At 47.3% G+C, this 72,089-nt stretch overlaps 2 protein-coding genes across 2 annotated transcripts; both read left to right on the forward strand.

Moving 5' to 3' along the window:
• The first annotated feature begins 1,774 nt into the window (after positions 1 to 1,774).
• Positions 1,775 to 2,716, forward strand: LOC141243966 (odorant receptor 131-2-like). Its single transcript, XM_073668963.1, has one exon. It carries the CDS (start codon positions 1,775 to 1,777, stop codon positions 2,714 to 2,716), a length of 942 nt encoding a protein of 313 aa, XP_073525064.1.
• A 3,139-nt stretch (positions 2,717 to 5,855) lies between these two features.
• On the forward strand, positions 5,856 to 58,020 carry LOC141243982 (odorant receptor 131-2-like). Its single transcript, XM_073668964.1, has 2 exons — positions 5,856 to 5,909; positions 57,073 to 58,020. Exons 1-2 carry the CDS (start codon positions 5,856 to 5,858, stop codon positions 58,018 to 58,020), a joined length of 1,002 nt encoding a protein of 333 aa, XP_073525065.1.
• Positions 58,021 to 72,089: the final 14,069 nt, after the last annotated feature.

Consider the following 72,089-nt stretch of genomic DNA (forward strand, 5'->3'; position numbering starts at 1 on the left):
CGGTTTTCTCCCACACTCCAAGGACATACTGATAGGGAATGTAGATTGTGAGCCCCAATGGGGACAGTGCCTACAATGTCTGTAAAACGCTATGGAATTAATGGCGCTATATAAGTGAGTAAAATAAATAAGTGTAACTGTCGTTTCTGGAGAACTTGAGATCAGACGTGACAGTTGTTCCCTTTACGATTTTATGGAGAGGATGGGGGGAGGAAAAGAGAGGAGCTAAAGGAGACACTGACATTCTGCTGCAAGTTCTCCTGAATTGACAGTTACAGTTAAATCTACATTTTAAAAAAAGTTTAAATGTAACTGTTGTTTCAGGAGAACTTGCAGCAGAATGTCAGTGTCTCCTCCCCCCTCCCCTCTACATAGAATCTTTTAAGCACCAACTGACATCTCCTATCTCAGTAATGTGAAAGTGTGTCTTTACTAAATACAGATTTTTTTACAGATTTTCCCCTGAATTGACAGCAAAGATCAGTCAAGGAGGTGAAAGAAGTGGATTTCTCTGGTAAGATAAATCACAAAGTTGCATATTTGCATGTGTACTATTGATCTATGAAATAAACATTAAACCGATGCTTACTCTTTAAATATAATAGTTGAGTTCCTCCACATCAGGTCTCCAAAAGTCCTTTGAACTGGACTTTTAACTTTTTACAATCTACTGTGCGCATCAATCAGTTAGGTTAGGAAAAATCACCGCAAGTGAAGTAGGTTTCTCTCAGGGGCAGACAAAGACAGCAGAGGACCCTTGTCCAAGAGTGGTATAGAGTTCACTTGCATACAATACCTCATCATGCTTTAGAGGTGGTAGTGGCCTCTTTACCATTTAGACCCCTGTGCTGCTGCACAGGTTGCATCAATGTTATTTCCATCTTTGGTTCCCTCCATAAACCCTTCTTCATTCTTACGTCCAATAAAGGACCCCTGATGAAGCTGCATGCGAAACGCGCGTTGGGGTACGGGGCAGTGTGGTCTGATATACAATGGCATATGGTTGGTATGGTTTACTCATGACTTCTGTTATAGTGCTTTTGTAAGGGGGATCATTTTTTTATGATTGGCTTACTATAGTATATATATTTAACTGAAGCATTGATATTTTCTTGGAGTTTGCTTATGGTAGTTATATATATTTAATATACTGAATTCTTATCTTTATATTGAGCTTACATATAGTGACTGAGATTTTTTTGATTGTACATACTGCCCTCTTTGCTCTTTTTAATGGGTTTTACAGGTTTTTTTTTATAGGTTGGTGTATTTGTGTGTATTCTGTTTTTTTGTATTAAATTTTAAGATTAATTTGATATATTTTGCTTTATTTTATTCATTTTTATTCTTGGTGGTAATAGTTGTAATATAATATGTCTTTGATACCCCCAAGAATTTGATTAGATTGATATGAATATTATTATTATTTATTATTATAGCTCCATTTGTTCCATAGCGCTTTACATGTGAAAAAGGGGGTATACATACGAAAACAATTACAATGATCTTTAACAAAACGTGACGGCGACCAGTACAGGAGGAGCGAGGACTCAGTCTACAAGGGATGGGTGAGGATACAGTAGGTGGAGGTAGAGATAGTCGTCCAACGGTCCTTTTTTCCCAATTTTTGGTATTAGTCCAATAAAAGACACCTTGTCCTTGAATTATTTCTTGAAAATGTTTTGCTCTATGAATGGTTTTTATTTTTTCAAACTTTTTATAATATTTTTTTATTTTTTTTATTTTTTATTTCAGTTTTTTTTCTGAATTTCAGATGAATTTCACAAGTGGTCAAGCAAATTCAACTAAAGTGTCTTCTCAGCTGAGTATGAACTTAGAGGTCCTGAGGATAAGTGTTTTTATTCCGACGTTCCTCTGCTTCTTTTTCTTCTTGTATTTCATCGCTGTTATGTTGAGCATCTTCTTCAGAAGTCCAAGTGCTCGGGAAAGTGCTCGCTATGTCCTATTTGCCCACATGCTTATTAATGACACTATGTATCTCGCCCTTGGCATTTTTCTCTTTGTGTTTTACTTTTATCCTGTCACCTTTCCAGTCCCCTTCTGTTATCTTCTCGTCATCATGTCTTCGACAACTCTGAAGGTCACGCCATTCAACCTGGCGGCCATGTCCTTGGAGCGCTACATAGCCATATGTTACCCGCTAAGACACGGAGAGTTCTGCACAGTGCACAGGTGCGGTATTGCTATTTTGGTCATGTGGACCACAGTACTGATTCCCCACATTGTGGACGTCATTATTCTCATCTTTTCGGTTGAGACGTCATATTTCCTACTTTATTTAAAATGTGGCCGAATAAATCTTGGATTCACCCCAGCACAGGAAATCATTCGAGTTTTTTCAAATGCTTTTACTTTTTCCTTGGCTGGACTAATCATTATATTCACCTATGCCAAGATCATGATGGTTGCTATGAAGATAAACTCCGGTAAAGCATCAGCCTCCAAAGCTGGGAAAACCATCATACTCCACGCGTTTCAGCTCCTGCTGTGCATGACGTCTCTTACCTATAGAATTGTGGAAATGCAGTTCCTAGATAATATAATCCTCCTGGCCGTCATCAATTTCTGCTTTTTCATGTGTCTTCCGAGGCTTATTAGTCCTTTGATATACGGTATAAGGGATGAGCTGTTCTCTAGTAACATGAAAAAACATTTTCTGTGCAACTGGCTGAAGATGTCTTTTAAAGTGTCTTAAAACTAAAGGCAATATTCGTTATAAAGTGATTATAAAGTGAAGGTTGCGGTGGTTTTTCCATAGTCAAATAAAGGATTTGTACCAAAAAGTCCCTTGAATGTGTTTTGTAAAATGTTGATGGTACCTTGTTGATGTCTTCCTTCTGATCAAGCACTTTCTGCTCTACAGTCTGCTCGAGGGAGGCCAAAATCCTAACAGCACATGGAAGACAGTGGTCCTTTTAATATGTCATTTCGTTTTTTGGGGACCAAGGATTGGCATGGACTGACAAGACTGATGCCTCATTGGATTTTTTTGGTCCAGAAAATGCTAAGATAACAGTATTAATTTGGATGGCTGCACAGAACCGATGATCGTATGAGAGTTTTCTAGGGCCACCACCTGCCATGGTGCCTAAAAGTGGTGTTGGGTCAAAGACAGCAGTGTTCCGAGAAGCAGGAGCCAACTCTTCTCCATGGATGCATTGTCATCCATGGAGAAGAGTTGGCTCCTGCTTGAGATTCTTTTCCTTAGGCTGGTTTCTCCACTGCAATATATTATATAAGTCTTGCTCCAATCTAATCAAACATCACAAAATGCATATATACACACAATAAATATTTTATTGAAATACACAACAACACAATAATAATAGAATTGAAAAGTTAATAGTAAAAACAAGGAACAATAAAAGCAAGGGGAGGCTGATGAGCGACAGAAAATAATGAATTTAAGATTACGATACCAAGGGAAGCCAGCAGATAGAAAGGAGTAATGATAACAGGTATGCATAGGCACATATAGTGAAGGAAATAATTATTTGATCCCCTGCTGTCTTTCTTAGTTTGCCCACTGACAAAGACATGAACAGTCTATAATTTTAAGGGTAGGTTCATTTTATCATTGAGAGATAGAATATCCCCCAAAAAATCAAGAAAATCACATTGTATAAATTAGATATTTTTTTTGCATTTTGCAGTGTGAAATAAGTATTTGATCCCTCTGGCAAACAACACTTAATACTTGGTGGCAAAACCCTTGTTGGCAAGCACAGCAGTCAGACTTTTTTTGTAGTTGATGATGAGGGTTGCGCACATGTCAGGAGGAATTATGGTCCACTCCTCTAGGCAGATCATCTCTAAATCATTCAGATTTTGAGGCTGTCGCTTGGCAACTCGGAGCTTCAACTCCCTCCATAAGTTTTCTATGGGATTAAGGTCTGGAGACTGCCTAGGCCACTCCATGACCTTACTGTGCTTCTTTTTGAGCCACTCCTTTGTTGCCTTGGCTGTATGTTTTGAGTCATTGTCTTGCTGGAAGACCCAGCCACGACCCATTTTTAATGTCCTGGTGGAGGGAAGGAGGTTGTCACTCAGGATTTTACGGTACATGGCTCCATCCATTCTCCCATTGATGCGGTGAAGTAGTCCTGTGCCCTTAGCAGAGAAACACCCCCAAAACATAATGTTTCCACCTCCATGCTTGACAGTGGGGATGGTGTTCTTTGGGTCATAGGCAGCATTTCTCTTCCTCCAGACACGGCGAGTTGAGTTAATGCCAAAGAGCTCAATTTTTGTTTCATCAGACCACAGCACCTTCTACCAATAACTCACAGAATCATCCAGGTGTTCATTGGCAAACTTCAGACGGACCTGCACATGTGTCTTCTTGAGCAGGGGGACCTTGCGGGCACTGCAGGATTTTAAACCTTTAGGCTATGTGCCCACGATGCAGAAATGCTCTGGATTTTTCCTGAGCGTTTTTGCATCTCCCTGGTAGAAAAAACGCATGCGGATTGTACATGCGGATTGTACATGCGTTTTTCCTGTCAGGGACATGCGGATGTGAAGCCTTCTTCACTTGCATTTCCCCATGCGGGTTGACAAGCACTTTACCAGCGATTTTAGCATCACTTGGAAAGTGCTTGACAACTTGGTCACACTATATAAATCCATGCAACCGGCATATATAGTGTGACCAAGTTATAGTAAAAGAGTAGTAAAAAATAAATATTATACTCACCTTCCGATGGCCCCCGGTCTCCTCTGGTGTGTCCGGTGTGTTGGGCGGCTTGCGGTGGTCTAAAAGGACCTTCCATGACGTCATTAAGTCATGTGACAGGTAACGCGACCGCTGACGTCAGTGGTCGTGTGACCCGTCACATGACTAAATGACGTCATGGAAGGTCCTTTTAGACCACCGCGAGCTGCCGGGGAGCCAGGACGTGTCACTATGGAGACCGGGGGACATTGGAAGGTGAGTATAATGTATATTTTTTATTTTAATTCTTTTTTTTTACAGGTACTATGGTACCCGGGTCTGGAGGAGAGGTCCAGGTGACTATGTAAGACAGCTGTCTTTAGTGCAGGTAACAAGTTGATTAGAAACTGGTCTGTAGGAGCCAGAAATCATAATGGTTTGCAGGGGATCAAATACTTATTTCTCACTGCAAAAGGCAAATAAATGTATCTAATTTATACAATGTGATTTTCTTGATTTTTTTTTATATTCGTTCTCTCAAAGTTAAAATTAACTTACCCTTAAAATTATAGACTGTTCATGACTTTGTAAGTGTGCAGACTTACAAAAACAGCAAGGGTCAAATAATTATTTCCTTCACTGTATATATGTGCACTAAAGTTAATTACAATGCAATTCTGCAAGTTATACAGTCGGGAAAATAAGTATTTGATAAATTGCCGATTTTGCAAGTTTTCCCACCTACAAAGTATGGAGAGGTCTGTGATTTTTATCGTAGGTCACTTCACCTGTGAGAGACAGAATCTAAAAATAAAATCCAGAAAATCACATTGTATGATTTTTACATAATTAAATTGCATTTGCATGAAATGAGCAAGAATTCTGTCTCTCACAGACCTGTTAGCTTTTCTCTAAGAAGCCCTCCTACTCTGCACTCATTACCTGTAGAAATTGCTCCTGTTTGAACTCGTTACCTGTATAAAAGACACCTGTCCACAAACTCAATCAATCACACGCCAACCTCTCCACCATGGCCAAGACCAAAGAGCGGTCTATGGACACCAGGGACAAAATTTTAGACCTGCACAAGGCTGGGATGGGCTGCAGAACAATTGGGAAGCAGCTTGGTGAGAAGTCAACAACTGTTGGCACAATTATTAGAAAATGAAAGAAACACAAGATGACTGTCAATCTTCATCAGCCTGAGGCTTCATGCAAGGTCTCGCCTCGTGAGGTAAGGATGATTCTGAGAAAGGTCAGGAATCAGCCCAGAACTACACGGGAGGACCCGGTCAATGACCTGAAGAGGGCTGGGACCACAATTTCAAACATTAGCGTCAGCAACACACTACGCCGTCATGGAGTACAATCCTGGAGGGCACGCAAGGTCCCCCTGCTCATGCCAGCACATGTCCAGACCTGTTTAAAGATTACCAATAACCATCTGGATGATCTAGAGGAGGCATGGGAGAAAGTCATGTGGTCAGATGAGACCAAAAAATAACTTTTTGGTATCAATTCCACTAGCCATGCTTGCAGGAAAAAGAAGGATGAGTACAACCCCAAGAACACTATCCCAACTGTGAAGCATGGTGGGGGAAATATCATACTTTGGGCATGCTTTTCTGCAAAGGGAACAAGACCAGGAGTGGACATGCGCTGGTGCAGCAGCACAGGGGCCCTGAAGGAAAGGGGACCCAATCAGCTGCTGCAATGTCTGGTTCTCTCATAGAGCCAGCGGCAACATCTCCACTAAGAGGAAAGGAGGGGGCCCATACCTGAGTCATTTCCCGTCAGACTGGGGCCTGCACTATGCAAAATATGTTAGAAGGGGCCCCTTTCTCTCCTCTAAGTTGATGCTGCCGCTGGCTCTATGATGCAGCATGGGATTCCTGGACATACCCCCGGACACGTCCCCGGCCTCTCATGTCTGCTGTTCTCAGCCAATCATGTCTCCTGCCTCTTCACTGCCTCTGATTGCTGCTCTGAACTGCCTTTGAGCAGGACATCTGACAACTCTCCTTTCTTTTGAGCAGTTCTGACAAATGAACTGCTTGACCAATGTTTGCATGAGCTATCACCCAATCCTCCCCCTGCCCCCCTGCAGGTACCTACACCCCCTGTACTGGGGGAGATTTCTTGGAAAACTGCTGCACTGGTCCATTCAGAATCAGTAGCTGCAGTGTGAATGCTGCCTGAGTGGATCAGTTCCCCAATAAAGCCCCCGCAGTGCAGGGGGTGGTAAGAAGTTACAGGGGGAGGGGAGGTTGATGTAATGGCTGGTGTTAATATGGGTCAGGCAGCTCAGAACTTCTCAGGAGGCAGGAGAAGTGTCAGACTCACTGGCTGCTCGGGGGATGCACCTATCAGAGGTAGTGAGGAGGCAGGAGACAGGACTGTCTGACAGATCTGGCCAGAAGTGCTGATGGAGGACAGAAGACCACCAAGATGGAGCAGCTGAAGATGGGAAAATGCACCTGCCAGAGGGACATCGTATGTAAGTATGTATATTGTATGTTCCTGTGCAGTGTTTATATGTATCTCTGTGTACTGGTGTACTGTGGTTATCTGTATATGTATGTGTGTATTCACACACAGATCTATCTATCTATCTATCTATCTATCTATCTATCTATCTATCTATCTAAGAAAAACAATGTTGTCTATCTATCTATCTATACACACATAGTCATGGACGAAAGTGTTTATATGTATTGATGCGTACTGTAGTTATTAGTGTTGATCGAGCACTAAAATGCTCGGGTGCTCGAAGCTCGGGCCGAGCTCACGGTGATACTTGGGTGCTCGATCCGAGCAACGAGCCCGATGTTAGTCAATGGGAGACCCCAGCATTTTTGCGGCGGCACCCCCGGCAGTCTTTTAAAAGCCTAAAAAGTGCGCAAAACGATAGCAACAGTGCTCAAATGACATGGGGACAGCATGGGGATCACCCCAGGAAGCATTTCTGACCCCCAGGTCACTGCTGTCAACAACGTGGTCAGAGGTATTAAGCCACTTTTAAGGACTCACAATAAAACGTTCAAAAACGAAACTGAAACTTCTTTCCTGTGAAATATGTTAAAGAAGTTCCTTTCCAGGGTAAAGACTTGTGTATAAGGTAAAATAAATGACCAAAAACAAAAATACTCCTCCACACCTTGGGCTATGTTCACAAGTAGCATTTTTTATGCGTTTTTGCACTTTTGTATTGCTTTCAACCGTGGCAAATGCATTCACCGGGAAATGTCATTTTAACATTTTACAACCTTATCTGGCCATGTGCTGTGTGACACATGCATACAGTGCTGAAAAGACATGGGAACAGCATGGGGAAGACCCCTGGAAGCATCTCTGACACCCAGGTCACTGCCTAAAAGTGTGCCCATCAGAAGTCATCCTTGCCGCATCAGAAGATGCAGACTTGCAACTATCCCCGTGCAAGTCCTTTTCCCAGGGAAGTGTTCAATTGTACCTCCCCCAATCCTTGCAATGCAAGCGCAAATATGCAGCCAACCACCCACCCACCCCCAGGCTGCAATAACATACTGCTTGCTTGCTTGCACTTGAAATTGGGCCTTTTAGGAATGTGGAGGCGGAATCTGGCCACCACATCATGGCTGCGCTGGCGGCCTGGTATCCATACTCAGTCCCCAGCCGCCCGGCGGCCGGGTGTCCACAGTCGGTCCCCAGCCGCCCCGCGGCCGGGTGTCCACACACGATCCCCCAGCCGCCTGGGGGCAGCCGGGTGTCCATAAACGGTCCCCAGCCGCCCCTATTTCTCCTGTCAACTTCCACCCACACACTTTTCTTAGCCTGGCCTGCTTTAGGGCAGCATTGGATGAGACCACCAGAGAACCTCTGGTGGGCCCTGGCTTCTCCATCAGGGGAGTTGAGAGTGCCAAGGTGAGGACGATGATGATGATGATGATACAAGTTGGCATCTGCTTTGTTTTCTTGGAATGCAAGCGCATGTATGTAGTAGCGGCTAGGCCTGAGGTGGTCAGCGTTTTGGCGCATATCCTACCTCCTCCGAGGATTGCTGGATGTTTTCCTGCTACTATCCCAGTTCTATGACTCCCGTTAAAACAAAGCTTCAGGTGATAAATGATGGATGAGGTAGTGGCAAAGGAGAAAGAGCAGGAGGAACAGGGACCATTCTTATCAATATAAGGCCAGTCAACCACATATGTCTTGTAGGATATGTTTCTGTAACAAAAAGAGCGGTTCGGCTACACAGTTATAGGGCATACAGTGAGTGCAATGCCTACCAAAAATTTTGAGGCACTCCAATGCCCCTTGGAAATGACATGGAGGTCAGAGGGCCTTAACTAAACCGTTTTTTCCATTTATAGCAACTGGGTCTCCTGTACACTGTTGGCCTAACCAGTGAATGGAAGGCTTTTCAATAATTATGAGGAACATGCCATGCCCCTTACAAGAGCCATGCAGTACAGCATATTACAAACATTATTCCCATTATTGGGGAGTGGGTCTCCCATAGTATTTGCTTATGCCTTCGAAGCACAAGCTTCCAAAAATTAGGACGGAGCAACTTGCAATGCCCCTTACAAGAGCCATGCAGTACAGCATATTACAAACATTATTCCCATTATTGGGGAGTGGGTCTCCCATAGTATTTGCTTATGCCTTCCAAGCAAAAGCTTCAAAAAATTAGGAGGAAATGCAATGCCCGTTCGAAGACTCGTGGAGGTCCCAGTAGCTTAACAAGACAGTTTTAATGCCCCTTACAAGAGACGTGGAGGTCAGAGTGGTATAACAAGATGCTTTTAATGCCCCTTAGAAGAGACGTGGAGGTCAGAGTGGTATAACAAGACGCTTTTAATGCCCCTCAGAAGAGACGTGGAGGTCAGAGTGGTATAACAAGACGCTTTTAATGCCCCTCAGAAGAGACGTGGAGGTCAGAGTGGTATAACAAGATGCTTTTAATGCCCCTTACAAGAGCCATACAGTACAGCATCTTAAAAATATTATTCCATTATTGGGGAGTGGGTCTCCCACAGTCTTGGCTTATGCCTTCCAAGCAAAAGCTGACAAAAATAAGGACGGAGGAACTTTCAATAATGGCAACACGGACCACGGTCACCCTGGTGGTATAATGGTGGTGGAGGCTGAGGATAAGGAGAAGAGCAAAAAACAGCTGAAATGAGGAAGCGTATACCCATGTGTGGTTGTGAAGCGGTGCATGGGAATACACCTCCCGAAATAACACAGTGGATTTGACTTTATGTTACTCTGCTGTCATTTGGTGGTGATGAGAAGTCTGGCCCAATCCAGCCCTTGTTCATTTTGATAAGGGTCAGCTTGTCAGCATTGTCATTTGACAGGCGAGTGCGCTTATCAGTTATAATTCCCCCAGCGGCACTAAAAACACGCTCCGATAACACGCTAGCGGCAGGGCAGGCCAGGACCTCCATGACGTACAGAGCGAGTTCATTCCAAGTGTCCAGCTTGGATATCCAATAATTAAAAGGCACAGAGGAATCACGGAGAACGCTGGTATGGTCGGCAAGGTACTCCCTCACCATCTTTTGAAACTTTCCACTCCTTGTGAGAGTACCCCGCGCCTCAGGGTCTGTCCGAAGGGAGGGTCTGAGAAAACTGTCCCAGAACGTTGACAGTGTTCCCCTGCCTCTGCTGGATTGGAGTTGCCTCTCTCTCTCGCTTGTACGCTTTGGTTGATCAACGAACTGTGACCTCTGCCGCTAGCGTGCTCAGATGGGAATTTTTTTAACAGTTCTGCAGCAAGGGCCTTCTGGTACTGGCCCATTTTTGTAGACCTCTCCACCTCAGGAATAAGAGAGTGAAAGTTCTCCTTGTAGCGGGGGTCTACAAGTGTCACCAACCAATAATGACTGTCACCCAACATTTTGACAACGCGAGGGTCACGGTTAAGGCAGCGTAACATAAAGTCAGCCATGCGTGCCAGACTGGTAACGGGCAAGATTTCCATGTCCTCACCAAGATGACGACTGACCATGCTCTCCTCCTCCTCCTCCTCCCCCCTGTCCTCAGGCCTCCCACGCTGAACCGACGGTATGACACTTGTACAGGTACTACCGTCTATAGCGCATGACAACAGCTCCTGTTCTTCCTCCTCCTCCTCCTCCTCTCCCTCATTGTCCCCCAATGCACGTTGGGATGAGATGAGGCTGGGCTGTGTGTAATCGCCCACTACGGCTTCTTGATCCATCTCATCATACTCTGGCTGCAATGCCTCCTCTTTAATTCTCTGCCGAGAGCGTTGCAAAAGACAGACAAGTGGGATGCTGACACTAATGATGGCGTCATCGCCACTCACCATCTTGGTGGCCTCCTCAAAGTTTGTCAGGATGGTACATATGTCAGACATCCAGGTCCACTCATGAGGTCTTATGTGTGGAGTCTGACCTGAATATCGACGGCCTTGTTGCAGCTGGTACTCCACAACTGCTCTCTTCTGCTCACAAATCCTTTGCAACATGTGGAGGGTAGAGTTCCAACGTGTGGGGACATCACACACCAGTCGGTGTGCCGGAAGCTGCAAACGCTGCTGCAACACAGCAAGGGCGGCGGAAGCTGTAGGCGACTTGCGAAAATGAGCTGACAGGCGGCGTACTTTCACGAGCAGATCTGGCAACTCAGGGTACGATTTAAGAAACCGCTGAACCACGAGGTTAAGCACATGAGTCAGGCATGGTACGTGTGTGATCTCGCCTCGCCTCAGAGCCGCCACCAGGTTACGGCCATTGTCACACACGACCATGCCTGGATGTAGGTTCAGTGGTCTCAGCCACAGATCTGCCTGCTCTTTCACAGATGTCCACAACTCACAAGCAGTGTGAGGTTTATCACCTAAGCTTATGAGTTTCAGCACAGCCTGTTGCCTCTTAGCGGAGGCAGTACTGCAGAGCTTCCAGCTTGTAACTGATGTGGTGATATCTGAGATGGAGGCTGAACATGAGGAGGAGGAGGAGGAGGATGATGCGCAGAAGCTGTACACTGTGGGGGCAACTCTGACTGACATAGGGCCCGCAATCCTTGGTGTGGGGAGGATGTGTTCCATCCCAAGGTCCGACTGGGTCCCAGCTTCCACTATGTTTACCCAGTGTGCCGTCAGGGAGATGTACCGTCCCTGGCCACAAGCACTTGTCCTCGTGTCCGTTGTCAGGTGGACTCCCCAGTAACTGCGTTGTTGAGGGCACGGCAGATGTTTTGTGTAGTGCGGGGATGGCACACCGGGCAAAATAGTGTCGGCTGGGGACCGAGTACCGAGGGACGGCCACCGCTATAAGGTTGCGGAAGGATTCCGTCTCCACCAGCCTAAAAGACAGCATTTCCAACACAAGCAGTCGTGAAATGTGCGAATTTAGGACTGTGGCCTGTGGAGCGTTAGCTGCGAATTTCCGCTTTCGTTCAAAGGTCTGGGATATGGACAATTGAACGCTGCGGTGGGACGTGGACGTGGACGTTGATGCTGTTTCTTGAGAAACTGCCATAACAAGTGAAGACTGAGAGGAGGGGGCATCTTTACATGCAGTATGGACAGGGGATTGCCTTGCACACACAACAGGGGGCTCTATTGCACGCACAACAGCGGAAGAAGCAGTGGTGACACCCGCTGACACTGGTCGTGGACCCTGGGGTTCACCCCACAAAGTCGGGTGCTTTGCTGCCATGTGCCTGATCATGCTGGTGGTGGTCAGGCTGGTAGTTTTGTCACCCCTGCTGATGCTGGCATGGCAGGTGGTACAAATGGCCTTTTTGCGGTTATCAGCAGAGTCTTTAAAAAAATTCCAGACTCTGGAAGACCTACCGCTTTTACTGGCAACGTCCCTCTTGTTGGTGTTACGGGGAACGGTTGCCCGCCTGCTGTCTGCGGCCACCACACTGCTTCTTCCTGCCTGTTGGGGTACTCTGCCTCCCTCCCCCTGTGTGCTGCTGGCCTCACTCTGCATGTCCTCCTGCCACGTTGGGTCAGTTACTAGATCATCCACCACCTCCTCCTCTTCCACTTGCGCACCACGATGCTCCTCCTCACTTCCTGGCAATTGTGTCTCGTCATCGTCCACCTCTTGTGACAAATTGCCAGCGTCGACTTCCTGTGGCCGTGGCTGTTCAAATATTTGGGCATCGCTACATGGGATCTCCTCTTCCACCTTTTCAAGCGTATCAGGCGAGGGGCCCAAATATGGAAATGGACGAGTGAACAGCTCTTCAGAGTGTCCAAGCGTGGGATCAATTGCTGTCTGACGACACTTGGCATGGTGGGAGGAAGGAGCATCAGGGTGAGGAGGAGTATGCGGTCGAGATTCACGGCTGCTAAGAGTTGACCGTGTGGAAGACAGACTGGAGGTGGTGGTGCCCAGGTAACTGGAAGTATTATCTGCTATCCAATTAATAACCTGTTCACACTGATCAGTTCGCAATACTGGTGTTGTTCTGTGCTTCCCTAGTAATTCGGTCAAGAAGTGGGAGCGAGAAGATGTGGCTGTTGGTTGTGGCACATTTTCACCTTGGCCATGGCCCCGTCCTCTGCACGCACCATCACCAGAACGTCCACTTCCACGCCCCTTGCCACGCGCCTTGCCCATTGTAAAGGAAGTAAAATAGCTTACACTCGCACTATCAATGGAAAAAGGGTAATAAAGAGTAGATTAGAACCGTGGAACAGCAAAACCACAGTTATTGTTTACTGGGGTATACCACACTTTTTAAAATATATAGATTTGCGGCTGAACAGTGAGCGACACACTCAAACTGTTTTTTTTTTAGATACCAAAGGCCCAAACATGGATACTACACAGATTTTACCTGTTGAACTGCAAAACCACACTGGGATTTGTCAGGCGTACACCAGACTATTTTCAACAGATATATTTTTGTGTCAGAACACTCAGGAGGCACTACTGTTTTTTTTTACTGCAAAAAATGCGAAAAGCAGGATAATAGAGATTTTTTCAAGTGGAACAGCAAAACCACAGTTTTAATTTACTGCGGTATACCAGACTTTTTTAAAAATATAGATTTGCGGCTGAACAGTGAGCGGCACACTCAAACTGTTTTTTTTTAGATAACAAAGGCCCAAAACTGGGTACTACAGAGATTTTACCCGTGGAACTGCAAAACCACATATCTGACTAGACTATTTTCAACAGATATATTTGTGTCTGAAAAATCAGAGACACACTTTTTTTTTTTGGGGGGGACACCAATAGGTTAATAAGACGGGTATTTGTACAGTGTGAAGGAGGAAAAAAAAAAGAGGATTTAGATGAAAAAAAAGGATTTTTCCTGGCCCCCGAGACCTGCAGCTAAGTCCAGCAATTTCAGAAACAGGAGCACACAGGACTGTAATGCAGCGTTTGCTGGTATAACCACTGTGTCTCCTATACAGCCTGCCTGCCTGCCTGATATCTGGGATGGATATTAGTCCTGAGAAGGACTGGTTGTTTGATCTGGCAGCCTTTACAGACCCTACACTAACTATTTCGCAGCAAAAATCTCTCCCTAAATCAGCAGCGCTGTCCCTACCCTGTCTGATCCGGAGCGTCTGTGTCCAAGATGACGGCGCCCGGTTTTAAATACTCGAGATGACGCTGTGCGGCCAGCCAATCACTGTAATGCCCACAAACAACATGGCTGCGGCATTACAGTGACTGGCTGGCAATCCCTGTATGTTCATTGGCTCTGTAAAAAGCGCCAAACATGCAGGGCGGAGACCCGAGCTCCCGCCCGAGTAACCCGGAAATGCTCAGTGCTCGCCGAACATCCCGAGTAGCGTGATGCTCGTGTGAGTACTGAGCAGTGTCGAGCATGCTCGCTCAACTCTAGTAGTTATCTGTGTATGTATGTGTGTATACACACACTGATAAGAACAGTACACTATATATATATAAATATATATATATATATATACACACTACCGTTCAAAAGTTTGGGGTCACCCAGATAATTTTGTGTTTTCCATGAAAACTCATACTTTTATTTATCAAATGAGTTGCAAAATGATTAGAAAATATCGTCCAGACATTGACAAGGTTAGAAATAATGATTTTTATCAGAAAGAATAATTTTCTCTTCACACTTTGCTTTGGTCACAGAATGCTCCTTTGCAGCAGATCCAGCATTGCAGACCTTTTTCTAGCTGTTAATCTGCTGAGGTAATCTTGAGAAATTTCCCCCCATGCTTCCTGAAGCCCCTCCACAAGTTGGATTGGCTTTATGGGCACTTTTTGCGTACCATATGGTGAAGCTACTCCCACAACAGCTCAATGGGGTTGAGATCTGGTGACTGCGCTGGCCACTCCATTACAGATAGAATACCAGCTGCCTGCTTCTTCCCTATAGTTCATGCATAATTTGGAGGTGTGCTTTGGGTCATTGTCCTGTTGTAGGATGAAATTGGCTTCAATCAAGCGCTGTCCACAGGGTATGGCATGGCGTTGCAAAATGGAGTGATAGCCTTCCTTATTCAAAATCCCATTTACCTTGTACAAATCTCCCACTTTATCAGCACCAAAGCAACCCCAGACCATCACATTACCTCCACCATGCTTGACAGATGGCGTTAGGCACTCTTCCAGCATCTTTTCAGTTGTTCTGCATCTCACAAATGTTCTTTTGTGTGATCCAAACACCTCAAACTTTGATTCGTCTGTCCATAAAACATTTTTCCAATCTTCCTCTGTCCAATGTCTGTGTTCTTTTGCCCATATTAATATTTTCCTTTTATTAGCCAGTCTCTGATATGGCTTTTTCTTTGCCACTTTGCCCTGAAGGCCAGCATCCCAAAGTCGCCTCTTCACTGTAGACTTTGACACTGGCGTACTATTTAATGAAGCTGCCAGTTGAGGAGCTGTGAGGCGTCGATTTCTCACACTAGAGACTCTAATGTACTTGTCTTGTTGCTCAGTTGTGCAGCGGGGCCGCCCACTTCTCTTTCTACTCTGGTTAGAGCCTGTTTGTGCTCTCCTCTGAAGGGAGTAGTACACACCGTTGGAGGAAATCTTCAGTTTCTTGGCAATTTCTCGCATGGAATAGCCTTCATTTCTAAGAAGAAGAATAGACTGTCAAGGAAAGTTCTCTAATTCTGGCCATTTTGAGAGTTTCATAGAACAAACAAATGTAATGCTCCAGATTCTCAACTAGCTCAAAGGAAGGTCAATTTTATATCTTCTCAAATCAGCCAAACCGTTTTCAGCTGGGCTAACATACTTGTGCTAGGGTTTTCTAGGGTTTTCTAAACATCCATTAGCCTTCTTACACCGTTAGCAAACACAGTGTACCATTAAAACACTGGAGTGGTGGTTGTTGGAAATGGGCCTCTATATACCTATGTAGATATTGCAATAAAAACAAGACGTTTGCTGCTTGAATAGTCATTTACTACATTATCAATGTATAGAGTGTATTTCTGATTAATTTAATGTTAGATTCATTGAAAAAAAATGTGCTTTTCTTTCAAAAATAATGACATTTCTAAATGACCCCAAATTTTTGAACGGTAGTGTATATATACAGTACAGACCAAAAGTTTGGACACACCTTCTCATTTAAAGATTTTTCTGTATTTTCATGACTATGAAAATTGTACATTCACACTGAAGGCATCAAAACTATGAATTAACACATGTGGAATTATATACTTAACAAAAAAGTGTGAAACAACTGAAAATATGTCTTATATTCTAGGTTCTTCAAAGTAGCCACCTTTTGCTTTGATGACTGCTTTGCACATTCTTGGCATTCTCTTGAAGAGGTAGTCACCGGAAATGGTTTTCACTTCACAGATGTGCCCTATCAGGTTTAATAAGTGGGATTTCTTGCCTTATAAATGGGGTTGGGACCATCAGTTGTGTTGTGCAGAAGTCAGGTGGATACATAGCTGATAGTCCTACTTTTTTGTTAAGTATAATTCCACATGTGATAATTCATAGTTCTGATGCCTTCAGTGTGAATGTACAATTTTCATAGTTATGAAAATACAGAAAAATCTTTAAATGAGAAGGTGTGTCCAAACTTTTGGCCTGCACTGTATATATATATATATATATATATATATATATATATATGTGTATATATATATATATATATATATATATATATATATATATATAGGTGCATCTCACTATATTAGAATATCATCAAAAAGTTAATTTATTCAGTTCTTCAATACAAAAAGTGAAACTCATATATTATATCAAGTCATTACAAACAGAGTGATCTATTTGTGACATGCTGAAGTAGTGCTATTGCTTCAAGAGCATCCAGCAACTATTAGAATTAACACAAGCACAGGAGACAGGAAGTGTTGTGCTCCAGAAGCATCCAGCTGTTAGAACCTTGCTCTTAGGTTTTTTCCTTTGCTGGTCACATGACCTTGTTGGCCTTTTTAATCCTGCTCCGCCCTTCTGGCTTTGCTGGACTTCATTGTATAACTACTTTCTAGCTAGCCTGTGCTCTGTATCTAACTCTGTTAGTTTGCTTGGTCTACGGACCTCTATGTTCTATATATTTTGTTTGTTCGTCTGTCTGCTACTATTTCTGTTAGGAGGTGTCCCATTTTCCTCCCAGTCCTTAGTACTTGTAGGGATTCCTTCCCCACATCTATAGGTCTCCGTACAGACTAGCTTAGGACTTTAGCAGGTCTGATCGCAGGATCAGGTTCCCTGTTACATCGTAGGGATTCAGCTGAGTTCTATCGTAGGGTCAGATCTCCTCTCTTTCCTTAGCTCTGGTAGCAGAACATAACACCAGCAACTAGATGGGTTAACACAGTCATAGGAGACAGGGAGTGTTTTACCAGAGCCCCAGGAAGATTGTGTGGAAGTTATTTACTGTCTGGCTTGAGCCGAAGAGAAAGGTGGTGTGTTATCTGCATCTCACAGAAGGCAAGGGAACAGAGTTCAGGTCTTGAGGGAAGCTAAACACAGGTCAGATAGACTCCCTGAGCTAACAGTGCGGAGTATTATTGGGCAGAAAGATAAGGACTGGAAGGAATCCTGTCATTGGGATCATCTCCCTCATCAGATTCCCCCCCACTCCATCTCCATGCAGCATACAGAATGCTGTGTACTATTGAGTCCTTGTGAAGGAAAAGCCTGTGGTTGTGTATGCATAGAAGTGTGCTGCTAAGAGATCTAATCTATGCCGTATTATGCTACTGAAGAGACTGTAATACTGTGCCTTGTGAAGAAACTACTGTATTTTTACTGAAGCCGGTTGCTCAAGAAACTCACACTGTACCGTAATGAAGATTGTTGCTGTAATATCCCTGAATTGCACTAGCCATGCTTCAGATTAAATTCCACTGTTAAACTGTAGAAAAAGACTCTTGTCAGATGTGTCTGGTCAGCAATTGAATTTATCGTGTGCCTGTGAGAAGCTGCAGCCTATGGTCGCCCTGAGTAACGGTTCCCCCAGAATTCCAAAGAATTCATGAAACCCATCTCGCCCTATCTGAACCTAGTGGCGTGCATGTAACATTGGTGGCCCGTACGGGGACTCCTGAGCGGGAATTAGCGTGTAGAGGGAGAAGAGGAAAAGTGTCTGGATAAACACAGCAGCACAGAACCTCAGTTGAACTCTGCTACACCAGTTAAAGCGGACGAGCCCTATAGAAAACTCACTAGCAGCAATGGATGTGGAAATACAAATGGCAGAATTAGTGAGCTGCTTCTTCAGCTAACCTGTGAAGAATTGAGAACAGTAGCAGAACATATAAAGATGTCAGAAGAACAGATTTCTAAAACACACAACTGCAGGCAACTGTTAGCTGCCATTAATGCAAAAATGGATGAGCTGGGGGAGAAAGAAGCTGAAGACGTCATGGGGACATTCCTCCAGGAGCTAATACAGTTTCTGTTTCTAACCAGGTGAAGTTGGAGGATGGAGGGGCGGCACCAATTACTAAAAGCGGGAATCTACGTCCACAGACAGAACTACAGGAAGTGAAAGAACAATTCAAAGCCCTAACAACAGCCCTGCAGGAATCGACCAAAACCTCTGAACGAGTGACAGACTCAGACAGAACCTTTACCCTGCTCGGGTTAGATAAATCAGGAAGACAGTCCTCTCTAACACCACAGATCACCATAAGGAAAGAATTCAAGATCCTAGGACAGATTGGAGAGTGTGAACAGAAAGAGAAACTGTCTTATATGAACTTATTGCACCAGATCGATGCAGGCTTACAGAAAGGCTACCAACCAGATGAGATCATCGAGGGGGTGGTGAAAGCGATCAGGCCAGGACTGAATCTCCATAGTATGCTAGAAATGAAGAGTCAATTGACCTTGCAACAGTTGAAGATGATTTTAAAAGGGCACTATAAAGAAGAGAGTACTTCAGAATTGTTCTGACTCATTAACCTCTCACAGAAAAATAATGAATCACCCCAAAGTTTCTTGTTCAGAGCAATTGAACTGAAGGATAGACTGTTGTTTGCATCCAGAGATGTAGAAGCGGAGGAGAAGTTTAATGCTGGACAAGTCCAGAAGTAATTCTTGAGATCATTGGGTACGGGATTAATCAGCACAGATATCAAGTTGCAGCTGAAACAGTACCTAGAAGATCCTGGCTTTATGGACGAAGTCCTAATTGAAAAATGAATGTGTCAGCTAGTTTGGAGTCAGAGAGCGAACAGAAGTTAAAGAAAGGCTCTGCTCCTAAAATCACCAAAATGAGTCAGCTGAAGTTGGAGATCCCCGGTGGCTAGTCCGAAGATCATCATGGAGACCCTCCAGTGCCACCTCCGAGAGGGAACCTTAAATCACCAACAAAAGAGAGGACCGCCAGCGCTGACTGGGAGGAAGTAATAGGAGAACTGTGAGCCGAGTTGATTGAGGTGAAAAAGTTGATTTGTTCCAGGCCAGAATCTGTATCCCTCAGACTCAGGAGTGGGTTCCAAAACAGAAGATACCCGGCTTGTGAAGCGTGCCGTTCATCAAATCAGATTACGGTGTGTGTCCACTGTCTAAAATGTGGTGAGGAAGGACATTATGCCAAGGAATGCCAATGGTCACAGTCGTTTGGGTTAAAAGACAGGAGGTTGCCAGTGCGGGGCGACTGGTATCCGCGAAGAGGAGGATGCCCCAGAAGCAAATCCAAATCTCACCAAACCCTAGAACAGCGCAGGAGGTGCATTGGCTGCGTCAGTACTATCCCCGAGTGTGTTCCCATCTACAACAGCTGCAAGAGAAACAGGGGCATCAGTTACTTAATGCCCAGTGCGGAGGTCAAACGATGTACTCCTGGGAGGAAGATTCCTCAGTCAGCAAAGATAGCCTCATCAGCCTAATCGGTTCAGGGTGCTTTATACAGTGTCAGCTAGATGGACTCCTGGTAAAAGCACTGTGGGACACAGGAGCCCAAGTTAGCCTTTTAAATGATGAATGGAGAAGGCGCTACCTACCCCATACCTGCCTTCAGTCGCTAAAAGAACTCTTAGGACTAGTGGAACGCCACGGTAAAGCCGTCAACCAGACTGAAAATTTTCAAAGGCTGGATGGAAGTGACTTTCCAACTGAGGGCCACGAAGAACAGCAACACCATTTTGCTTTTGCTACCTTTTCTCGTGACCAGTGATCAGAACATGGCAGAGGATCCTATCCTGGGTTATAATGTAATCAGTGAGGTCATCACGAAACACAAGTCAGGGATGCAGTCAGTGGATGCAATTGCCACAATACTTGCCATACCCAATGCAGTGGAGGATAATGTGGTTTATAGAGTAAACAAAGCTCAGAATACAATGGACCTAGACGAAGTCAAGGTAGGCTGGCGCCAAACCATCATCCCTGCAAACCAAATGGTGGGGGTGAGGTGTAGAGTCCGGGTAGAACCGGGAAGAAAAGTCCAGAAAAGACTGTTCATGCCAAAAGACTCCTCAGAACTTCCAGAAGGCCTAGCTCAAAGTGAGACTTAGCTTACGATTAGTGATGATCGAGTATGTTTGGTTAACCCTTTCGGCGAGTATGCTCGGGCGAGTACCGAGTATCTTCAGCGTACTCGGTGATATGTTTGAATCACTCCCGTGTGCATGATTTGCGACTGTTTGACAGCTATAATACATGTGAAGAATGCTTGTTAACTACAGGTGGGTTGGCTCGAGTGACAGTACCGGTGATGAATACTATGAAACATGAAATTAGACTGGATCCAAAGACTGTGTTAGGTAACATTGAAACCGTTAAAACGGTATATCCAGCCAGTGTGAGGCCCGCCCAGGGGTCTACCATGAATTCAGTCTCCCCACCAAGGAACAGGAGTTGCCTAGGGGAGGAAATTGCACGACCCACCTCAGGGTTCTGGGATCCCCCATTATCTATGGAACACTTGTGTGCTGAAGATATAGCGATAGCAAAACAGATGCTGAGAGAAGAATTTCATGCTTTCTCTAAAGATGACTCTGATATCGGCTGTATCCCGTCGTTGCAATTGAAAATCAATTTGAAAGACATGACTCCAGTAACCAGAAGTTACAAGTCTGTGCCGAAACCATTACACAGTGAAGTGAAAGAGTATTTACAAGATCTAATCAACAGAGGTTGGGTCCAAAAGTCGAAGTCGTCTTATTCCGCTCCTATTGTTTGTGTTAGGAAGAAGGATGGTACGTTGAGACTCTGCTGTGATTACCAGGAACTAAACCAAAAGTCAGTACCTGATCGGCACCCGATACCAAAGATTCAAGATATGTTGGATAACCTATCAGGAAGTACCTGGTTCTCTGTCCTCGATCAGGGTAAAGCATACCATCAAGGATTTGTTGAAGAGTCCAGTAGACCCTTGACAGCATTCATCACACCGTGGGGGTTATATGAGTGGATCCACTACCGTTTGGGCTCAGTTCAGCTCCAGCAGAATTTCAGAGGAGCATGGGGACCTGTTTGGAAGGGTTGAGGGACGATATCTGCCAGCCGTACTTGGATGACAATGTGGTAAACAGCAAAACCTTCCGGGAGCATGTTGAACACGTGAGGACCGTATTACAGCAGTATCAACAACACAGAGTTAAGTTGACCCCAAAGAAGTGTGAACTGTTCAAAAGGCAAGTCCGATTTCTAGGGAAAATTGTGTCCGGAGAAGGCTATACCATGGTCCCAGCAGAAATCGCTCTGGTACTGGCCTTAAAAGACAAGCGGCCCTCTACTGTTGGGGAGTTGAGGTATATCTTAGGATTCCTCTCCTACTATCGTACTTACGTTCGAAACTTCTCCAGGATTGCCGCCCCACTATACCTCCTCTTGGGGGGATGACAGAGTCAACAATACCCACGAGGAAAAAGAAGAACGCGGGTAGGACCGGGCTTAAAAGAAACAACGCCATTTCGTCCCAACAGCCCATTCTCTGGACAGTAGACCACCAGGAGGTATTGGAAGAACTAGTAGACTACCTGGTAAAACCACCCATCTTGGGATATCCCGATTTCAACTTAACATTTGTTCTTCATTGTGGCGCTTCTCAAAATTGAGTCATCGGTTACGGTTCTAGAATGTTGACAGACGCCGAGAAGAATTACCATCTACATTCCGGAAAATTGGAGTTCCTGGCATTGAAATGGGCTATCTGTGAATGATTTAGAGATTATCTCTACTACAGCAAAGAGTTTGAGGTATACACTGACAACAACCCTTTGACCTATGTTCTCACTACAGCCAAACTGAATGCAATGGGTCTGAGATGGGTCATTGAACTAGATGACTTCAATTTCAGCATCAAGTACAGGTCAAGAAAATGCAATGCGGATGCTGACGGATCGTCGAGAATGCCACTAGAGCCTGAGAAGTTCATGCAAGAATGCTCGGAGGAAGTCAGTCTGGAAACAATTGCGAGCACTACCCAAGCAGTGCAAGCTTATCAAGAGGAAGACACACCATTGTGGTGTCCGTTGATGGTGGAAACCACCATAAAAGCAAGAGAACAAGATCACTCCATGCCCGTTCAACAACTACCAAAAGGAAAAATCCATAGAGCAGAACGGGAAGATCAGATAATTGGAAGAATACTACTTTATGTGGACCAAAATCGGTTTCCAAGTAAACGGGAGAGAGATAATGAGTCACCAACAGTAGCTGTTTTAATTAAAGAATGGACGAAGCTCTACCTCAGTGAAGATGGTATTCTGTATCGTAAAGGAGGTCAAAACCGGCAGTTGGTACTCCCCAGAGTATTCTGTAGGTTGGTCTTCAAAGAACTCCATGAAAACATGGAACACCTGGGAGTGTAAAGGACAACCAACTTGATCATTGAACGTTTCTTCTGGCCATACATGCAGAGAGATATTGAGAGGTACGTGACCAGGGAGTATGGGTGTCTGAAAGATAAACGTCCCAACACCTCAACCCGGGCACCTATAGGCAACATGCAAACTACGTATCTGTTTGAAATGGTTTCAATAGACTTTCTACATCTCGAGACGTGCAAGGGTGGTTACAAATATATATCGGTGGTGATGGACCATTTTACTCAGTTATGCCACCACCAATAAAGCTGGTCGAACAACGGCATAGAAGATCTTCAATGATTTTGCTTTGAGGTTTGGGTTCCCTACGAGGTTACACCACAACTAAGGAAGAGAATTTGAGAACAGGCTCTTTACCAAGCTAGGAAAGTACTGTAAAATTCAGAGATCCCACACAACGCCCTATCACCCAGAGGGTAATAGACAAGTGGACCATTTTAACTGGACATTATTGTCGATGTTGCACACTTTAATAGCTGACGAGAAGAAAGACTGAAAGAGTTCTTTGTCAAAAGTGGAACATGCCTATAACTGTACAAAGAGTGATGCAACGGGTTTCTCACCCTTCTTCCTATTATATGGAGGATCGCCAAGACTGCCAATTGACATCATGTTCGATACTCCGGTGTCAGAGACTTACAGAACATATCGGGAGTACGTTCGGAAATGGAAGGAATGGATGGCAGAGGCATATAACATAGCGTCCAAAGTGGATACGCAAGGACAGAGCAAGAGTAAGGAGTACTATGATCGAAAATGTTATGGAGCAGAATTGGCACCGGGAAGCCAGGTGCTAGTCAAGAACGTACGTGAGAAAGGTGGTCCAGGAAAACTTGGTTAGTACTGGGAAGACAAGGTGTATGTGGTCGTAAAGAGAACATACAGTCCAGTGTATGAAATCTGACTGGAAAGAGGGGACAAGAAAACCAGTATAGTCCATTGGAATTTATTACTACCCTGTGATTATCTCCCACCACAACAAGACTTCCCAGAAGCAGATAGATCGACATCATCCGTGATCGACTAAGGGACCACCACAGACTGAAGCTCCGGAGGTGGATAGTGACCTTGAAAGGTCCAATGAAGAAGAACACACCGTTGTATTTCTTGGACCGGCAAGGAGAGGGATGTACCATCCTCAGGAGAGTGAACTAAGTCCCGAGGCTCCAGAGTTTGTACCAAGGAGTACAGATGAAGTACAATTCAGATCTGATGTTCGAACACCGGTCCCTGAAGAGACCAATCGACACTTAGGAGGAGCGGAATTACCAGACCGTGTGGAAACAGGCGATTCAAGAGGAGTACAGGAACTTACAGAGGTGGCTCCAAGAGCATCTGAGGAAGCGCGGGAAATGAGTGCAGTGGAAGAAACTCCTGTGACCGAAGAACCCGTGGTATCTGAGGAACAACCCACCAGGAGGATGTCGACTCGAGAAGTGAGGAGACCCGTGATGCTGACGTATGAGACACTTGGTGAACCAAGTTAAGTGCCAAAGACTGTCGACTGGAAACAGGTATCTCTGCCTATGGACCAGGTAAGCCCACTAGAGTGGTATTCACCACTGAGAGGCAGTATGGAAGATGTTGCCTACTGGAAAGACTTGTTTTCATGCTTTGATTTTCCTTAAAATACTTTGTAGAAACAAAGTACTGTTAAAGCCTAGTGAGAGAGAGCTGGTTGAAGATGTACGAAAAACTCCAGTTGAAGAGATGCTGATTGTTTTAATTGTGTTAATTGTTTATTTCTTACCGGCGTCCTACAAGTAAAAGGTCGTAAGAATAGGTTGTTATCAATGTTTATGAACGTTATACCAATTTGACAATGCCAGTTATTCAACTTTCACCACTGTCTCAGAATTGGTCAGATTGACCAATTAAGATGAATGTCGAGGACGACATTCAAAAAGGAGAGAAGAGTGTAACATGCAGAAGTAGTGCTATTGCTTCAAAAGCATCCAGCAACTATTAAAAGTAACACAAGCACAGGAGATAGGAAGTATTGTGCTCCAGAAGCATCCATCAGCTAAAGGGGTTAGCACAGTCACAGGAGACAGGGAGTGTTTAAGCAGAGCCCCAGGTGGATTGTGGGGCGCTTGTTATTGTAGTCAGGCTGAAGCCAAAGAGAAAGGTGGTGTGCTATCTGTATCTGACAGAAGGCAACTGAACAGGATTCAGATCAGGAGAGAAACTAAACACCGTTCAGATTAACTCCCTGAACTAACAGTGCAGAGTATTATCAGGCAGGAAGATAAGGACTGGAAGGAATTGTGTCACAGGGATTATCTCCCTCATAAAACCCTCCCCCCTCCATCTCCATGCAGGATAAAGAATGCTGTGTACTATTGAGTCCTTGTGAATGAAAAGCCTGTGGTAGTGTATGCATATAAGTGTGCTGCTAAGAGATCTAATCTATGCTAAATTATGCTACTGAAGCGACAGTAATACTGTGCCTTGTGATGAAACTACTGTATTGTTACTGGAGCCGGTTGCTCAAGAAACTCACACTGCACTGTAATGAAGATTGTTGCTGGTCGTGTTCAGATTAAATTCCACTGCTAAACTGTTGAAAAAGACTCTTGTCAGATGTGTCTGGTCAGCAATTGAATCTATTGTGTGCTTGAGAGAAGCTGCAGCCTATGGTCGCCCTGAGTAACGGTTCCTCCAGGATTCCAAAGAATTCATGAAACCTGCCTCGCCCTATCTGAACCTAGTGGCGTGCATGTGACATATTTCAAGTGTTTTTTTCTGTTAATGTTAATGATTATGGCTTACAGCCAATAAAAACACAAAAGTCATTATCTGAGTAAATTAGAATACTTTATAACAACAGCTTGAAAAATGTTTTTAAAATCCGAAATGTTGGCCTACTGAAATGTATGTTTAGGAAATGCCCTCAATACTTGTTTGGGGCTCCTTTTGCATCAATTACTGCATCAATGCAGCGTGGCATGGAGGCGATCAGCCTGTGGCATGGAGGGATCAGCCTGTGGCACTGCTGAGGTGTTATGGAAGCCCAAGTGGCTTTGATAGCAGCCTTCAGCTCGTCTGCATTGTTGGGTCTGGGGTCTCTCATCTTCCTCTTGACAATACCCCATAGATTCTCTATAATAGATTCTCTATGGGGTTAAGGTCAGGTGAGTTTGCTGCCAATCAAGCACAGTGATACTGTTGTGTGTAAACCAGGTATTGGTACTTTTGGAAGTATGAACAGGGGCCAAGTCCTGATGGAGAATGACATTTCCATCTCCAAAAAGCTTGTCGGCAGAGGGAAGCATGAAGTGCTCTAAAATGTCCTGGTAGACGGCTGCGCTGACTTTGGTCTTGATAAAACACTAGACCTACACCAGCAGATGACATAGCCCCCCAAACCATCACTGATTGTGGAGACTTCACACTAGACCTCCAGCAGCTTGGATTGTGGCCTCTCCACTCTTCCTCCAGACTCTGGGACCTTGATTTCCAGATGAAAATTGGAACTCTGGGACCTTGTGGAGTGTGTCAATGACTGCCTTCTGGACATCTGTCAAGTCAGCAGTCTTCCCCATGATTGTGGAGCCTACTGAAACAGACTAAAGGACACTTTTAAATGCTTAGGAAGCCTTTGCAGGTGTTTTCTGTTAATTATTGTAATTTACTGAGATAATGACTTTTGTGTTTTCATTGGCTGTAAGCCAACATTAACAGAAATAAACACTTGAAATAGATCACTCTGTTTGTAATGACTCTATATAATAGATCCCTCTGTGTGTAATGACTCTATATAATAGATCCCTCTGTGTGTAATGACTCTATATAATATAGGAGTTTTACTTTTTGTATTGAAGAACTGAAATAAATTAACTTTTTAATGATATTCTAATTTAATGAGACACACCTGTGTATATATATATATATATATATATATATATATATATATATATATATATATACATATATATATATGTACCTGGGTGTACAGTAGTTATCTGTGTGTGTATAATGGCTTGCCCATGACTGGGGGCAGTGACGTCATGTGCGATGGTGGGGACACCGAAGTCAGCTGGTAGCTCCTGCTGCTGGTCAGCTTTGTCACCATAAAAGGAAGGGGGTCCAAACACATTTCTTGCACAGGGGCCCCAAGCTATGTGTGTCCGCCTCTGAACAGGACGACTGCACCGTATTAAAGGGAGGATGGATGGGGTCATGTATCGCGAGATTTTGGTTAACAACCTCCTTCCCTCAGTAAGAGCATTGAAGATGGGTCGTGGCTGGGTCTTCCAGCATGACAATGACCCGAAACACACAGCCAGGGTAACTAAGGAGCGGCTCCGTAAGAAGCATTTCAAGGTCCTGGAGAGGCCTAGCCAGTCTCCAGACCTGAACCCAATAGAAAATCTTTGGAGGGAGCTGAAACTCAATGTTGCCCAGAGACAGCCCCGAAACCTGAAAGAGCTGGAGAAGATCTGTATGGAGGAGGGGGCCAAAATCCCTGCTGCAGTGTGTGCAAACCTGGTCAAGAACTACAGGAAACGTCTGACCTCTGTAATTGCAAACAAAGGTTTCTGTACAAAATATTACGTTCTGTTTTTCTATTGTATCAAATACTTATTTCTTGCAATAAAATGCAAATTAATTATGTAAAAATCATACAATGGGATTTTCTATTTTTTAATTTTAGATTCTGTCTCTCACAGGTGAAGTGACCTACGATAAAAATTTCAGACCTCTCCATTCTTTGTAGATGGGAAAACTTGCAAAATCTACAGTGTATCAAATACTTATTTTCCCCAATGTACAGTACAGACCAAAAGTTTGGACACACCTTCTCATTTAAAGATTTTTCTGTATTTTCATGACTTTGAAAATTGTACATTCACACTGAAGGCATCAAAACTATGAATTAACACATGTGGAATTATATACTTAACAAAAAAGTGTGAAACACCTGAAAATATGTCTTACATTCTAGGTTCTTCAAAGTAGCCACCTTTTGCTTTGATGACTGCTTTGTACACTCTTGGCATTCTCTTGATGAGCTTCAAGAGGTAGTCACCGGAAATGGTTTTCACTTCACAGGTGTGCTCTGTCAGGTTTAATAAGTGGGATTTCTTGCCTTATAAATGGGGTTGGGACCATCAGTTGTGTTGTGCAGAAGTCAGGTGGATACACAGCTGATAGTCCTACTGAATAGACTGTTAGCTGCTTTTTTCTTGCCATAATACAAATTCTAAGTAAAGAAGAACAAGTGGCCATCATTACTTTAAGAAATGAAGGTCAGTCAGTTCAAAAAATTGGGAAAACTTTGAAAGTGTCCCCAAGTGCAGTTGCAAAAACCATCAAGCGCTACAAAGAAACTGGCTTACATGAGAACCGCCCCAGGAAAGGAAGACCAAGAGTCACCTCTGCTTCTGAGGATAGGTTTCTCCGAGTCACCAGCCTCAGAAATCGCAGGTTAACAGCAGCTCAGATTAGAGACCAGGTCAATGCCACACAGGGTTCTAGCAGCAGACACATCTCTACAACAACTGTTAAGAGGAGACTTTGTGCAGCAGGCCTTCATGGTAAAATAGCTGCTAGGAAACCACTGCTAAGGACAGGCAACAAGCAGAAGAGACTTGTTTGGGCTAAAGAACACAAGGAATGGACATTAGACCAGTGGAAATCTGTGCTTTGGTCTGATGAGTCCAAATTTGAGATCTTTGGTTCCAACCACCGTGTCTTTGTGCGACGCAGAAAAGGTGAATGGATGGACTCTACATGCCTGGTTCCCACCGTGAAGCATGGAGGAGGAGGTGTGATGGTGTGGGGGTGCTTTGCTGGTGACACTGTTGGGGATTTATTCAAAATTGAAGGCATACTGAACCAGCATGGCTACCACAGCATCTTGCAGCAGCATGCTATTCCATCCGGTTTGCGTTTAGTTGGACCATCATTTATTTTTCAACAGGACAATGACCCCAAACACACCTCCAGGCTGTGTAAGGGCTATTTGACCAAGAAGGAGAGTGATGGGGTGCTACGCCAGATGACCTGGCCTCCACAGTCACCAGACCTGAACCCAGTCGAGATGGTTTGGGGTGAGCTGGACCGCAGAGTGAAGGCAAAAGGGCCAACAAGTGCTAAGCATCTCTGGGAACTCCTTCAAGATAGTTGGAAGACCATTTCCGGTGACTACCTCTTGAAGCTCATCAAGAGAATGCCAAGAGTGTGCAAAGCAGTCATCAAAGCAAAAGGTGGCTACTTTGAAGAACCTAGAATATAAGACATATTTTCAGTTGTTTCACACTTTTTTGTTAAGTATATAATTCCACATGTGTTAATTCATAGTTTTGATGCCTTCAGTGTGAATGTACAATTTTCCTAGTCATGAAAATACAGAAAAATCTTTAAATGAGAAGGTGTGTCCAAACTTTTGGTCTGTACTATATATATATATTTGGTGCAATGTAATGCACAAAAAATAAAATCAATAGTGAAAAAATAAAGATACTTTATAATTACACATAAACATCGGCCTCCACTTCAGACCCCAATGCGCGTTTCGACCGTACTTCCTCTGGTTTTTTCCACTGGTGTAGAGTTTCTGCTAGAGTTTTTCATACAGCTCCAGTGGTGTTCGGATATCTAGATGAGTCATTCTTATGTCTGATTACCTCCTTCTCCACCACACATAGTGCATACAATATTATTTCTGAAACAGAGAAGTCATGGGTCACCCCCAAATATATAATGATAACCCCCTAACTGTCACACAGGGCATCCACATATGTAGATATAAAATAGAGGAGTTCATCATGTTAATATATGTGTTCATAAGCGTGATTATGTGTGTTTCTTATGTGTGAAAGTGCCTATGTGAGTGCACACTTATGTGCAAATGTGCCTGTTTGTAAATATCTATGCAATAGAGTCTGTGTGTGTAAGTATGTGCAAAAGCGCCTGTGCATAGTATGTATGTGCAAAAGCGCCTGTGCATAGTATGTATGTGCAAAAGCGCCTGTGCATAGTATGTATGTGCAAAAGCGCCTGTGCATAGTATGTATGTGCTAAAGCACCTGTGTCTATGAGATGTTTTACTGAGTGTATCATTTTATGTATCTGCCATAGCTTATGTCTACATGTTCATGTTTGTAAAAGTTTACTTTTTTTTTTAAATGCTTTCTTATACAATATTAATGCTAATTGGTAGATCGCAGAAACAGGACCGGGATTATAGTGTGGGGTTCCATAATCTACAGTAACCGTACCCCTCTAGTCTTCATTACAGGCGCACCAACATTGATTTGTTCGGGGAACCAGTAGTATGGCCAAGTATCCAAAGTGTCCCAGGAGCCATTTTCCGACTCAACATCCCCAGTCCGCAAGTTTCTGTTGCTACTATGAGCTGCCTGCGTGACCTAAACGTCCTCCCATGACTGCAGCATCTCCAGACTTGTCTCCCATTGAGCACGTCTGGGACGTCATTGGTCAGTGATTACACAGGAGCTGCCAGTAGCGGATCTTGATGATTTGCCCAAGTGCATTCAAATGTAGAACCTTCCTCCGACAACAATTAATAGCCTCAGTGATAGCAGCCGAGGCTGGAAGTGCCGGGATTCCTGCACGTGGCTCAGACTCCAGACTGAAAATATCCAGATGGATTGAAAATTTTGTTTTCGTGTTTTTATCATTTGCATATGATTAGCGTGTCTCCATCCTGAGAGTTACAGAATGCAATGATTTTTCCAATTAAAACTTGGCGTTTCTATTTCAAGTAAACTTGGTTCTGTTACTGTATCCATGAAGTAAGCTTAGTTTTGTTACTATACCCATGTAGAAAACTTAATATGGTTATCATATCTTCACAATAAGTTTTGTAGTGTAATTGTATCTATTGTAATAACTTTGGTTCTGAAAATGAATCACTGTAATAGGCTTGTTTTTGTTACTGTATCTTTATAGCAAGTGTAGCGCCCCGAGGGTTCGGTCGCTACAGAGGTATTGCATCTCACCCAGAGGTGTGATATCTCACTTCCAGGTAAGGATGGAGTGTGGCTCAGGACTAGTGTTGAGCCACCCCCGTAGTGTTCGGGTTCGGTTCGGTTCGGTTCGTCGAACACCGGGATGTTCGAGGAACTGTTCGTCGAACTGTTCGTCGAACACCTTAGAACACCGTCGAACACCGTTAAAACCAATGGCAGGCAAACAAAAACACATAGAAACACATAGAAAACACCTTCAAAGGTGTCCAAAAGCTGACAAACTGCTCAGAAGACGCTTTCTTTAAAAAAGCCGGCCGGCAATTCAGCAGCGGCATACACCGGTACCCGACAATTTAGACAAGAAGGAATAGAGCCTCACACATAGATTAGATAGATAGAAACATGTCAGTCACATATATATGAAGTACAGTGACAGTGTTGCTTACTGTACTTGTCATTTAGTGTAAAGGATTTATTAAAAAATATAATAGTGTTTTCATGCACCGTCTCTTTAAAAAAGCCGGCCGGCAATTCAGCAGCGGTACCCGACAATTTATAACAGACAGAATAGAGCTTCACACATAGATTAGATAGATAGAAACATGTCAGTCACATATATATGAAGTACAGTGATAGTGTTGGTTACTGTACTTGTCATTTAGTATTAAAATAAAGGATTTATTATTAAAAAAAAATGGCGTGGGGTTCCCCTTAATTTTAGTCTCTAGCGGAGGTTAAGCAGACAGCTGGGGCAGATGTTTGAAGCCTGGGAAGGGGGTAATACCCACGGAGCTTCCCAGGCTACTAATATCAGCCCCCTGCTGAATACATAGCCTTTACTAGCTATTAAAATGGGGGACCCCCCCAAAAAAATGACGTGGGGTCCCCCCTAATTTAATAGCTAGCAAAGGCTAGGCAGACAGCTGGGGGCTGATATTAATAGCCCAGGAAGGGAGCCATGAATATTGGCCCCCTCCCAGGCTAGAAACACCAGCCGTCAGCCGCCCCAGAAATGGCGCATTCATAGGATGCGCCAATTCTGGCACTTAGCCTCGCTCTTCCACGCTGCCCTGTAGCGGTGGCAGGGGGTAATAGGGCTGGGGTTGATGTCAGCTTATAATGCCAGCTGACATCAAGCCCAGGTTAGTAATGGAGAGGCGTCTATAAGACACCCCCATTACTAACCCCATAGTCAAAGTTAAAAGAAAACACAAACACCCAGAATAAAGTCCTTTAATTGAAATAAAGACACAATCCTTTATTGTTCTAAATTAAACCATACTTACCATCACGCCCATTCCAGCTGAAGCCAACGATCTCCTGCAATAAAAGAAAAATAATAAAGCAACATCATCCTTACCTTTCCATGGTTCCCACGACAGCTTCAGCTCTGCTACATCGAGATGACAGGCTGGATCGCAACAGAACGCTGCCATCCAGCCTGTCATCCCGCAGACACTGAGAAGCGCAGGCATGCTTGCGCTCTGCAGTGTCTGGCTGTGACGGCATAAAGATGAGACGAGTTCATGTCCAATGAACTCAGCTCACCTCCTGCACGTCACTGACAGCGTGGGAGAATTCTCCTGCACTCAGCGCTTCAGCGTGAGAATTCTCCCACGCTGAAGCGCTGAGTGCAGGAGAATTTTCCCACGCTGTCAGTGACGTGCATGAGGTGAGCCGAGTTCATTGGACATAAACTCGGCTCATCTGGATGCCCTCACAGAGAGACACTGTGGAGCGCAAGCAAGCTTGCGCTTCTCAGTGTCTGCGGGATGACAGGCTGGATGGCAGCGTTCTGCTGCGGTACAGCCTGTCATCTCGATGTAGCAGAGCTGAAGCTGTCATGGGAACCATGGAAAGGTAAGGATGATGTTGCTTTATTATTTTTCTTTTATTTCAGGAGATCGTTGGCTTCAGCTGGAATGGGTGTGACGGTAAGTATGGTTTAATTTAGAACAATAAAGAATTGTGTGTTTATTTCAATTAAAGGACTTTTTTCTGGGTGTTGTGTTTTTTTTAAATACTTTACTAGAAATTCATGGTGGTCATGTCTAATACTGGCGTGACCCCATGAATTTTGGGCTTGGGGCCAGCTGATAATACCAAGCTGGCCCTAACCCCTTTATTACCCAGTGAGCCACCGCACCAGGGCCCTGGATGAGTTGGGTACAGCGCCAGAAGATGGCGCTTCTATGAACGCGCCATTTTCCGGGGTGGCTGCGGACTGCAATTTGCAGCGGGGGGGACCCAGAAAGCTTGGGCCTCCCTGCGCTGCGGATTCCAGCCCCCAGCTGCCTAGTTGTACCTGGCTGGACACAAAAACAGGGCGAAGCCCCACGTCAATTTTTTTTTAATTATTTCATGAATTTCATGAAATAATTAAAAAAAATTGAAGTGGGGCTTCGCACTATATTTGTGTCCAGCCAGGTACAGCAGGCAGGAACGGGCTGCCCCCAACCACCAGCTGACTATTTGTACCTGGCCGGACACAACAATATAGGGAAGCCCTTTTTTTCTTAATTATTTCATGAATTTCATGAAATAATTAAAAAAAAAATACGTGGGGCTTCGCCCTATTTTTGTGTCCAGCCAGGTACAACTAGGCAGCTGGGGGCTGGAATCTGCAGCGCAGGGAGGCCCAAGCTTTCTGGGCCCCCCCCCGCTGCAAATTGCAGTCCGCAGCCACCCCGGAAAATGGCGCGTTCATAGAAGCGCCATCTTCTGGCGCTGTACCCAACTCATCCAGGGCCCTGGTGCGGTGGCTCACTGGGTAATAAAGGGGTTAGGGCCAGCTTGGTATTATCAGCTGGCCCCAAGCCCAAAATTCATGGGGTCACGCCAGTATTAGACATGACCGCCATGAATTTCTAGTAAAGTATTTAAAAAAAACACAACACCCAGAAAAAAGTCCTTTAATTGAAATAAACACACAATTCTTTATTGTTCTAAATTAAACCATACTTACCGTCACGCCCATTCCAGCTGAAGCCAACGATCTCCTGCAATAAAAGAAAAATAATAAAGCAACCTCATCCTTACCTTTCCATGGTTCCCACGACAGCTTCAGCTCTGCTACATCGAGATGACAGGCTGGACCGCAGCAGAACGCTGCCATCCAGCCTGTCATCCCGCAGACACTGAGAAGAGCAGGCATGCTTGCGCTCCTCAGTGTCTCGCTGTGACGGCATCCAGATGAGCCGAGGTCATGTCCAATGAACTCAGCTCACCTCATGCACGTCACTGACAGCGTGGGAAAATTCTCCTGCACTCAGCGCTTCAGCGTGAGAATTCTCCCACGCTGTAAGTGACGTGCATGAGGTGAGCCGAGTTCATTGGACATGACCTCGGCTCATCTGGATGCCGTCACAGAGAGACAATGTGGAGCGCAAGCAAGCCTGCTCTTCTCAGTGTCTGCGGGATGACAGGCTGGATGGCAGCGTTCTGCTGCGGTCCAGCCTGTCATCTCGATGTAGCAGAGCTGAAGCTGTCGTGGGAACCATGGAAAAGTAAGGATGAGGTTGCTTTATTATTTTATTTTTATTACAGGAGATCGTTGGCTTCAGCTGGAATGGGCGTGACGGTAAGTATGGTTTAATTTAGAACAATAAAGAATTGTGTCTTTATTTCAATTAAAGGACTTTATTCTGGGTGTTTGTGTTTTTTTTAACTTTGACTATGGGGTTAGTAATGGGGGCGTCTTATAGACGCCTCTCCATTACTAACCTGGGCTTGATGTCAGCTGGCATTATAAGCTGACATCAACCCCAGCCCTATTACTCCACTGCCACCGCACCAGGGCAGCGTGGAAGAGCGAGGCTAAGTGCCAGAATTGGCGCATCCTATGAATGCGCCATTTCTGGGGCAGCTGACGGCTGGTGTTTCTAGCCTGGGAGGGGGCCAATATTCATGGCTCCCTTCCTGGGCTATTAATATCAGCCCCCAGCTGTCTGCCTAGCCTTTGCTAGCTATTAAATTAGGGGGGACCCCACGTCATTTTTTTGGGGGGGTCCCCCATTTTAATAGCTAGTAAAGGCTATGTATTCAGCTGGGGGCTGATATTAGTAGCCTGGGAAGCTCCGTGGGTATTGCCCCCTTCCCAGGCTTCAAACATCTGCCCCAGCTGTCTGCTTAACCTCCGCTAGAGCCTAAAATTAAGGGGAACCCCACGCCAATTTTTTTAATAATAAATCCTTTATTTTAATACTAAATGACAAGTACAGTAACCAACACTATCACTGTACTTCATATATATGTGACTGACATGTTTCTATCTATCTAATCTATGTGTGAAGCTCTATTCTTTCTGTTATAAATTGTCGGGTACAGATGCTGAATTGCCGGCCGGCTTTCTTAAAGAGACGGTGCATGAAAACACTATTATTTTTTTTAATAAATCCTTTACACTAAATGACAAGTACAGTAAGCAACACTGTCACTGTACTTCATATATATGTGACTGACATGTTTCTATCTATCTAATCTATGTGTGATTCTCTATTCCTTCTATTCTAAATTGTCGGGTACCGCTGCTGAATTGCCGGCCGGCTTTTTTAAAGAGACGGTGCATGAAAACACTATTATTTTTTTTGATAAATCCTTTACGCTAAATGACAAGTACAGTAACCAACACTGTCACTGTACTTCATATATATGTGGCTGACATGTTTATATCTATCTAATCTATGTGTGAAGCTCTATTCTTTCTGTTATAAATTGTCGGGTACCGGTGTATGCCGCTGCTGAATTGCCGGCTTTTCATGTTTCACTGTTGGCACTGTTCCCATCGATTTGGGCAATCACTGTAATGCCACAACCACCATGGCTGTGGCATTACAGTGAGTGGCAGACAATCCCTGCATGATTGGTGCTCTAAATAGCACCAGACATGCAGGACACGCTTTTGGTGCACGAACAGTTATCGAACATAACCTCGAACAGCCGAATTTTTTGCAAATCGTTCGGGTTCGTCGAACAACTCGAACACCGCCCAAAACAGCTCGAATTTGAGATTGGCGAACAGTTCTAGTCGAACACCGCTCATCTCTACTCAGGACCCTAACACCCACATGCACTTCACCACATTTCCGGGGGACAGGGTGACCATGCTCCTGGGTGTGAGCACAACTGCCCCTGTCCCTGGCTGGAGTAGGGGGAGGGAACACCTAGAAAGGGGGAACCCGGTAGTGTGTGGGTGGGGAGAGTAGATCCTGGGTGCACTGTATATTGGAGTATATATGGTGGGCACTGACTAGCCCAGGGGGATGACTTGGTACCCGGGCCTTTAGCCTGGCCTTTAGGGATGTCGCGGTGGTCGGCTCCCGGGCCCGTACCCTGGGCCTCTCCTTTAAAAGGGTTGGTGATTTGTTAAGTTTATAAAAGAGTTCGTGACGCCACCTGTGGCTTCTGGTGATGATCACCAGCGCTGCGCAGTCCACTGAGGCTGGTGATAAGGCAGCTGGATGGTATAGCTCCCCACAGGTGGAGCAAGGCCTCAGGGCAGTTTATGTACGGGGGTAGCAGGACGAAGAGACCCCGCCGGGTCAGAGCAAGAACAGGGACAGACACGATAGTCACTTCAATACCTTTTACTGATGGAAATTCAGGCACTCCCCAGAGCACTTTAGGGTGAATGGTGTAAGTCCGGATCCTCCCCAATGAGCGGGTTTTGGGCCTCCTGTTTCTTGACTCTGCATAGTAAGTTTCTGACCTGCCTGGAGCTAGGCCTAACTTTGTCTCTGTCCTGCGCTGGCTGACCTTGTGGTAGGGCCTTCTGTTGGATTACACGCTCCCGACTTACAGGGCCTATGTGTCTCCTGGCTCTGTTACGTATCAGCACTTTAGCGATCCTGGGACTTATAGTTCTCCAGGGATTCCGGTTTATCTTACTGGGTCATGGAGATCCCGGTAAGCTTCGGACCCGGTGTCTGGTAACTGCTTCTTCGGGGTGAGCTAGTTAAGCTCCTCTGCCCCTATGAACTAACTCTCTCTACTCGCCTTCAGCCTACTCGGACCCTCAATAGGCTACTCACACTAACGGCAGCTTGCCGTGCTTCACCGATCTTATAGTGCCGGCACACCTAAAGCTCACCTCTCTGAGCTACAACTGAGTCTCGATCTGGATAAGCTCCACTGCAGGATAGCAATTGCAGGAGCTGGAACAGGCTTTTTTCCTCTGAGGTAACTCTTCTCAGACTGCACTGGACTCACTGCTAAACCAGAATAGACTTTGACTGCAACTAACTTAGACTGACTGCTGCCTGGCTCCACCTTCCCTTTTATATCTCTAACGGGCTCCCTCTGGTGGTCTGAGGTGGAAGGTGGAGATGTGTGAATGGTTATGGGGGCCTCTTGTGGAGGAATCCATCAATACACCCTTCTAGGATCTGTGATACCAAGCACAGCTGGGCTTCACAGGCACCATCTTAGAGTCAGAGGAGAAATTGGGAGAGAGCAGAGAGAGAAGGAGGCTAGGAGCAGAGGCTCTGCATGGGCTCTGCTCCGCAGGCAGGCCAAGTCTTAAGGCATGGGCCTGGAGGAGAAGGAAGGAAAGGAGAGGAACGGAGGAGGCTCCAGGAGTGGAGTGAAGGGACCCCAGGGGTGCGGACCGGCCAGCCGCCACTGCACGCCCGCCGCTACCAGAGTAGGGGAATCAAGCCAAGAAAGGGAACCGGATCCCTCATCTAGTGGCCGAGCCCCTCACCTGGTGAGCTCAGCACGACGTGGGCAGCCATTATCTGCAGAAGTGGCTTCGAGTGTAAAACTTTGAGTAAAGACCCTGGACTGCATCACTGGACTCTGAGTCATTACTGTTGCTCCCGCGCACCATCACCCCCACCATCTGCACTCACTGCCCTGAGGTTATACTCCTCCCGTGGGGAGTTATTCTACCCTCTGCTGCGCACACAACATCAGCCTCAGCGGTCTGCCCCGCAGCGGCGGTTCTCAGTGATATTGTTACAGTATCTATGTAATAAGCTTGGTTCTGTTACTGTATCTATGTAGTAAGCTTGGTTCTGTTACTGTATCTATGTAGTAAGCTTGGTTCTGTTACTGTATCCTCATAACACTTTCACCTTCAGGAGCTTTTCTGACCTCTCATTCTACATCCATAGACCTTAATATGGAGTTAGTTCCCACTTTGTAATGATAATAGCTTCCACTCTTCGGGGATGGATTTCTACAAAATTTTGGACGTGTCCAACAGAAGAGCATTTGTGAGGTCAAACGATGATGTTGGGGGGAGGCCGGGCTCATAATCTCTATTCTAGTTCATCCCAAAGTGTTAGTAGATAGGGCTGTGGTCCAGGCTCTGTGCTGCCGGTCATGTTCTTCCACATCAAACTCCCCCAACCATGTCTGTATGAACGTTGTGCAGTGAGAACATTCATAGCGAACAGAAAAGGGCATTCACCAAACTATTCCCACAAAGCTGAATGCTAGTATTGTCCACAATGTTTTGTGCTGCAGAATTACAATTCTCATACACTGGAACGAAGAGCCCAAGGCCGATTCTTGAAAAATAAGCCCATAGCACTATCCTTCATGCACTAAACTAAAATCACAATGACCCTGGTGCATAGTCAGGGCCGGCTCCAGGTTTTTGTGGGCCCCAGGCAAAAGAGTCTCAGTGGCCCCTTTAACACATACCACGATTCATGATGCACAGATACCGCAGAGAAATATATATATATATTACAATGCAAAGATTTCACTTCATACATTACATGAGCGATATCTATTGTATATTCTACAATAGCTCAGAAACCGGCGAATCCTCGCAGCACACAGTGCAGACCGGACAGTATAGTCCTCCATACAGTATAATGGCCCCACATAGTCCTCCATACAGTATAATGGGCCCCACATAGTCCTCCATACAGTATTATGGGCCCCATATAATGCGCCATACAGAATACTGGCCCCCATAAAATGCTCCACACAGAATACTGGCCCCCATATAATTCTCCATTACAGAATACTGGCCCCCATATAATGCTCCATGCAGGCTCTGCCCCATATAATGCCCCATGCAGGCTGGGACCCCATATAATGCCCCATACAGGCTGTGCCACCATATAATGCCCCATGCCTCCTGGGCCCCCATATAATGCCTCATGTAGGCTGGACCCCCATTATATGCCCCATGCCTCCTGGACCCCCATATAATGCCCCATGCAGGTGCCCCATATAATGCCCCATGCAGGATGTCACTTGTTCCCCCCCATATAATGCCCATGCAGGATGTCACCTCCCCAATATAATGCCCCATGCCTCCATACATAAAAATAAAAAATTCAAATCCTCACCTCACTTCTCACCTGCTGCCGCTGCTCCGTACTCCTCACGCGCGCCAGCGTCTTCCCGCTCTGCACTGTGATGGCTCAGTAGAGAGCGCGGTGTAAAGTCGTCATCGTGCCCTCTGACCTGAGACATCACAGTGCTGCAGCCGTGGAAGAGACCGGACCTGCTGCGGAGGCACGGGGAGGGGTAAATATTGTGCCGAGGCCCTGAGCAAGCGGGGGTGGGGGGTGGGGTGGAGGGGTTGTCACCTCTCTCCTCTGCACGCGGGTCCCATAGCGCGCGGGTGTCTCCGACGGCAAGTGGGCCCCCCGCCTGCTTAGGGCCCCGGCACTTTCCCGGGTGCTGACGCCGGTCCTGCATGGAGGATTAATACATTTATAGTTAATAACTGTTTTGCCACCACACTGTACAGTGGGCACAATGCAGTCAGGTGGGTAGTGTTCCCCTGGAATCACCAAACCCAGACAGAACACTGAACAGAACACGTTCCTCCAGAGTTCATTGAATCATAGAATCATAGAATCATAGAATGGTAGAGTTGGAAGGGACCTCCTGGGTCATCTGGTCCAACCCCCTGCTCAAAGCAGGATTCACTAAATCATCTCAGACAGATGTCTGTCCAGCCTCTGTTTGAAGATGTCCATTGAAGGGGAACTCACCACCTCTCGTGGCAGCCTGTTCCACTCATTAATCACCCTAACTGTCAAAAAGTTTTTTCTAATATCTAATCTGTGTCTCCTCCCATTTAGTTTCATCCCGTTGCTTCTAGTCTTTCCCTGTGCAAATGAGAATAAAGATGATCCTTCTACAATGTGACAGCCCTTGACATATTTGTAGACAGCTATTAAGTCTCCTCTCAGTCTTCTTTTTTGCAAGCTAAACATTCCCAAATCCTGCAACCGTTCCTCATAGGACATGGTTTGCAGACCAGTCACCATTCTGGTCGCTCTTCTCTGAACTTGTTCCAGTTTGTCTATGTCTTTTTTAAAATGTGGTGCCCAAAACTGTACACAGTATTCCAGATGAGGTCTGACCAAAGAGGAGTAAAGACCGATAATGACTTCACGTGATCTAGACTGTATGCTTCTGTTAATACATCCCAGAATTGTATTTGCCTTTTTTGCTGCTGCATCACACTGTTGACTCATGTTCAGTCTATGATCTATTAGTATACCTAAGTCTTTTTCACATGTACTGTTGCTTAGCTCTATTCCTCCCATTCTGTATATGCTTTTTTCATTTTTATTGCCCAGATGTAGTACTTTGCATTTTTCCCTGTTAAAAAACATTCTGTTGGTTGCTGCCCACTGCTCCAGTTTATTTAGGTCTTTTTGAATCCTCTCTCTCTCTTCTCTAGTATTAGCTATCCCTCCTAGCTTTGTGTCATCAGCAAATTTAATCAGTTTACCCTCAATTCCTTCATCTAAATCATTGATGAAGATGTTGAACAATACAGGTCCCAGGACAGAGCCCTGTGGTATCCCACTTGAGACATTCATCCAGCTGGATGTGAAGCCATTTACAACTACCCTTTGAGTCCGATCACTAAGCCAGTTATGAATCCACCTAACAGTTGCCTGGTCCATTGCATACTTGGTCATTTTTTCAATAAGGATGGTGTGAGATACTTTGTCAAATGCTTTGCTGAAGTCAAGATATACTATATCTACAGCATTTCCCTGATCCACCCAGTCAGTGATTCTGTCATAGAAGGAAATTAAGTTAGTCTGACATGACTTGTTAGTTACAAACCCATGCTGACTCTGGTTAATCACTTCATTCTTATCCAGGTACTTACATACATGATGTTTAATAATTTGTTCAAAGATCTTTCCTGGTATAGAAGTCAGACTCACCGGCCTATAGTTCCCTGGGTCCACCTTCTTCCCCTTTTTGAAGATAGGAACAACATTTGCTCTTCTCCAGTCTTCTGGGACTTCTCCTGTTCTCCAAGAATTTTCAAAGATTATGGAGAGTGGTTCTAAAATTTCTTCTACGATCTCCTTCAGTACTCTGGGGTGTAATTCATCTGGACCTGGAGACTTGAACTCATTTATGTTAGCTAAATATTCCCTCACAATCTTTCTGTTTACAGATAACTTGGATTCTTCTATTCCTTTAAAAGGACAGTGAAAATCAGTTGATGTTACATTTTCTTTCTGAGAGAAAACAGATGCAAAATAGGAATTAAAAAGTTCGGCCTTCTCAACATCCTCTCTTACCATTGGCAGCTTTACATTACTACATCCAACACTCAGCATTGTGCTTGGTGATGTACGTCCACATGCAGCTGTTTGGCTATGAAGCTCCCGTTGTGTTTGTGCTGATACCCGAGGAGGTCTGAACTCTGCAGTTATCTGCCCTCTGTTTCTCAGCACTCGGCCCCCCGCTCTGTAACGTTTCAGGGTTCTTCATTTCATGGCTGAATTGCTAGTGTTCCTGCCACTTCTCAATAATATCACTTACAGATGATGGGGAAATGTATAGGAGGCAAGATATTTAGTGAACAAACCTGTTACACGATTGGTGTCCTAATAAAGGACCAAGCTGGTATCACCAAGTTCTTTAGAATGAACATTTCTTTGTAAAATAACTCTGTAAAATGCTCAGCTCTAGCAGAACTGTCCTCTTCTCAGCTAACCCAGCTGCTGTTATTAGACCTGCAAGACCCGTGCTGAATTATAGGAACGACTTTTCCCACCCAAGCTCTTTTAATTGCTCCTAAATCCCGGACCCAAAATCCAGTCAAATTTAACCTCTCTCAGTAACCTAGTGTTTCTGGCTCAGACTTTACATTACTAAGGCCATCCACCTCGGTGAGACAGATCTGCCATCCAGGACCTTACCTACTGCTTTCTTACATAGTGTATAAATGTTAGTGTTCAATGGTAGGAAATATATCCAGCAGTATATAGGGAATTAGCCATGGCACTATAATTACATTTAGAATTTACTAATCCACAAAAGGATAAGTGCAAAATACATACTAGCTAGCTATTGAACCCATTCTACGCCCAGGTGGCGAGCATTTTTATTGGTACATTTTTAATTTTACGCCTTTTTTTGAAGACACTGTGTCTACAAATTCGCGTGTACAGTGTCTTTAATAAAATGGCGCCGGAGATCGGGGTTTGCACACACGCTTACTCCGGCGCCATTTTATTGATGTAATGTGCTACAACAGTGATGTCAAACCGTTTAGAGACCAAGTGCCCAAACTGCAACCTAAAATCTTATTTATCGCAAAGTGCCAACAACCTGAATACTGAGATTTTAGTTTAAAAAACAACTCAAAGCAAGCGGGAGCAGCAGAGAGCAGACGGGAGCAGCAGAGAACAGACGGGAGCAGCAGAGAACAAATGGGAGCAGCAGAGAGCAGACTGGGGCAGCAGAGAGCAGATGGGAGAAGCAGAGAGCAGACTGGGGCAGCAGAGAGCAGATGGGAGCAGCAGAGAGCAGACTGGGGCAGCAGAGAGCAGATGGGAGCAGCAGAGAGCAGACGGGGCAGCAGAGAGCAGACGGGGCAGCAGTGAGCAGACGGGGCAGCAGAGAGCAGACGGGGCAGCAGAGAGCAGACTGGGGCAGCAGAGAGCAGATGGGAGCAGCAGAGAGCAGACTGGGGCAGCAGAGAGCAGATGGGAGCAGCAGAGAGCAGATGGGAGCAGCAGAGAGCAGACGGGGGCAGCAGAGAGCAGACAGGGCAGCAGAGAGCAGACGGGGCAGCAGAGAGCAGACGGGGGCAGCAGAGAGCAGACTGGGGCAGCAGAGAGCAGATGGGAGCAGCAGAGAGCAGACTGGGCAGCAGAGAGCAGATGGGAGCAGCAGAGAGCAGATGGGAGCAGCAGAGAGCAGACGGGGGCAGCAGAGAGCAGACAGGGCAGCAGAGAGCAGATGGGAGCAGCAGAGAGCAGACAGGGCAGCAGAGAGCAGATGGGAGCAGCAGAGAGCAGATGGGAGCAGCAGAGAGCAGACGGGGGCAGCAGAGAGCAGACAGGGCAGCAGAGAGCAGACGGGGCAGCAGAGAGCAGACGGGGGCAGCAGAGAGCAGACTGGGGCAGCAGAGAGCAGATGGGAGCAGCAGAGAGCAGACTGGGGCAGCAGAGAGCAGATGGGAGCAGCAGAGAGCAGACGGGGCAGCAGAGAGCAGACGGGCAGCAGAGAGCAGACAGGGCAGCAGAGAGCAGACGGGGCAGCAGAGAGCAGACGGGGCAGCAGAGAGCAGACTGGGGCAGCAGAGAGCAGATGGGAGCAGCAGAGAGCAGACGGGGCAGCAGAGAGCAGACGGGGGCAGCAGAGAGCAGATGGGAGCAGCAGAGAGCAGACTGGGGCAGCAGAGAGCAGATGGGAGCAGCAGAGAGCAGACGGGGCAGCAGAGAGCAGACGGGGGCAGCAGAGAGCAGACAGGGCAGCAGAGAGCAGACGGGGCAGCAGAGAGCAGACGGGGCAGCAGAGAGCAGACGGGGAGCAGCAGAGAGCAGACTGGGGCAGCAGAGAGCAGATGGGAGCAGCAGAGAGCAGACGGGGCAGCAGAGAGCAGATGGGAGCAGCAGAGAGCAGATGGGAGCAGCAGAGAGCAGACGGGGGCAGCAGAGAGCAGACAGGGCAGCAGAGAGCAGACGGGGCAGCAGAGAGCAGACGGGGGCAGCAGAGAGCAGACTGGGGCAGCAGAGAGCAGATGGGAGCAGCAGAGAGCAGACTGGGGCAGCAGAGAGCAGATGGGAGCAGCAGAGAGCAGACAGGGCAGCAGTGAACAGACGGGGCAGCAGAGAGCAGACGGGGCAGCAGAGAGCAGACGGGGGCAGCAGAGAGCAGATGGGAGCAGCAGAGAGCAGATGGGGCAGCAGAGAGCAGACGGAAGCAGCAGAGAGCAGACTGGGGCAGCAGAGAGCAGATGGGAGCAGCAGAGAGCAGATGGGAGCAGCAGAGAGCAGACTGGGGCAGCAGAGAGCAGATGGGAGCAGCAGAGAGCAGACGGGGCAGCAGAGAGCAGACGGGGGCGGCAGAGAGCAGACAGGGCAGCAGAGAGCAGACGGGGCAGCAGAGAGCAGACGGGGCAGCAGAGAGCAGACGGGGAGCAGCAGAGAGCAGACTGGGGCAGCAGAGAGCAGATGGGAGCAGCAGAGAGCAGACGGGGCAGCAGAGAGCAGACGGGGGCAGCAGAGAGCAGACAGGGCAGCAGTGAACAGACGGGGCAGCAGAGAGCAGACGGGGCAGCAGAGAGCAGACGGGGGCAGCAGAGAGCAGATGGGAGCAGCAGAGAGCAGACGGGGCAGCAGTGAGCAGGCGGGGCAGCAGAGAGCAGACGGGAGCAGCAGAGAGCAGACTGGGGCAGCAGAGAGCAGATGGGAGCAGCAGAGAGCAGACGGGAGCAGCAGAGAGCAGACTGGGGCAGCAGAGAGCAGATGGGAGCAGCAGAGAGCAGACAGGGCAGCAGAGAGCAGACGGGGCAGCAGAGAGCAGACAGGGCAGCAGTGAACAGACGGGGCAGCAGAGAGCAGACGGGGCAGCAGAGAGCAGACGGAGCAGCAGAGAGCAGACAGGGGCAGCACAGAGCAGACAGGGCAGCAGAGAGCAGATGGGGCAGCAGAGAGCAGACAGGGCACCAGTGAGCTGACGGGGGCAGCAGAGAGCAGGTGGGGCAGCAGTGAGCAGACGGGGCATCAGTGAGCTGACGTAGCAGCAGAATGCAGACTGGGGCAGCAGAGAGCAGACAGGGCAGCAGAGAGCAGACGGGGCAGCAGAGAGCAGACAGGGCACCAGTGAACAGATGGGGGCAGCAGAAAGCAGGTGGGGCAGCAGTGAGCAGACGGGGCACCAGTGAGCTGACGGAGCAGCAGAGAGCAGACGGGGGCAGCAGAGAGCAGATGGGAGCAGCAGAGAGCAGACGGGGCAGCAGAGAGCAGACGGGGCAGCAGTGAGCAGACGGGGCAGCAGTGAGCAGACGGGAGCAGCAGAGAGCAGACTGGGGCAGCAGAGAGCAGATGGGAGCAGCAGAGAGCAGATGGGAGCAGCAGAGAGCAGACGGGAGCAGCAGAGAGCAGACTGGGGCAGCAGAGAGCAGATGGGAGCAGCAGAGAGCAGACGGGGCAGCAGAGAGCAGACGGGGCAGCAGTGAACAGATGGGGCAGCAGAGAGCAGACAGGGCAGCAGAGAGCAGATGGAGCAGCAGAGAGCAGACAGGGGCAGCACAGAGCAGACAGGGCAGCAGAGAGCAGATGGGGCAGCAGAGAGCAGACAGGGCACCAGTGAGCTGACGGGGGCAGCAGAGAGCAGGTGGGGCAGCAGTGAGCAGACGGGGCAGCAGAGAGCAGACAGGGCACCAGTGAGCTGACGGGGGCAGCAGAGAGCAGGTGGGGCAGCAGTGAGCAGACGGGGCATCAGTGAGCTGACGTAGCAGCAGAATGCAGACTGGGGCAGCAGAGAGCAGACAGGGCAGCAGAGAGCAGACGGGGCAGCAGAGAGCAGACAGGGCACCAGTGAACAGATGGGGGCAGCAGAAAGCAGGTGGGGCAGCAGTGAGCAGACGGGGCACCAGTGAGCTGACGGAGCAGCAGAGAGCAGACGGGGGCAGCAGAGAGCAGACTGGGGCAGTAGAGAGCAGACGGGGCAGCAGTGAGCAGAAGGGGCAGCAGAGAGCAGACGGGGCAGCAGAGAGCAGACTGGGGCACCAGTGAACAGATGGGGGCAGCAGAAAGCAGGTGGGGCAGCAGTGAGCAGACGGGGCACCAGTGAGCTGACGGAGCAGCAGAGAGCAGACGGGGGCAGCAGAGAGCAGACGGGGGCAGCAGAGAGCAGACGGGAGCAGCAGAGAGCAGGTGGGGCAGCAGTGAGCAGACGGGGCAGCAGAGAGCAGACAGGGGCAGCAGAGAGCAGACGGGAGCAGCAGAGAGCAGGTGGGGCAGCAGAGAGCAGACGGGAGCAGCAGAGAGCAGACGGGAGCAGCAGAGAGCAGATGGGAGCAGCAGAGAGCAGACGGGGCAGCAGTGAGCAGACGGGGCAGCAGAGAGTAGGCGGGGCAGCAGTGAGCAGATGGGGCAGCAGAGAGCAGACGGGGCAGCAGTGAGCAGACGGGGCAGCAGAGAGCAAGCGGGGCAGCAGTGAGCAGATGGGGCAGCAGTGAGCAGACGGGGCAGCAGAGTGCAGACGGGGCAGTAGTGAGAAGACGGAGCAGCAGAGAGCAGACGGGGCAGTAGAGAGCAGACAGGGCAGCAGAGAGCAGAAGGGGCAGCAGTGAGCAGAAGGGGCAGCAGAGAGCAGACGGGCAGCAGAGAGCAGACGGGGGCAGCAGAGAGCAGACGGGGGCAGCAGAGAGCAGACGGGAGCAGCAGAGAGCAGGTGGGGCAGCAGTGAGCAGACGGGGCAGCAGAGAGCAGACGGGGGCAGCAGAGAGCAGACTGGGGCAGCAGAGAGCAGATGGGAGCAGCAGAGAGCAGACTGGGGCAGCAGAGAGCAGATGGGAGCAGCAGAGAGCAGACGGGGCAGCAGAGAGCAGACGGGCAGCAGAGAGCAGACAGGGCAGCAGAGAGCAGACGGGGCAGCAGAGAGCAGACGGGGCAGCAGAGAGCAGACTGGGGCAGCAGAGAGCAGATGGGAGCAGCAGAGAGCAGACGGGGCAGCAGAGAGCAGACGGGGGCAGCAGAGAGCAGATGGGAGCAGCAGAGAGCAGACTGGGGCAGCAGAGAGCAGATGGGAGCAGCAGAGAGCAGACGGGGCAGCAGAGAGCAGACGGGGGCAGCAGAGAGCAGACAGGGCAGCAGAGAGCAGACGGGGCAGCAGAGAGCAGACGGGGCAGCAGAGAGCAGACGGGGAGCAGCAGAGAGCAGACTGGGGCAGCAGAGAGCAGATGGGAGCAGCAGAGAGCAGACGGGGCAGCAGAGAGCAGATGGGAGCAGCAGAGAGCAGATGGGAGCAGCAGAGAGCAGACGGGGGCAGCAGAGAGCAGACGGGGGCAGCAGAGAGCAGACGGGAGCAGCAGAGAGCAGGTGGGGCAGCAGTGAGCAGACGGGGCAGCAGAGAGCAGACAGGGGCAGCAGAGAGCAGACGGGAGCAGCAGAGAGCAGGTGGGGCAGCAGAGAGCAGACGGGAGCAGCAGAGAGCAGACGGGAGCAGCAGAGAGCAGATGGGAGCAGCAGAGAGCAGACGGGGCAGCAGTGAGCAGACGGGGCAGCAGAGAGTAGGCGGGGCAGCAGTGAGCAGATGGGGCAGCAGAGAGCAGACGGGGCAGCAGTGAGCAGACGGGGCAGCAGAGAGCAAGCGGGGCAGCAGTGAGCAGATGGGGCAGCAGTGAGCAGACGGGGCAGCAGAGTGCAGACGGGGCAGTAGTGAGAAGACGGAGCAGCAGAGAGCAGACGGGGCAGTAGAGAGCAGACAGGGCAGCAGAGAGCAGAAGGGGCAGCAGTGAGCAGAAGGGGCAGCAGAGAGCAGACGGGCAGCAGAGAGCAGACGGGGGCAGCAGAGAGCAGACGGGGCAGCAGAGAGCAGACGGGGGCAGCAGTGAACAGGCGGGGCAGCAGAGAGCAGACGGGGCAGCAGTGAGCAGACGGGGGCAGCAGAGAGCAGACGGAGCAGCAGAGAGCAGACGGGGCCGCAGAGAGCAGACGGGGCAGCAGTGAGCAGACGGGGCAGCAGAGAGCAGATGGGGCAGCAGAGAGAAGACGGGGCAGCAGAGAGCAGAAGGGGCAGCAGTGAGCAGAAGGGGCAGCAGAGAGCAGACGGGGCAGCAGAGAGCAGACGGGGGCAGCAGAGAGCAGACTGGGGCAGCAGAGAGCAGGCAGGGGTATCAGAGCAAGAAGAAGCAGCAGTGAGCAGGCAGGGGCAATACAATGCAGCCACAGACAGGAGCAGGGGTGCCAGACTGCAGATATAAAGGAATGTGCTCCCTCATCCTGGTATATGCGCCACCATCCTGGTATATGTCCCCCCATCGCAGCATATGTCCCCCATCCTGGTATATGTTCACCATCCAAGCATTTGTCCCCCATCCTGGTATATGTTCACCATCCTGCTTTTTGTCCCCCCATTCTGGTATTTGTTCCCCCATCCTGGTATATGTTCCCGAATTCTGGTATATGTTCCCCAATCCTGGTATATGTGTCTGCACCCTAGCATATGTCCCTGATCCTGGTATACATTCCCGCATCATGGTATATGTCCCTCCATCCTGGTATATATGTCCCCATCCTGGTATATGTCCCTCCATCCTGGTATATATGTCCCCCATCCTGGTATAAACTGATTAAATTTGCTGATGACACAAAGCTAGGAGGGATAGCTAATACTAGAGAAGAGAGAGAGAGGATTCAAAAAGACCTAAATAAACTGGAGCAGTGGGCAGCCACCAACAGAATGGTTTTTAACAGGGAAAAATGCAAAGTACTACATCTGGGCAATAAAAATGAAAAAAGCATATACAGAATGGGAGGAATAGAGCTAAGCAACAGTACATGTGAAAAAGACTTAGGTATACTAATAGATCATAGACTGAACATGAGTCAACAGTGTGATGCAGCAGCAAAAAAGGCAAATACAATTCTGGGATGTATTAACAGAAGCATACAGTCTAGATCACGTGAAGTCATTATCGGTCTTTACTCCTCTTTGGTCAGACCTCATCTGGAATACTGTGTACAGTTTTGGGCACCACATTTTAAAAAAGACATAGACAAACTGGAGCAAGTTCAGAGAAGAGCGACCAGAATGGTGACTGGTCTGCAAACCATGTCCTATGAGGAACGGTTGCAGGATTTGGGAATGTTTAGCTTGCAAAAAAGAAGACTGAGAGGAGACTTAATAGCTGTCTACAAATATGTCAAGGGCTGTCACATTGTAGAAGGATCATCTTTATTCTCATTTGCACAAGGAAAGACTAGAAGCAATGGGATGAAACTAAATGGGAGGAGACACAGATTAGATATTAGAAAAAACTTTTTGACAGTTAGGGTGATTAATGAGTGGAACAGGCTGCCACGAGAGGTGGTGAGTTCCCCTTCAATGGACGTCTTCAAACAGAGGCTGGACAGACATCTGTCTGAGATGATCTAGTGAATCCTGCTTTGAGCAGGGGGTTGGACCAGATGACCCAGGAGGTCCCTTCCAACTCTACCATTCTATGATTCTATGATATGTCCCTCCATTCTGGCATATGCACCCTCATCATGGTATATGGCCCCACCATCCTGTTATATGTCCCTCATCCTGGTCTATGTCCCTCATCCTGGTGTATGACCCTCCATCCTAATATATATGGCCCCCATCCTGGTATATGCACCCCATACTTGTATATGTGCCCCATCCTGCCTGCGCTGCTGTTGTTCAATACATAGAAAAAAAAAACTCTACACGCCTCTGCTCACCTTTTCCCTTCTCCCCTGCAGTGCGTTATCATTTTCTGAAGCAGCTGACTTTAGCTTCCAAGCGACGGGGACTGATGACATCACTGCCATGCGCCCAGTCATGTCCACCCCGACGTCAGCTGCTGGCCTCTGATTGGCTGGCAGCGTGTATTGCGGACATGGCAAGTTCGTGCGCTGCAATACGCTCCAGACGTATTTTGTTGAAGACACTGTGTCTGCGAATTCACCTACACAGTGTTTTCAATAAAATGGCGGTATGCGCACGCGCTGTCTCCTGCGCCACACTGTGCAGGCACCGCCCATCATAGCTTTGGAAAGAAGGACACATCCACCGTTATGTATAATATTCTTGAAATGACGTTCCAGCCCTCTTGGACCTTGTTCACATTAGTTTTCTGAATAAGAATGCAGCAAGACGAGCAAAGCAAGTAATGGGCCAACAGCACCAGAAGTCAGGAGTCATTACTTACTTTGCTTGTCTTGCTGCATTTCTATTCATAATAATAATAATAATAATAATAATAATATTTATTTCTATAACGCCAACATATTCCGCAGCACTTTACATTACATAGAGGACTTGTACAGACAATAAAGATATTACAGAGTAACATATAATTCATCAGATACCAGGAGGAGTGAGGGTCCTGCTCCTCGTAATCTACAATCTAGGAGGAAATAGGGGAGACACAAAAGATAAATAGTAAAAAGTGCTTGTATTGTACAGGTCAGCCATCATTATAATAAATAGGGTATTCATAACGCTGCATGAACCGGTCACCAGCCAGTGTGTCTAAAGCACAGACCGAGAGAGCTATGAAGTGCATGGAGGGTGTGAACAAAGGATGCCAGGGTACTGATTTGGAAAGAAATTTGTATGGGCAAAATGGGAATAGTAACATAAGTTATGCAATTGGTCTGTCTAAAGAAATGTGTTTTTAGGCCACGCTTAAAACAACTTAGTTGAATTGTCCAGAGAATTGCTGCAGCACGCGAGAAGTCTTTGTGACCGGGTTGGGAAGTTCGGATTATTGAGGTTGCTAGTCATAGGTCATTAGCGAAACGGAGGGCACAGGTAGGGTGATAGACAGAGACAAGGGAGGAGATGTGGAATGGTGCAAAACTGTGGAGAGCTTTGTGAGTGAGAGAGATGAGTTTAAATTGGATTCTGTAGCAGATAGGTAACCAGTGCAATGACTGGCACAGGGTGGAGGCATCGGTGTAGCGTTTGGAGAGGAATAAGATCTTGGCTCCTGCATTCAAGATGGAATGAAGAGGGGAGAGTTTAGTAAGAGGGGAGTCTGATTAGTAGAGAGTTGCAATAGTTCAGACAAAAATGAATAAGAGCGAAAGTAAGGCTATGTTCACACATGTTGGGTTTTTCAGCGTTTTTTGCTGCAGATTTTTATGCAAATTTTCAGCTGCGTTTTGCAGGACCAGGAAAGTCTATGAGAAACCAGAATTCTCAGTTCACACATTATATATTTTTTTTGTTACGTATTTTGTGCTTTGGTTGTGTTTTAGGAAAATAGAGCATGTCACTTCTTTCAGCATTTTTTCAGCGTTTTTTCACCCATTTTTCACTCAATTCTTATTTGAAGGATTTTCATCGTTTCTTCCTTGGAGAGTTCTTCCAGTCCTGTGAGATTCCTGAGTCATATTGCATGCTCTGCTATTTTGAGGTCAAGCCACAGATGTTCAGATCAGAGGACTGTGAGGGCCATTGTAAAACCTTCAGCTTGCACCTTTTTAGGTCGTCTATTGTGGATTTTGACATATGTTTAAGATCATTATCGATTTGTAGAAGCCATCATCTTTTCAACTTCAGCTTTTTTACAGATGGTGTTATGTTTGCATTAAGAATTTGTTGAAATTTCATTGAATCCATTCTTCCCTCTGCCCGTGAAATGTTCCCCGTTGCATTGCCTGCAACACAGCCCCAAAGCATGATTGATCCACCCCCATGCTTAATGATTGGTGAGATGTTCTTTTCCTTAAATTATGTGCCCTTCTTTCTCCACACATACCTTTGATCATTGTGGCCAAAGAGTTCTATTTTACCTCATTGGTCCACAGGTCTTGTTTCCAAAATGCTTCAGGTTTGTTTAGACGTTCTTTTGAAGACTTCTGGCTCAGAATATTAAGGTGAGGACGCAGGAGAGGTTTTCTTCTGATGACTCTTCCATGAAGGCCATGTTTGTGTAGGTATCTCTGAACAGTTGAAAAATGTACCACAACTCCAGAGTCTGCTAAATCTTTCTGACGGTCTTTTTCAGTCAAGCGGGGGTTATGATTAGCTTCTCTAGCAATCCTACGAGCAGCTCTCACTGAAAATCTTGCTTGGTCTTCCAGACCTTATCTTGACCTCCACTATTCCTAGTAACTGTCATTTCTTAATTACATTTAGAACTGAGGAAAGGGCAACTAGAAAACGCTTTGCTATCTTCTTATAGCCTTCTCCTGCTTTGTGGCCTCCACAAAGCTAGGCAGCTTCTTAGAGGAACCCATGGATGCTGTCTTTTGGCACATGGTTAGAGAAGGCTGGATCTTTATAAAGCCTGGAAATTTGCATCACCTTGCCTTTCCTAACGATGACAGTGATCTGAGCACAGAAATCTCCAAGGGTGCCCAAACTTTTGCATTGGCCCATTTTCCTTTTTGTTCTTTTTAAAATGTAAAAGATGACTAATAAAAATATATATATATAAACACCCTGCTCAAAAAAATAAAGGGAGCACTCAAATAACACATTCTAGATCTGAATGAATGAAATATTGTCATTGAATACTTTGTTCTGTACAAAGTTGAATGTGCTGACAACAAAATCACACAAAAATCATCAATGGAAATCAAATTTATTAACCAATGGAGGCCTGGATTTGGAGTCACCCCCCTCTGGCAAGCACATGGAGGGCTGTGCGGCCCTCCAAAGAAATGCCACCCCACACCATTACTGACCCACTGCTAAACCGGTCATGCTGAAGGATATTGCAGGCCGCAGATTGCTCTCCACGGCGTCTCCAGACTCTGTCACGTCTGTCACATGTTCTCAGTGTGAACCTGCTTTCATCTGTGAAGAGCACAGGGCGCCAGTGGCAACTTTGCCAATCCTGGTGTTCTGTGGCAAATGCCAAGCGTCTTGCACTGTGTTGGGCTGTGAGCACAACACCCATCTGTGGACGTTGGGCCCTCATACCACCCTCATGGAGTTGGTTTCTATCCGTTTGTGCACATGCACATTTGTGGCCTGCTGGAGGTCATTTTGCAGGGCTCTGGCAGTGCTCCTCCTGTTCCTCCTTGCACAAAGGTGGAGGTAGTGGTCCTGCTGCTAGGTTGTTGCAGTCCTACGGCCCCCTCCACGTCTCCTGGTGTACTGTCCTGTCTCCTGGTAGCGCCTCCAGCCTCTGGACACTACGCTGACAGACACAGCAAACCTTCTTGCCACAGCTCGCATTGATGTGCCATCCTGGATGAGCTGCACTACCTGAGCAACTTCTGTGGGTGGTAGAGTCTGTCTCATGCTACCACAAGTGTGAAAGCACAACCAACATTCAAAAGTGACCAAAACGTCAGCCAGAAAGCATTGGTACTGAGATGTGGTCTGTGGTCCCCACCTGCAGAAACACTCCTTTATTGAGGGTGTCTTGATAATTGCCAATAATTTCCATCTATTCTCTATTCCATTTGCACAACAGCATGTGAAATTGATTGTCAATCAGTGTTGAGTCCTAAGTGGACAGTTTGATTTCACAGACGTTTGATTTACTTGGAGTTATATTCTGTTGTTTAAGTGTTCACTTTATTTTTTTCAGCAATATATATATATATATACACTAAAATACAAAGGAAATGTGTCATCTTTAATTTTATACCTTTTACAGATCATTTTTTCTTCAACTTGCTTAATTATTCACAATAACAGTAATGTTGACCAGAATAACTTTCTGATGTGTTCCTTCTGAGTGACATAATTAGTGGTGACAGGTCAGAGTTTTCTCACCTGACTTTATTATAACCGTAGTTCAGGTCCCATTGGACTTGATATTGTGCAGTGTGATTACCCGGGTGTGAAAGATTCCGAGCGCTCCTGGGAGCCGCGAGGGTATAAATGTATGGAGCCCGGCAGGGATTATCATCAGATGGAAAGAGACTCAGAGGACTGAGTATATGGTAAGTGTGAGGTGTTGGTAGGGAATGGAAAATAATAGCAGATTCCGTCTTTTATATGCAGTATTTGCTGGCCATAATAGTTACATTCTACTCAGTTCTTAAAAAAATTAAGGACCTAAAAATGTATATATTACATAGACAGCTTATTGATTTTAATGGCCACCATGCAATGCTCTATTTCCCCTGTGGAGGTGCTGCAGGGAAATCAAACACGTGTCAGACCTCTCGCTACAGATTACAGCTGATTGACTGGAGTCATTGGAGTAAGAGACCCTATAATCTGTGTATTATGGGGACCCTATTAACTAAAAGTGATCATTTCAAGTTGACAACCCCTTTAACTCTCCTCTGGGTTATATGGATTCTCTGTGAGGACATCATTTGACTTTATTGACTACAGAGGGGATTACCGTATAGATCACAGGAAAATGTTCTTCATCCTCATTTTTGACTCTTTTAGACTGATCTGGAAGAGTACGTGGATGGGGATGGCAGTTTTTTTCTTAGATTTTTCAGGGAGGCTCTCGGGCTTCTGGATACCAGTTGCCGCTCTTCTCCAATTTAGTGATATGAGAGTTTATTTTAGTTTTGTATATGCCTCAAACACAAGAATATAATTGAGTTCTCACCTGAGTTGTTCACATTTCCTACTTTTCCACTTCCATCTCTAATGAACAGCTTCTTTGTGTGAGCAAATTTGTTTTGAATTCACCACAAATTTTTTAAAAAATTTGCATTCACCTAAATCCAATTTTTTGAGCTTCGATTTGTGCCCCTTTGTGTCACTTTCCCAGCCCTCTAAAGTTTAGCTGGAAAAGGGATTAAAAAAACTATGATACTTCCTTCGTTGCTGACTTGTCTTACCACAACCACCGACTGTGTGGTCATCTGCTCTGTCCAGTCCCTTCTTTCTTACAGCGAATGATGTCCTCTCAGGGTAATTTCACTCTGCTTCTGGGCTACTGGCACTAAGTATACTTTTTATGCCATGAGATGCATCACCTGCTGCCTTAGTCATCACCTCGGTGGCAAATATTGTGACGTCGCAGGCCTACTAGGTGCTAGAAGCACCAGCGCAGAGAGAACATGAGCCAAGAGGACATTACGCACTAAAGAAGAGTGGAAGATCAGTGGTGGGCTGCAGCAGTGGTGGAACAGATGAGTGGCGAGTTGAGTATTATAGTTTTTTTTTTTTTTTTGCATCCTACGTTTCTTATGCTTTGGGGTCTACAGAGACCCCAGAACATAATAAAGAACATTTCATTTGCACTGTATAGCTTCAAAGAGAATCAAATATTCTTGCCAAATTAGCGTAAATGATCTATTACTCTTCCTAGTGACAATTCCTTGCTACTGGTTTCAGGACTTCTCTTGTGCTGCACCAGGGAGTTTACAGAGTTCGATCTCCACTGAGGGTATTCCAAAACATTTTCATCTTATCGTCATCAATTTTATAGAACATTTGTTAAAGGGCTTGTAGGATGTTTGGGGAGGGACACAGATGTACACAGATGGGACAGTGATACATTTCATCTTGAATATTTATCTCTCCAGTTACTTTTACAGTTCTCTTTTTGTCCAAGTGGTTGTGGTTTCCCTTTGGGGAATGGCCATTTGGCACTATATTTGGATCATCAAACTTAGTTCTAAGATTCACATCTATGGATGTCCCCATTTGTATTCAATTAAAGTTAGCTAAACCTGATGATTTTGACTGGGTTGGCCAATCATTTAATGTGTATGGGGTCTCACTACACTTTCCGACTCTTTCCGACAGATGTCAGTGTAGAGAAGAATTGAGTGTCTGGCAGCTGCTTTCTCCCATCTCTCCAAGAAATACACATGAACGCTTGGCCGAGCCAAACATTTATTTATATGGGGTGGTTGAGAGGAATAGCTAAAATGTAAGAACATCTAAAGTGTTCTAAGTAATCATAGAGAGATAATGTGGCAAAAAATGAAGGTTGCTGCTTTTATAATCCAAAAAGTTTAGAACGCAAATGTTTTTTTTTTGGGAAAAGGATTTTACCAAGTTAATGCAGTTGAAAAAATATACATAGTCATCAAGTTCAACCAAGAGATGGACGAGGAAAAAAGGAGGCGGTACAGGTACAACCATAATGCATCGTCCACCCTAAGGGTACTTTCACAATGCATTTTGGCAACTGTTCGTTGGTCTGGTCGGAGCTTATGACCGAACCTCCCACAAAACGGGATCAGGCGTAAGTGCCGACGAGGCCATAGACTATAATGATGTTGACAAAGCGAACGTGTGCTCTGTCATGCATCATTTTCAGGTGTGTATGCTTACTGGAGACGAATGCCCAGACGCAATCTCATCCAATTAATTAGATGAGACCAGTTGGGTTTTGGATGGTTAACTCTGCAACTGTCCCTCCTGCATACAACACAGTCGTTCTGAGCCCGATGTCAGGCTGTATCTGTAGTGTAAGGGATTTAGCTAGATATGCAAGGAACAGCATGAAGGTTTTCCACTGAGTATGGACTTTATACTTACAAACAGTAGGTCTTAAATACTGAATTTTAGTAACTGATTTATGACCACATCAAAGTTTGATGTGGTCATAAATCATATGAGAACACTTCAAGAAAAGCGAAGTATGCCTTCAGACTCTTTCATGAGAACAAACTTACTAATGGAATACTGGTAACTCAAGACGAAAGTCCCAACACTTCTCGAAGAAACCCTATTGCAAAAAATGACTTTTACACCTAATACATGCATTTAAAGGGTTTTTAGTCTCTGAATTGAAAGTTATCCCGTATTCTATTGCTGATTACTGGGGATCCGACCACTATAATGTCAACGATTGAGGGAATAGGACTCTGGATCCCAAGAAGCGAGGTTCTGCAGAGCCCCATCTTGAATGAAGTGGAGGGGCACATGCTCAACCTCAATTCCATTCACTGTTTCCAGAATTAAGGGAGAAAGACAAATGGCAGCACTCAATGGCCACTGATAACTTGGGTGATGCTCATCTTTGATTAAACTGAAGTACAGATTAGAGAAAAGGCAAAGGAGACAATTGTTCTGGGGTCTTCACCACCCTATTTCCTAGAAATTCCTAGACATTCCCAGAAGCAAGAATAGTTGGTCAAGCATGCATGTTTATTGCCACGCACCAACCAAGTTTTTCCAGCAGCCTCCACTAACCCAACTAGCCTCCACCTGACCCATGTGTACAAAAAAGTCTATTTTCCACATAAGCCCTTGAAACATCCACTCTAAGGGGCTTAGTAACAGTTTTGGCAAGTGAAGTAGGTTTTATCCAAAAACTGAGGATAAATTGTCCATAAATTACTGTATTGTCCATAAATTACTGTATTTCTTTAAAATGTCTTATTCTGCTAATGCTTTTTTCTAAATCTCAGATGAATATCACAGGTGGTCAAGAAAACACAACCAAGGTGTCTTCCCAGCTCCCATCCCAGGTGAACGTGGAGGTTCTCAGAATGACTATTTTTATTCCGACAGTCATCTTCTACTTGATCTTCTTGTATTTCATCGCTGTTATGTTGAGGATCTTCTTCAGGAGTTCGAGCGCTCGGGAAAGTGTCCGCCATGTCTTCTTTGCCCACATGATTATTAACGATACCGTGTATCTGACTTTCTCACTTTTTCTCTTTGTGTTTTACCTTTATCCCATTACATTTCCCACTTCATTCTGTTACCTAATAGTCACCGTGTCCTCAACGTCTCTGAAGGTCACACCATACAACCTGGCTGCCATGTCCTTGGAGCGCTACATAGCCATATGTTACTCGCTAAGACACGGAGAGTTCTGCACAGTGCACAGATGCGGTATCACTATTTTGGTTATGTGGATTATTGCACTCATCCCCAACATTGCAGATTTCATTATTATCATCTTGTCGGTTGAGAAGAATTATTTCCTACTTTATGTGAAATGCAGCCGCTTCAATCTCAAATATAACCCAGCGCAGGACATAATAAAAGTTTCTGCCAATGCATTTCCTTTTTCCTTGGCCGGACTAATCATTATATTCACCTATGCCAGGGTCATGATGGTGACTCTGAAGATGAACTCCGGTAAAGCTACAGCCTTCAAAGCTGGGAAAACCATCATACTCCACGCGTTTCAGCTCCTGCTGTGCATGACGTCTCTTGCCTTTAGAATTGTGGAAATGCAGTACCCAGATAATATAATACTGCTGACCGTCATCAATTTCTGCTTTTTCATGTGTCTTCCGAGACTGATGAGTCCTTTTATATACGGTATAAGGGATGAGCTATATTCTAGTAAAATGAAAAAATATTTTCTGTGCAACTTCTATAAGAAATCTCCAAGAGTGAATTAAAGCTAAAGGAAATAGATTCTCATTGTCCTGTTGTAACATTACCAGCTATTGAACTTATTCTATGCCCGGGTGGCGAGCATTTTTGTTGGTACATTTCCGGCACCATTTTTTTTTAAGACAATGTATCTGTGAATTCGCATATACAGTGTCTTCAATAAAATGGCGCCTGATAGAGCGGTATGCTCACATGCTGACTCCGGTGCCATTTTATTGAAGCATTGTTCTACAAAATTTAAGGGATCCTGTCATCAGAAATAACACTATTAGCCTGCAGATATGCGGTTAACCCCTTCACTATGGCCCTTTTCCATTTTTGCGCTTTTGTTTTTTGCTCCCCTTCTTCCCAGAGCCATAACTTTTTTATTTTTCTTTCAATATGGCCATGTGAGTGCTTATTTTTTGCTTGACTAGTTGTGCTTTTGAACGATGCCGTCCGTATAGCAGCTCAAATGGTGAGAACCCTGTAGAGACCTGTGGGATTTCTCTAATAAAGAACAACAGGTACTGCAGTAGGCAATCCCGGTCCCAGCCATCCTTCTCCACGACCTTCTTTAGCATGGATTTCAAGGTCTTGTTGAACCTCTCCACCAGGCCGTCTGTCTGCGTATGGTACACCGACGTCCTAAATTGTGTGATCTGGAGAGCCTTACACAACTCCTTCATCACGTTGGACATAAAAGAAGTTCCTTGGTCTGTCAGGATCTCCTTTGGCAGGCCCATCTTTGAGAAAATATGAACTAGCTCTCAGGTTATACTTCTGGTGGAGGAGTTTCTCAGTGGTACCGCCTCCAGGTACTGTGTTGCATAGTACATCACTACCAGGATGTATTTGTGCCCCCTGGTGGACTTAAATTGGGGACCAACAAGATCCATGGCAATCCGGTCAAACGGGACCTCCATAATGGGTAATGGCACTAGGGGACCGCGAAAGCAGTTAGCTGACAGGTAGTAGCAGGGCCGGCAGTAATTAACAATCTCTCAGTGACATCCAGACCAGTAGAACCTCTGAAGTACCTGCTCTTGAGTTTTGTCTACTCTCAGATGCCCACCCAAGACATGAGAATGGGCCAGGTCTAGTACCTATTGTAGCCCCCCGAGGGTTCGGTCGCTACAGAGGTATAGCATCTCACCCAGAGGTGTGATATCTCACTTCCAGATAAGGATGGAGTGTGGCTCAGTACCGTAACACCCACATGCACTACACCACATTTCCAGGGGGCAGGGCGACAATGCTCCCAAGCGTGAGCACAACTGCCCCTGTCCCTGGCTGGAGTGGGGGGAGGGAACACCTAGAAAGGGGGAACCCGGTAGTGTGTTGGTGGGGAGAGTAGATCCCGGGTGCACTGTATAGGGGAGTATATATGGTGGGCACCATCTTGGAGTAAGGGAAGAGAGAGGAGGGGAGAGCAGAGAGAGAAGGAGCCTGGAGCAGGGGCTCTGAACGGGCTCTGCTCCGCAGGCAGGCCCAGCCTCAAGGCCTGAGCCTGGAGAGAGAAAACAGAAAGGAGAGGAACGGAGGAGGCTCTAGGAGTGGAGTGAAGGGACCCCAGGGGTGCGGACCGGCCAGCCGCCACCGCACGCCCGCCGCTACCAGAGTAGGGGGGTCGACCCAAAAAAGGGAACCAGATCCCTCATCTATTGGAGGAGAGCAACTACCCTCAGCTAGTAACCGGAGGCCGTGGCATTGCACGTGTACGGCCCCTCACTACACCCGTTAGGAAGGCACCATATAGGACCCAGGGAAAAGGAACATATGTTTGCCCGCCATGGCCCGAGGCAGCTGGACAGAAACGTGGTCAATTGTGGGGTACGACAGGCCAGAGAAAGGACACATGAAGGGGGTCCTGAAAAGCATTCCAAAGGTACCTGGGAGTTGGCCGAGCCCCTCACCTGGAGAGCACAGTACGACGTGGGCAGCCATTACCTGCAGAAGTGGCTTGGAGTGTAAAACTGTGAGTAAAGACCCTGGACTGCATCACTGGACTCTGAGTCATTACTGTTGCTCCCGCGCACCACCACCCTCACCATCTGCACTCACTGCCCTGAAGCTATACTCCTCCCGTGGGGAGTTATACTACCCTCTGCTGCGCACACAACATCAGCCTCAGCGGTCTGCCCGCAGCGGCGGTTCTCAGTGACCGCAATCCACGGGTGGCGTAGTCGGACATTTAAACATTACAAAACCAAATAAACAGATCCGCCACTGGTTTGACCACCCTGAGCCACAGGACCGGGTCGCTGCCACAGAGACTACAACCCCCAGCATTACACAGAGACCCGGCTCCGGGTATTTCCCCACACACACGGCCCAGGGGGCGCTTCACTATGCCTATAGGGACCCGGTACTAACAACTGCTCGATCACTCCCCCTCTCAGTTTAGTGACCCGATATAGCAGCTCCTCATTTAAAGTGAAATGTGGAAACCTGGTGTCGGCCCCCAGCTCTTGAGCGACCCCATTGTCAAATGCACCTTTTAAAGTAAGATCCCGCATTTGAGCAGTCTCAAAATTCCCCTCAGAAACCCCTAACTCAGGAATCTCGGCCTCATTGGTCACCATCTCATTCTCATCCCCAGCAAGGACTCACAGGGGGAACTCATCCGCCTCCGACTGCAATGGGGATTCATCATAGTTGAACCGGCTCCTGTTTGAGTCACTTGGCACCCCCGCCTTCCACCATAAGTTCCAGAACAAGCTAAAGTCCCGCCCTATTATCACTGGGCGCAGCAGGTCTTTAACCACTCCGACATCATGGGACTCAGGGCCACAGTTCGTTTTTATAGTAACTCTGGGAACAGGGTAGTCTTTGACATCCCCATGAATACAGTGGACGCCCATGTGTTTCCTAGGGATCAACTGGTGGAGGAGTGTGGCCCTTACCAGGGTCACCAAACTCCCCGAGTCCAAAAGTCCTGACACCAGTACCCTATTTATTGCTACGGGACATGCCTGCGGCCCCTCACTGGGCTGATAGTCCACACTGCAGGCTTGGTAGGCATAGTATAAACAGCACCTCCCTATGATGCAGTCCATCTGTTTGGAGGAAGTAGAACAATGGGTGGCTATATGTCCAGGACTGTGACATCTCCAACAGATTAAGTCTTTACCAGTGGCCTTTGGTAACCACTCAGCAACCCCTTGGGACCTCGGACTCCCCCCAGTTGTGGCTCTACTACGCCTCTTATGAGATTCTGGCTCCTTCTGGGTATCCCAGTACGGGGATGCAACATCGCCCGGCTTTCTTAGGGACCTCTTGACGACCTGGTACCTTTCCAACATTTCAGTTTCCCTGGGCATCCCAGGTTTTACCAGTCTGGAAAGGGTGTGGATAAATCTGTCCATTACAACCCGCTCTACCATCTGAGCTGGAGTGGAGGACTACAGCTGCAACCAATTCTGTACCAGATACAGCAGATTGAACATTTGGGAGAGGGGGGGCTTATCACCGCAATACACCCAGTGGTCGACCCTTTGAGCTCGGACAGACATAGTCACCCCTGAGCGTGACATTATCTCAGTTTTTAGTTTGGAATACTCCTGGGCATCCTGTAAGGCCAGACCATAGTAAGCCTTTTGGGGCTTGCCACTGCTCCGGCGTTAGCTTCTCCTGCTCTGCCACCCTTTCAAACACAGTCAAAAAAGCTTCCACATCATCGCCTGGGTTCATCTTTTGCTTCGCTTGTCTTACCGCCTTCTGGATGTATGTATTGTCACCTGGACTTTGGGGAGGGGCTGCCGACCTTCCACAAATGGCCTCTGCAAAGAGTTCCACATAAGCATCTCCTGCTGCTGCTGCTGCTGTTGTTGGAGTTTCTGCACCAACAGTTTTCTTTGTCTCCTGCTGTGTTAACTGCTGCTGCTGGACCAGGAACAGGTGCTTGACCAGCTCCTCCATGCTGTCTGACTCTGCTTCCTGGGTTACCACCTTCATCCAAGGAATGCAGTTTATTCACAGCCATCACATGTGCTCCCTGGGGAAATTGCTTAGATGTCTAGCACCAACGGTGGTAGATTGACTCACTCGGCTGCTCTCAGAGGTAGACACAGGAACATTTATTTTGCTGGTTTATTTAAAGCATGGCATAAACCATTGCAGAGTTCAACATAAAAACATGGCCTTTCTGGCATAACGGGAAAACAAAAGATAACGTATAGCACAGTCCATATGTCTGCGGGGATCCGCCCGCTCAGGATGCAACAACAGGGTTCAGCACAGATTAACATAAACACTTCTCAGGAGCTTTCGCCTCCAGACACACTGAACACTGAATGACTCATGGTGGACAGCTTCTCACCCACACATTAGCTGTCCACAAAAAAACCTATTCCTTAAACATGGCCAATTAACCCCTCTCAGTACTTTACGTGCTGGAGCATTTTCCCTAGGTTCACATCACTGAGGCCAACAACCTCAGATACATATCTCCCCCTCAGTACTTTACCAGTGCCTTTGACACAATATATATGTATAATATGTAAAATGGGTACGGAAAGTATTCAGACCCCTTTACATTTTTCACTCTTTGTTTCATTGCAGCCATTTGGTAAATTCTAAAAAGTTCATTTTTTTCTCTTGACTGAAAACGCCCCAGAAATGTAGCATTTTTTGCAAATTTATTAAAAAAGAAAAACTAAAATATCACATGGTCATAAGTATTCAGACCCTTTGCTCAGACACTCATATTTAAGGCCCATGCTGTTCATTTCCTTGTGATCCTCCTTGAGATGGGAACACACCTGTCTATATAAGACCTCACAGCTCACAGTGCATGTCAGACCAAATGAGAATCATGAGCTCAAAGGAACTGCCCAAGGAGCTCAGAGACAGAATTGTGACAAGGCACAGATCTGGCCAAGGTTACAAAAGAATTTCTGCATTACTCAAGGTTCCTAAGGGCACACTGGCCTCCATAATCCTTAAATGGAAGAAGTTAGGGACCACCAGAAGCCTTCCTAGACCTGGCCGTCTAGAGTGAAAAATTTAAAGGGGACTGAATACTATCCGTACCCACTGTATGTACAGTATATACACACAGTATATCACAAAAGTGAGTACACCCCTCACATTTTTATAAATATTTTATTATATGTAAAGTAGTCAGCTTACAGCTTGTATAACAGTGTAAATTTGGTGTACCCTCTAAATAACTCAACACACAGCCATTATTGTTTAAACCACTGGCAACAAAAGTTAATACACCCCTAAGTGAAAATGGCCAAATTGTGCTCAAAGTATCAATATTTTGAGTGGCCACCATTATTTTCAGGCACTGCCTTAACTCTCATGGACATGAAGTTCACTAGAGCTTCACAGATGGCCACTGGAATCCTCTTCCACTCCTCCATGACAACATCATGGAGCTGGTGGATGTTAGAGACCTTGCGCTCCTAAACCTTCCGTTTGAGGATGCCCCACAAATGCGCAATAGGGTTTATGTCTTGAGATATACTTGGCTAGTCGAGCACCTTTACCCTCTCTTTCTTTAGCAAAGCACTGGTCATCTTGGAGGTATGTTTGGGGTAGTTATCATGATTGAACACTGCCCTGTGGCCCAGTTTCCATTGGGAGGGGATGATGCTCTGCTTCTGTATGTCACAGTACATGTTGGCATTCATGGTTTCCTCAATAAACTGTAGCTCTCCACAGCCGGCAGCACTCATGCAGCCCCAAACCATGACACTCCCCCACCATGCCGGACTGTAGGCAGGACACATTTGTCTTTGTGCTCATCACCTGGTTGCCGACACACGCGCTTGACACCATCTGAACCAAATAAGTTTATCTTGGTCTCATCAGAGCACATGACATGGTTCCAGTAATACATGTCCTTAGTCTGCTTATCTTCAGCAAACTGTTTGTGGGCTTTCTTGTGCATGATCTTCAGAAGAGTATTCCTTCCAACAGCCATGCTGACCAACTTGATGCAGTGTGTGGCGTATGGTCTCAGCACTGACAGGCGGACCCCCCACCCATTTAACCTCTGTGGAAATGCTGTCAGCACTCGTATGCCTATTTTGAAAAGACAACCTCTGGATATGACAATGAGCACTTGCACTCAGCTTCTGTGATCTACCATGGCGCGGCCAGTTCTGAATGGAACCTGTCTTGTTACACCGCTGTATGGTTTTGGCCACCGTGCTGCAGCTCAGTGTCAAGGTGTTGGTGATCTTCTTATAGCCTCAGCCATCTTTATGTAGAGCTACAGATCTTTTTTTCAGATCCTCAGAGAGTTCTTTGCCATGAGGTGTCATGATGAACTTCCAGTGACCAGTACGAGAGAGTGTGACAGCGATAACTCCAAATTTACCACACTGCTCCCTATTCACACCTGAGACCTTGTTACACAAATGAGTCACATGACACCGGGGAAAATGGCTAATTGGGCACAATTTGGCCATTTTCACTTAGGGGTGTACTCATTTTTTCCCAGTTTGCTCCCCCACATCACCCCATGCAAGTTGTTTTTTAGTGCAGTTGGAGGCTTTGGAGCTCTTTTGATTCATTAGCTGCTGAGCCACTGTCATATCGGATAGTGCATCTCAAAGTGAAGGAGTTGAGATGGGTTTGTCTTCGGCTGTTACACTCTGCATAGGCAGCAACCAACATAAAAAATCTCACTTAAAGTTATCAGAAGCCAATATCAAACTCATCTCAACTTCTGCACTCTGCATAGGCAGCGTTGGGCAGGCTATCAAAGCATTGCTCCATGGAGCCGTTGTCATTAGATCATTGGACCTTCAAAGATTTTGGCACTTATGGCAACCATTAAGCCACTGGTCTGTACCTATTTTAGGATGTTATAAAGGACACCATAAGCACTATTTGGGATTAACATGAAAACGTTTGGGAGTGTGTTCTGTGAAAATGGGTAGAGCCAGAGGCTGAAAGTTTTGCTCGCACACAAAGCATGCCACTGGAAGGAGGGCGATAACCATCATATGTCCTCTCATGCAACGCTGTGTGTTCCACTTGTTTATTGTCACAATGTTATGTTCCATGTTATACTGTATGGTAGCCCACCTTTGTTGTGCACCACCTGCAATGCCCTTACAGGTGTCATATGGCCTGTTGGGCACTGTGCACAGTAGACACCAGGCATCATGGTTTCCTGACAGCCTACCTGCCAGAAGATGCAGTGCCATGCTCTGGGCAGTGTTCTGCTGGGAAACCTTGGGTCCTGGCATTATGGTGCTTTTCATCTGTACTGCTTACCTAAACATTGTACAGACTAAGTTTACCCCTTCATGGAAACAGTAAGATAACCATAAAAAAAGAGAATTATTTTTTTTAGGTGAAGTTGACGCGCCCCTGGGCCTGTGTCGCGCTGCGTTGCGCACGCGGGAGCTTACCCGGAGCCGGATCTCTTGAGGGTTGTAGTCTCGTGGCGGTGATCCGGTCCGTGCCCAGGGAGTCAGACTAAGTGGCGCTGTATTAGCGGTAGATGTTGGACGACTACGTCACCCGTTGAGTACAGCTAAGGAGCTGCCGCTGCAGGGCAGACCGCTGAGGCCGGTGGTAGGATTGTGCAGCGTGATAGTATAACCCCCAACGGGAGGGGTATGGCCTCAGGGCAGCCGACGTGGATGATGGGGGTAGCAGGAACCACTCGGAGACGGTACGGTGTAGTTCAGGGTCTTTACTGGTGACAAAGATAGACCCTCCCGGAGTACTGGCTAGCGATTGGGGCCTGGTCAGTCCTTGAGCAGATGGGATCTCCCCTGGCCAGGCGGAGTTGTAGGCCTCCCAAACTAACGATACTCTTCCGGCTACCTTGCTAGAGGCGGGTATAAGTAGCCCACGTCCCTGAGTGTACCGTGTGGTGCTCACCCGTATGGCCGGTGACTCGGGGCCTTCTAGTAGCTTCCGCTCCACGACGGCGGTGCTGGTGCCACGCGTGTGACCGTGCCTTCGAGTTTCTGGGCCAGAGGACCTGCAATCCCCTGCCGGTCGGTTTCTGCTGCTGGATAGGAGTTAGTCCCCACAGCCTCGGACTCCGGGTCCAGTGATAACTTCTCGGTCAGGGCGAGCTCTGCAGCTGCCAGCCCCTGACTCCTTGTAGCACTGCTCCCACAGAGCTCCTGATGTCCTTTTCCTATATCTGCTTCTCTGTCTCTACTTCTTCTCTACTCACTAACCCTGCCTCAGCCCTAGGTTTATATAGGGGAAGTTCTTCCCCTCCCAGGACTGGGCAGGAGGTGTGGCATGCATAGGATCCCTGACCAAGAGACCTCCCACCTGCTCTCAGACGTAATATCTCTATCACTGTGGCAACCAGACCCCTGGGGTGTCACATTCCCCCCTAGTGAAATTTAGTACTCCGGGACTAAACATATTTTTAGAAAAACATAACCAGTTATAAACAGAAACAGTACAATAAAGAAAAACACATTAGGATGGTCACGGCGTGTCCGCAACCGGGTGCAGTTTTTGAAGAAAACAAGGGTGTCCATTTCACCAAAACAGGGAGACGTAACCAGGTAGGGGTCTGTCCTGCCCCGAGTCCTTATCAGTCTTTTAGTCCATCCTGGGTTATGCTCCAACTAATTGTACAAGGATTCCCGGTAAATCCACCAAGGACTCCTAAAAATAACTAGAAACACATAATTATTTACAAGTAACAGACAGGTGACCACAAATAAAACAATTTAAACACTTCAAATCCTCCAACGTGCGGGTAACTGGCCTCTAGTGGCCCTAGTGGACCTACGGAGCTGACTGTCTGGCCCTGAACTACAGGGTGTAGGAACTGTCAAGGGTAAACTGGGCAGCTGTCCACGGGCCCTTTGGCTCACTAGAGGCATGGCAGGTTCACTATAAGCAGAGGGTTGATCCTCCTGGTCTGCTGGTGTGGGGTCTTCTGCCTCCTGGACCGGCTGTTCTTCCAGCTCTACCTGTTGCTCCATAGGTGCTTGGGATGCTGGTTGGAGGAAGGTGAGTACGGGTACCACAACTGCGCCATTGACTTGAGTCCAAGACCGAGGGAAGTCTCCGAGCACAGTACTAACCATATCTTCCCTTTCCTCTACGGGTCGAGGGTCTTCTTGTTCCTCTTCAGGGTTCCGTAGCTGTTCGGGACACTTCTTCAGGTGATCCCGGGATACAATGGTTGTGGTTTCCCCTCCGTCTTTACTGATGGTACAGACCTTCGGGTTGTCGTGGCTTGAGGGCAGTACGATGTACGGGTCCTTCTCCCACTGGTCGTCCAATTTGTGGAGCCGCCTTTTTCTCTTCAAGACCTGCTCTCCGGGTACCAGGGGAACAGCGGGAGCATACTGGTTGTAAGTTTTCTCTTGTCTTTCCCTAGCTTGACAGAGACTTCGCTCCACGCTCTCCTGTACTTTCCGGTACTGCTGCTGCCTCTCTGTGTCCCAGTCTGCTTCTGGTGAAGTGTCCTCGGGTGTCAGGACTCCCATCTCCAGGTCAACAGGTAGCTTACCAGGTCTTGCCCTCATCAGGTAAGCCGGGGTACAGTTGGTGGAACCTACCGGGATGTGGTTGTATAGGTCCACTAGGTCGGGCAGCCTCTCAGGCCACAGACTGCGTTCTTCCAGGGGCAATGTTTTCAGAAGATCTATCACCACCTGGTTCATTTTCTCACAAAGTCCATTAGTTTGCGGATGATAGGGTGTCGTCCTTATCTTCCGGCAGCCATACAGAGTGCAGAATTCTTGGAAGACCTCCGCTTCAAAGGCAGGTCCCTGGTCTGTCAACACTTGGTCCGGGTACCCGTGTGGACGGCAGAAATGCTGCTGGAAGGCTCTAGCTGCTGTTCGAGCTGTTAAGTCCTTGACGGGGACGACAACCAAGAACCGGGAGTAGTGATCCACGATGGTTAGTGCGTAGACGTAGCCACTTCTGCTTGGGGTCAGTTTTACATGATCCAAGGCTACCAGTTCCAACGGCTGCCGGGTGACGATGGACTGCAGGGGAGTCTTCTGGCTGGCACGGTCCTTCCTTCTTAGGTTGCACGGGCCACAGTCTCTGCACCACCTCTCGATGGTTCCCCTCATGCCTACCCAGTGGAACCGCCCGCGCAGCAGGAACTCCAGCTTCTTCCATCCGAAGTGTCTAGCCCCGTCGTGGTATGCCTCCATCACCACGGCTGCGTCTCTTCGTGGCACCACTACTTGCCAGATTAGTTCATGCGTCCGGGAGTTAACCATTCGGCGGCACAACTTCCCCTTATAAAGGAACAGTCGACTCTTCTCAGCCCACAGTTGCTTGGCTTCCTCCGGAGCGTCTGGGTCAAGGCGAGCCTCTGGCCGAGTCAGCATCTCCTTCACCAGTCGGACGGCAGGGTCACTGTCTTGCGTTTCCGCCCAGTTGTAGTGAGGCAAGGGATTAAACGTAGCAGCTTGCTTACTCCTTACCCGGTGGGAATACTGGATAGTCCCATGACGGTGGAACGCGGGGAGTTCGACTTCTTCCAGTCCCTCTGGATCTTCTCCTACGTCCGGTAGGTTTGGCATCCTGGACAGGGCGTCCGCGTTGGTATTGGAGCGTCCTGCCCAGTATTTGATTGTGAACTCGTAGTTGGACAGACGGGCCATCCATCTCTGCTCTAGGGCAGCGAGTCTTGCTGTGTCCAGGTGTGTCAACGGGTTGTTATCTGTGTACACGATGAACCGGGAGAAAGCGAGGTAGTGCTTAAAGCGTTCGGTGACTGCCCACACCACTGCCAGGAACTCTAGCTTAAATGAGCTGTAATTCTCAGGGTTTCTCTCGGTGGGTCGCAGTTTTCGGCTGGCGTAAGCGATTACTCGTTCTTTCCCCTGCTGGATCTGGGACAGCACGGCTCCTAGCCCGATGTTACTTGCGTCGGTGTAGAGGATAAAGGGCTGGCTGTAATCAGGGTACGCCAGGATTTCATCCCCCGTGAGGGCCATCTTCAGCTGGCGGAAGGACTCTTCTTCTAACTTCTCCCATCTGAAGGGTGGCTTCTGGTTCTTGGCCTTCCGGGACTGGCCTATCAGGAGGTCCTGCATAGGAGCTGCCTTTTTGGTGAAACCGGGGATGAATCTGCGGTAATAGCCTACCAACCCGAGGAACTGCCGCACTTCCTTTACACTGGAGGGACTTGGCCATTCCTTAATTGCGGTGATCTTATCAGGGTCGGGAGCCACTCCATCAGCGCTCACCACGTGTCCCAGGTACTGCACCTTTGGTTTCAGGAGGTGACACTTGGAGGGTTTCACCTTTAGGCCGTAGCTTGCCAGAGCTTCGAACACTTCCGCCAGGTGTTTCAGGTGGTCCTCATACGTCTTGGAATATACGATGACATCGTCCAGGTACAGCAGGACCGTCTCGAAGTTTCTGTGGCCCAGACAGCACTCCATTAATCGTTGGAAGGTTCCTGGTGCGTTGCAGAGTCCGAACGGCATGCAGGTAAACTCGCTAAGTCCCATCGGGGTGGTGAATGCGGTCTTCTCCCGGTCCGCCTCTGCTACAGGAACCTGCCAGTACCCACTAGTGAGATCCAAGGTAGAGAAGAAGTTAGCAGATCTTAAAGCAGCCAAAGACTCCTCTATCCTTGGTAAGGGGTACGCATCCTTGTGTGTGATACGGTTGATTTTCCGGTAATCTACACACATCCTCATGGTGTTGTCTTTCTTTTTGACTAAGACTAGTGGAGCTGCCCAGGGGCTACAGCTATCCCTGATCACCCCAGCCTCCTTCATGTCTCTAAGCATCCCCTTGGCGTGTTGGTAGTGTGCAGGGGGTACGGGTCGATACGTCTCTTTTATGGGAGGATGGTCTCCCGTAGGGATGTGGTGTTCTACCCCCTTGACTCGCCCGAAGTCTAACGGGTGTTTACTAAACACTCTCTCGTACTCTTGAACCACCCGATAGACTCCCTGTTTCTGGTGTGAGGGAGTGGAGTCAGTACCCAAATGTAGTTGCTGACACCAGTCCTCCATTGTTTTCTGAGAGCCGTTACCTTCCTCCGGGGAAGATGGAGGCAAGGGTTCTACGGACTGTATGGAATCTTGATTGATGGTATACAATTTGGCTAGCGTGGCATACCGGGGCAGGTACACTTCCCTCTTCCCGATATTTATTATGCGAACGGGCACCCTCCCATGGCGTACATTGACCACCCCCCGTGCTGTCAAAATGGTGGGCCTACTGTCTGAGTAAACTGGTTCTACCATTGCCTGGTAATCTCTACCTCTCAGACCAATAGCTGCCCGGCACCAAATCATCATTTCACTTTTCGGGGGCATGGCAATAGGGAAAGGGTCACACATTCGCACGCTACCAATCTCACCACCGGAGAGTTCTAGCTGTTGCCGTCGCATCAGTGCCCGGATCTCTTTCTGGAGCACTCGCTGCTGGCCGGAGCTGGCGTTCTTGGCAACCTGCTGTAAAAGGAAAATCACCTCTGCAAGACAATTTTCAATTACATTAGTTCCCAGAGTTATCTTTGGGTGACTCTCGTGTTTGTCAATGTCTACAATGATCAGTCCCTGTGCTGCCAGTTCGACTCTACCGATTTTAATGGTCACCTCTTTAAATCCAATCTGTGGCACGGGCTGACCATTGCTGGCGATGATACTCAAGTCGTCGTCAGGGTAGCGGGTGATATCCAAGTCATTCCAGTACTGCTTGAAGAGCACATACGGGATGGTGGTGACCTGTGACCCGGTGTCCAGTAGGGCACTCATAGGAATGCCATCCAGTACCACGGGTAAGACTGGACGTCCTCCCACATATTTGTCGCGCCAGTTCGATGGGCCTGGTGATCTTTTTCCTGGGGGTTGGCCCTCTACCCCAGGTTGTGCCAGTTTAAAGGACAGTACCTTGCCATATGTCCGGGTTGATTGCAGCGGCGGCAGATGGGTCGTCCGTCCTCGTTGTATCGGTCGCTGGGTCTTCCTCTGGCCGGTGGGGTCCTCCTTGGTCGACGCCACGGGATGTCCTCCGGTCTGGATGCCAGCTGGATCTTCCCTGGAGTGGAAACCTGTAAAGACTGCACAGTTCGGGTTAGCGCGGCAACGCTTTTAGCTAGCTCTTGGACCTGATGGTGCAGGTCTGGAGCCGGGTCATTGTTCAAAGCCTGCGCATCAGCTCCCACAGGCCCTGCCGACAAGGGTGCCGCCTCCTGGTGGTAAGTGGTAGTGGGGCGTCTGTGGGTCACAACGCCACCTGGTGCCGGTTCTCGGAGCACCCGGATGGCTCTGTCCTTGAACTGTGCAAATCCCAGATGAGGGTCCTGTAAGACCATTGCCTCTACTGGGTTCGGTGGGCATTGCAATATAAACCCTCTATAAATTGTTCAGTCAACAGCCTGTCCTCGTCTCCCACGCCGTCAGGGTCGGTCTGCTTAATGGCTCTCAGGGCCTCTTGTAGGTTCAGGGCATAGTCCCTTATACTCTCATGTGCCCGCTGTTTGCACCCGTAGAATCTAAGCTTGATCTCGGCTGAGGTGCGGGTATCAAAGGTGTCCCTCAGCCGGGTTAGTATCCCTGCGACAGTCCTCCCCCCAGGTGGCCAGGACTTTACCTCCCTTTGGGCTGCCCCGGTTAATTGGGCCACCAGGATGCTCACTTTTTGCTCCTCTGTGAGGGGGTACACCTGGAAGAGGCTATCCAGCTTTTCTCTAAAGTCATGCAGGGTATGTGACTCCCCTGAGTACTGGGGTAGCCAGGCTGCCCCCGGGATATAGGGCATGGTGAAAGGCATGACCGCAACAGCGGTGGCGCTGGCGGAGGTTGAAGCGGTGAAGCTTTCCTCCGTATCCGACATCCTTCTCCCCCCTAGTGGACCGTGGCCTACCTTGCGATGATCCTCTTCCGTAGGCCGCGGCTCCGCAGTGGATCGTCAGGGTTGAGGACCTTCCGTCGCGCTCCTGTGACGTCGGCGTCTGCTGGGCTCCTTCCAGGACCTTACGCAACGTCCGGACGTGAGGCGGGGCTTCAGTTCTCGCGCGCTTTCGGAGTCCACGCCCCTCTTCTTCCCGCGCGGCGTCCTCAAGATGGCGTCCAATGGCGGGAAAACTCCACGTATGGCGGGAAGAAGGCCGAAGATGGCGCCGGATGGCGGGAAAACTCCACCGATGGCGGGAAGG

Source organism: Phyllobates terribilis, unplaced genomic scaffold (assembly GCF_046119375.1).
Source record: "Phyllobates terribilis strain yellow unplaced genomic scaffold, ASM4611937v1 Scaffold_2__4_contigs__length_985480577, whole genome shotgun sequence".
Taxonomy (NCBI): domain Eukaryota; kingdom Metazoa; phylum Chordata; class Amphibia; order Anura; family Dendrobatidae; genus Phyllobates; species Phyllobates terribilis.

Coding starts and splice junctions, on each gene's coding strand:
- LOC141243966 (XM_073668963.1), top strand. CDS start 1,775: ATGAATTTCACAAGTGGTCAAGCAAATTCAACTAAAGTGTCTTCTCAG.
- LOC141243982 (XM_073668964.1), top strand. CDS start 5,856: ATGACTGTCAATCTTCATCAGCCTGAGGCTTCATGCAAGGTCTCGCCT. Junction 5,910..57,072: donor GCAAGGTCTCGCCTCGTGAG/GTAAGGATGATT, acceptor TCTAAATCTCAG/ATGAATATCACAGGTGGTCA.